Here is a 60,948-nt window from a genome sequence, read left to right as displayed (position 1 = left end):
AGATTTGAAATAGAGTAGGAAATTTGCTGAAAATTGAAAGAAAAGAACAAAAGAAAGGTATGGAAAATATATTATATATTTGTTTAATAATAAAAGATATAGTTTTTATATTAAAACAAACGATAATATGTTTGTCGTTTACTAGTGTCCGATTTTAAGAAAACACACATTGTAATGTTTTAAATTACAGCTGGTGCTTTACAACATTTGGAACGAGCTTTATATATTATATAAAGCTCATTCCAAATATTCCATTATATTATATATTAAGATAAAAGAAACATAACATAAATGCTGAATACACCACATTCCAAAGTACATTTAAATTGTTATTTCGTTTAGAAATCTGGGTGCTATCTTAGAAATAAAGATTTAAGAAAAGTTTAATCAAACAATAATATTTTTACAAGAGGTGGGACCATGTCATGTTAAAAACGGCTGGGAAAATAAAACATAATTCAAACCTTTAGAAAAAACAAATTACCATTGTGTGACCTTTCCCTTGAAGGTCTTCTCTCATTGACTGGGTAATGAGAGTAAATACTTATTACCATCTGGCACAAAGGAGTGATCAAACCCAGGTCACTGAATGCCAAAACCACCACTCTACCGACCAAGAAAATCACACCTCATCAGGTTTACTACTTTGATACAAGAATGAAATCAATAGGACAGTTTGCACCATTTATGACATATAAATGTGAACCATTTATTTTTTCCCCAACATACAGAATATAATTTGTTTATATTGCAATATTTATATGTGTCAAGAATAGAATGACATAAGGCATGATTCTAGACGATAGTACATTTAAATATTAAAAATAAACCTCGAAATCAAAACATCATGTCATGAGGTAATTTCAGATGAATTATACAAACTACACATTATCGAGCAAACAAGGCAATCCCCACATGAAAATCCAGTGGAGCACAGTCAGCACCTCCCATGGAGAAATGTTTCCATGGGGGAAAGTCTCCCTAGAGGACACCTCACCCGAAGGACAACTCCTTTGAGGATAACTAGCCAGTCACAGGGAAAGGACTTGAGCCACAACATCGGGTTATTGTATGTGGTTGGGCAACCACATAACTTGACCATTCAAGAAAAGGGCCCCTTAAATTCCAGAAAGGTCCAATTTGATCCAACCCTTATGTATATTTAGCTTATAATTTTCACAAAACATTGGGTAAACTGGACCCGACCTTGCGAGAATATGGTTGGGCATGGCTGGATTACACTATTGCCCGACCAGATGTGATAAACGGATGTGAAGGCACAAGCCCTGGGAAAGATGCCCTCTTGGGGGAGGGGAGTTGTCCTATAATCACAATACAAATTCCATAAAATGAATATTCACACAGTGGATAATAAAATGAATATGATTGAAGTTAAAAAATACTCTAGTCATGAGGATACATGATATTGCCAATTTGTCAGAAGTACACAGTGTAGCAAGTGAATACCTATGTACTTGACATGATATACTCATACCGATCAGCAGTATGCATATTCAAACCTAACATTTCTGATGCCTAATATGATCTTACTGTACATCACTTATCTTCTCTTTTACACTATCATTTCACAAGTCTAAATTGTCCACAAAGTCTAAAATGCCCAAGTTTAACTTGATTTTTCGAGATGTCCAAGATAAAAGTATATTTGTCAAGGCCTACAGGAATGACTTTGAAAAGAGGAGACCACCAGGACGTCCCCATACCAGATGGAGGGACCAAGTCAGAAGTGATGTGGGACTCACAGGATTCTGAAGACCTAGCCCAGGGTAGAACTGAATGGAAAAGTGTGTGTGTGTATTTGAGTTTTGTCAGACGTGTATCAATCAGATATGATTATTTATGTCTGGGACCGACCTTTAACGTCACCATTCGAAATACGTGACCAGGGCTCGAACCTCGAACCTCTGCATCAATTTGTAACTTCCCCACATAGCTTGGATTACAGGCGCACGCCACAACGCCCAGTTGAATGGAAAAGGATCACCAGTAGGAGACACACCGTCCTATGCACCTAAGTCAGCCAGTCAGTCATTGATATTTATGAATAAACTTTTCTGAAGTCAAATCTTTTGGGATCACGGAAATCTGATAGACTGAGGAGAAATTTGATGAGGTCTATAAAACTCGTTTTGCATAATGTGGTCTAAAAAACTGCTTTGCCATGGGTGAATATTGGACATATTGAAAATCTACTCACACAAGTTTACCTGTACATTAATGTTGTAGAGGCCAAGATATATTACATGAAAAAAAATATACATGTTTTCAATAATCTAAAGTTCTGAACTGCCTCACATCATACAATCTTAATAAACTGTAAGGTACTTATATTATCATCAACTCCATTGGAATAAGTTAAGAGATATATTCTCTTCAAATTGCAGTAAGTAAATGGTGTGGAGATATGTCAAATGAGTTCATTTAAAAACCCACTTTGCTGATTAAAGTGAGATATGGGCATCATTTCTCAGCACTGACAAGTTTTCATTCTTTGGCAGTTACCATAGTAACAGTCAAAGACCACTGCTTTTCAGCCAACCAAACTGAAGGATTTCAATGAACCTGTCAGAACTGACTTTTTTTTTAAACTCCCAGGTGGAGTGCTCCTCGTTCACTTTTAACCTTACATTAAATGCATGCACAATGAATGATTCAAACACTAAATGGTCACATGCCCATCAACAGACACATCTTTCAAACTACAGCACACAATTACATTATAATGTATATCACTGATTTGACAATGGCAGTAAAAAAATATACATTCGTTTTTAATTATTTGTATAGAGGAATATACGATGACCAGTGCCCGGTAACATTGAGCATAACAACTGACCGTAGGGCTGATTTCTACATTTGATTGCAATGACCATTGCGCATGATCAATGGGCAAAATCAACCCTAAGGTCAATTGTTAGCTTTTTTGTTATGGGTTCCAGATAAGTTCTATTACAGTTTTGAAGAGGTATAAGATGGCGATTGTCTTCGGACTAATCTCCTGTTGATTTCTGAGATATTTGTTGCACCTTGAAAATTATGAGAAAAAAAAGGAAATAGGTCAATCATTGTATGTAAAATATAAATCATTTGCACTTAATAATGTAGATTTTTAAAGTTCCAGTGAAATCAGTTGCTTTTGCTGAGATTGATTCCATCTGGAACGTATTGCATAAAAGTGATTATACAACTCCAAAGAATGTTCTGTAATCTGATTGGTCCAAATCGGATCACATGATATTCAGCTAATTGCGGTATATCCATTGGCTCTTCTTGCACATCGTTCATTATTTGGCCCTGCACGCACGCGCTTATGTGCATTATTTGTATACCATTAATATCATGGTAACTTTGGCATCCAACGGTAACTTCCATAGAATTCTATATATTCATTGGCTGTTGGGTTATGTTGCCATGGTAATTGCCAATGGATGGTACAGTAACTGTGATAGTAATTTTTTTAAAGGCTATTGCCCCTGACAACATTCAGTAGTTGTGGGAAAATGAATATTTTTACGATAAAAGTTGAATTTAAATTTAAAAGAAAATTAAAAAAAATTGTGAGATAGCATATAATCGGGGGTTCCTTGTTAGGAAGGGTACCCCTATTCATCAGCTCATCATAATATCTGGAAATTTAATACAAAAAAATCTACTATCACATGAAGGTCTCACCTGAAAGAGCCATGGCAAGACTAAACTCATCCCTTAAAATTTCAATCATTCTCTTCACTCCTGCCTCACCCTGGCGAATAAATGTGGGAAGAAAACAATAGATTAACCATTAGGAGCAGAAGACAGATAGATATTTCAATTGTTAATTGTGTGTACCCTCAGCGACCCAATTGCATATTTTCAGAGCATTAGTTTTTTTTTTTCTTAGATTGGATCTATTTTGAATGATAATAAATAAAGATGGATAGCCATAGAAATCCTACCCACTATGATTGGTATGCTACCATTTACTTTGAGCTTACATGATACTCAGAGAAGATGAATCAATAATTATTTTTTCTCATTGAGAATGTTTTATTTTTTATTTCAATTTCCCTCTTAACATCCAGTATTCATTTATGACTAAGGTAGCAAATGAGCACTAGACTAATTTTGTCAAATGAAATATAAATTCTTAAGCATTTTTTTTTTCTCTGAGCTATGTTAAGCCATTCAAATAATCTTTGCTGCTATGTTCAGTAATCTTAAAGAAAGCTTTCGGAATGTCAAAATGACCTCTGTTTGAAAGGTATGTAAACACTTAAAATCCAATCCTGGACTGGCCTATTCAAAGACTATGCGTAGTATTGTAATCCTCTGTAAAAAAAATAAAAATTCAGGTAGTTTATTCATAAATACTACACAGCTTTTAGAGTATTATTATGAATTATACATGCACAAGATACCTTTGAAACAGTTTGGACAATTTCAGAGGTAACAATTGTGGGTATATATTCTAATGCCCATTTGATAAACCATCCTCACCTCAAAACAATAACTGGTCAATGCAACTAGTCATTAGTATTAGCCATTAGCAATTTTGCCTGACTAGAAAGTCAATATTTTATGACTGCACTTACATTGTATGCCAAAGCCCACAATGCTGGTCGACCAACGAATACCGCCCTCGCTCCGAGGGCTATCGCCTTTAGAACATCTGTTCCAGTCCTGACGCCACCATCCAGATAAACCTCCAACCCGGTGCCTTTTAAAGCATCAACAACCTCAGGCAAGGCATCAATCTATTCAAAAGGTCAATACAAGTATTCCAAATAATATTATCAATACTGTCAACAAAATGGTCTACATTTTTTGGTGATTTTGATTTCAAAATCATGCAGCTAACAGGAAGGGTTTCTTTTATCAAAAGAATGAAATACATGAAATTGCTACTGGCTATCATGGTAAAACATGTAAATAAACTGAATGACACATAATTTTACAGATTAGGACAGTTTCATCTATCAAATGACTTTTTTTCAGTTGCATCTTCACTTGTTTATTTCAATGAAGTTGAGGAGAAAAATATGCTCCAGTGAATGGGAGTGATTCTGGCAAAGGATTTTGATGAGTAATTCAATGTCCTTTGACAGTTCATGTCATTGGGAATTATACAAATATTGTGGTAAACATAAATACATTGAGCTTACTGTAGATGGAACCCCATCAAGCTGTCTAGCTCCATGATTGGATACGACCACGCCTGCTACATTGTGTGCTGCTGCTTCTCGTGCATCCTCAGCTAAGCAAGAATAGAAAAGAAATATTCTGAGATTAATCCATTTCCAAGGAAATATGAAGTCTATTTCTATCTCCATGCCAGTAATTACTACAATCAATTTTAAATTACAAAGGCTAAACCAGGGGATCTCAAGTAGCGGCACAAATTGTACTTGTAATCCATCAGGCTTGGACACATTGGGGGGGGGGAATGGCTACACCTACTCGACCCCCAACTGGTCTCTTGATAAACAAGAGCTTTTCAGACATCTTATCTTCAATAATGTCTTATTTCTATGCACAATTTGCATACATTTCTTAAATTAAATACCATCATCTAGCTAACTATTATTATTTATTCAATCAATATATCATATACTTCGCCGAACAAAATAACACCTTTTATATATATATAAAATATAAATTCAAGATCTAGGCCTACTTATGTGAATTTACACTTTATCTGTTCATATATTTATAATTGCATAATTTATATATTTTTGTAATACCAATATGTTAGTACAATGAACTCATTTTAAAATCAGAACAACTTAAGTTAAACCATGAGATAGCATATCCCCTCCTTCCCCCTTCTCATCACTTTACTATGAATTTTGTTATGAATTGACGCGTTTGATATGTAAATAATTAGTATCTCTTGTTTTAAGTTTGTTTATGTATACCGTACTGTATTCATCTTATGTTGCCCTGTATTACGTTCATCTAGAACTGATAACCTGGGCCCATTAACGTATTTGATTCCCTTTTCTATGAATAAAAGGTGATTTATAAAAAAAATCATTGAATCATATATTTATCTATCTAGTCATCTATCTCCATTAATTCAATGATCCAGGGCAGTTCCACGGTTACGGAGTGACATTCAGAAACAACTTTTTTGCATTCAAACAAAGATATCACCCATATTTGAATAGTTATTGCCAAGAAATGGTACCTGACAGTAGTTGCTGTAACCCACTTTTCAAAATGATAACATTTGTTATTTTGATCCACTGAATTAATGAGATATGAATATTCATAAACATGGTTACGGTGTGACGCAAAATGGACATGCATATTTGAGGAGAAAACATATTGCTTAAACTCTGTGAATTTTGAATTGCTATCATAATTTTGATTTGACATGCATGTTAATTTATATTTTTATCACTTATTGAATATGTATATTATTTATTCAATGTTGAATTTTGTTCATGCTTTTATTTGAATTGAATTGATTTAACATGTAATTATTTGTATTATGTTGAAGAATGAAAAATAAATTGAATTGAATTGAATTGAATTGAATTGAATATGCTGCATTACATTAAAAAATTGGTGTATCATTTCATTAATTACGACTTAAAATGTAAACCCATACCCGGTTACGAAGTGACATCAGAAATATCCACTCACGGGCAGCGTAAAATGAACTTATATTTTAATTTTTTTTTTATATGATGTAAAATGATGACCTTCAGATTATCCAAAAGAAAAGTTTACAAAACAAGCAATAGTTTTCTGTTAAATTGAAATAAGGTAAAAAACAATATATGTAGTCCCATGTATAGAATTTCTTGTATGGTTTGGATTCTCCTATAAGGAGATGCGTAAGAAAAAAAAATGTGGCTAATTATTTTCCCCTTTTGTATTTATGAAATTCCATATGAGTTTTGATAGAAAAATTTGATCCAGATTTGAAATAGAGCCAATATAAATTTTTGGAAAATGTCCACTTTTGCGTGGAATTGCCCTCCAGCAATCATTCATTTTCAACTTTACTGATTTTCCATTTCCTTTCCTTGAATTTTTTGTTTGTTAAAAAACCCTCCTCTCCTTTTTGAGTGCTGGTGTGTGGGTGTGCTGTGTGTGTGTGTAATTCCAGTCCAAATTACCTGTGAGGACACCTTTGAGAATGATCGGTAATGATGTAATAGTCTTCAACCATTCAATGTGCTTCCAGCTTAGCGTAGGATCAATCAGTGATGCTACATACTCTGTTAGACCTGAACTGGATGATCCACGTACACAAGACTCGATAAGCTCGGAGGTGAAGTTTGCCATTCTGTTATAAAGAAAAACAACATTGATAAAGAATAAAACACACAAATGTATGTTCAAATCAATCCATATATTTGGTATAGCAGGATTCTTTTTAGTGCATAGTGCAGAGCACTATCACTCCCGTGTTTTCACTTGACAAGAATTGAACTAACTTTTTAAACTCCTCATGGAAAATAATCATTATTGATTTTTGACAATATTTTCTTTTTTCATATAGCAGTTATCACAACATCCTAAATAATAATTTTTTTTTGTTAATTGTAACATAGTGAGTAGGCATAAAAGCTTGACCCCACTAGTATTCTTTTTTATTGTACCAACCTTTTTAATTTACGAATTGAATTTCATTGATCAAAGATGTACTTTAATTAACTATTTATTGCAGGGAACCCATACTTACAAGCTTTGCTTTCCAGTGGGTTCCCTTTTTTCATTTCTGTATATTATATTTTTTGTGTTTTGCTATACATTGTAACTTTTGTTAAATTTTGGAATGAATAAGAATAAATGCAATCAATCAATCGATCAATAATTAAGGAATCGTAGAACATTTATGGTTGCTTGATTTGTTTCTTTATTAATCAAATTGAGCTTGGACTTTGAAAGAATTCTAAAATTATGCATGAACAATATTTACATAATCTCAGGATATCCTTGACATACGTGTAAAGCTATTCAATTTCATGTTTGAATAAGATGATTTATTACATATTACCTTAGATGGGGTTTGTACTTTGAAACTATAAAACTTTATGTCCTTAAAACAATTGCTGCCATAAAAATTTGCAATGCTAATTCTGTATACTTTGGCACTCGACCCTAGTCATGCCAAACAAAACCAAGCTTATCAATACACATTTTGGTTGTGATATGAGTCATCAATTTCTAATTAGTAATTGCAGTACCAAAATATTTTGTTTCTGCCCAGACTTCCATAATTTTTCTTTCATTTCATCATTTTAGAGGCAATTTGAAATTTTGCAGTATCCAAAGAAATCACTTTTGAGTTTTGATTGTGATATAACAAAATGCTATATCCTAAATCTATAATATGCTTGTACCTTTTGTAAGAGAAACCAGGAAAACTAAATGTATAGCGCTTAAATGAGGATTGTAATCAATGATAGGAGCAACACACAGCACTTGATGTTGTCAACCAATCTCTCAGGACTACAAGGAGGACTCAGGAGATACACGTCACAACAAGGATGCAACTTGTGCAGAAGGACTGTGAAATGCACAAATATATTGACAATTGAATTGAAGAAATATTCATCCTCACAATTCAGCATATATGATTTAAACTGTAATGGGATCATTACAAGTTCAATTTCAAATATTTTATTCTCAAATAGAGATCAATGTTACAAAGGGTTGAAAGATTCAAACTGTACCTCAGTGCTTTAAATTAATCCAAAGCAGTCTAAGAACTGGCTTTTGATATTTTTTAACCTTTTTATTTTTTTTCACATTTCTGCTCTAATATAAAAAATATCCACCCAGTAGGCAAAGTGGCCTTTCCCTAAAAATATAAAATTTTAAAGCATGTTACCTTAGTGGCTCCGGTAAAGAGAACTTGTTCCTGATATCAGCCAGTCTCTTCCCGAGCATGGGCGTATCCACCGTCACGAAAATGGCCTTGTAGCCCGCCCTCTCTGCACGCTTGACCAGGTCCCTGGTGACCTCTCTATCCTTGTACACGTAGAGCTGGAACCATCTTAGTCCCTTCCCAGAAGCCTCTGCAACTTCCTCAATACTACTGGTAGACCAGGAACTGAGGATCATACCGGTGCCCATTGCTGTAGCAGCTGTGAAGTAAAAGGGAGAGAGAAAGGGTGAGGGGGAGCCGGGAGGAAGGTAGGTTATAGTCAAGAAAACAAACAATATCAAAGGTTGTTCAGTAGACGGGACTCTTAGGCCCATATTCTGAAGTCAGATTTAACTTACACCATGGTCTAACTCTGCGCTAAAATTATGGGAAGCTAAAAGAGTAAAAAATTGTATTAAGTTGTTTGTTTCTTATGTTTACTGTGCTCTTTCCTGATTCATCGATAGTGAAGACAATCATCTATTTATACTTCCTAGACAATTATGAATGATTTGAGAGCCAAATGAGCTGAAATATGATGTCTCTACCGTTAGTGATTTATGTAACAATTGGCTATCCATACTTAAACCACAATTTTAAACCTGAGTTTAAGTTAAACCCGACTTCAGAATACGAGCCTTAGTCTTACTTGACATTTACCCAACCTACTATCTTAAAATTTATTATTTATACAGGAAGCATGATTTACTAGAAATAAACCAAAGATTGTATTTTCATATAAGAAAGCAGCCAAAAAATAATTTGAATTAAACGGTTACTGAAAACCTTTTAAGTAAAAATTAATTTAACATTTTTTCTTGCCAGATTAAAGTTAAAGGGTAAATAATTAGAATTGTTCTTTGTACATCGTCTATTATTTTTTTCTCAAAGCAGTGATGATAATGATAAATTCTTAATGTGAATATGTGATACAGATTCAAGTCACTATAAGAATGTGCAATGTTGATAATAATAATAATAATTACTTCTTATTAAGCACTGTACAAATGACAAAACAAATACAATCGGTAATAACTTACCATAAAACTACACAAAAATGAAATATTACTTGCAGTATATCAAAACAAATTAGATTTGAGCATCTTCTTAAACACATCAATAGAAGGACATTGTTTAACTTTATGAGGTAATGTATTCTAATATTTTGGGGCAAACACAGAAATGTATCACCTATTGATTTGAATGTCCGTGGGATGTGAAGAGGGATACGTGATGATGACCTAGTGTTGTACATTGATTGGTGAACCAAAGCCCAAGTTCCTAGAAATATTAATCACACACTATGTTCCACTGAACATTAATAATCATCATCTTGATCCTTGATCATCACCATCATCATCATCACCATTCCTATTTTTTCTATAGAACGTAATCATACCTCGTGCTGTTGCCACTTCCCCATCTGCATGGGCCATTCTCTGCATAGCTGTAGGTGCGATAGCAATGGGATAGGGGAGCCGTTGACCAAGGACAGTCGTTGACATATCACGTACAGACACATCTCGAAGGATACGGGGATAAAGTCTCAGTCTGAAAAAAAACCCACCAAATTAGATTGGTAATGAATTCAGGCGGTGTGTTTCAGAGTATTATGCTTGGTTTCCACAATAAATTTAACATATTAATAAAAGTAGAAAATATTATAAAACATTAATAAAGAAGCATTACAAATACTAGTAAGAATTATATAATCAAATAATTGAAGGATTTGTAATATTGCTTTGTATCAAATCCATAAGACATCTAAGAAAAATGTACACCTTCTGGTTAAGTATAAATCGTAGAGCAGAGACTAGTAAAGTATGGTCCAAAGTCTACAGCGACACTTCCCAAAATTACTTGTCTCCGATGAACTCTTTACTTATGGAAACAGGAGCAACTTATATTATTCTTTGGATAATATCTTATAAAATGAGGTCCTTGAACCCTTTGAAACAAAGAAAATGAAATTCTAAGCAGATTTTTTTAATGACTGCTTTATCATTTAATTCAATTCATTTTATTCAATCATTAAAAAAAATCAATATACAAACCAAAATATATACAAAATCATATACATGAATGTACAGTATAGTTTAAATGATTAGGGTGCCCCTAAAAGCAAAAGCTTGATGAGTGGGACACCCAATACACACATATATATATATATAAGCGTACATAAAAGTGAAAAGGTAACAATAATAAACATTATTGTTGAAATGGTATTTGTTCAGATTCACTGGACCTTCTTATTTTTCCAATTAAAAGGGGCACTTACAGTCTTTTTGCAAATGTATTAAGATATAGGCAGATATAAGATTATAAGCATACCAAAATACTTTGATGATGAAAGCATGAAAACACTTGTCCGTGCATGTATTATTAGTAAGCTAGATTATTGTAAAAGTTTGTTGCATGGGCTCCCCTCGTCTCAAATCGGGCGTCTCCAGCGAGTACAGAAGAAATTTATTATTGATTTTTATATGCTATCATTTTGATTTTTATATGCTATGTAAAACTACAAGAATATTTATAAGGAGGCTGCACTCTACAAGCTACACTTTTTAGCAGCCTCCTCCATTTCCAACCTGTAATGTAATAATCTTGAATATAATTTTTGTACAGGGATACTTGAAATGTGTTTGTCAAATGTACAAAACAAACTGTAATTGTTGAAAATGGAAATAAACGAAATTAAATTAAATTTAAATGACATGTGTAAGGCTGATAAATCAGCAGTACACATTTAGTCAACCTAGATTTTTCCAGGATCACTCCTATGAAGTTCTCCAATGAATATCTTTCAAGATTTTGTTAATTGTATACAAGGCACAAACTGGTCAAGCCCCGAGCTACATTTCTGAGCTTTTACAATGCAAAGTTCACAGACACACTCACAACCAGGGCAGTTCTCTAACTCGTAATACAAAGATAACTTTGGGAGATTGTGCATTTGCCTGCTTGCCATATGTAATTAGATCCTCTCTATCATTCAAATGTAGACTAAAAACCTATCTTTTCCAATAATTTCCATACATTATTTTTCTTTCCCTTTTCTAAATTTGTTTGCAAGCATTTCAAGAGCTCTTAATTATAGCACATAATGCATGCACTATACAAATCAGTATATCATTTAATTTTCATTTATATAGCATATTATATGTGTAATGGTATACAGTGTGATTTGTAGTTTGACTGGGCTTTAGAAAGACCTAGACATAGAAGCATTGAAAACTTTCCATTAAAAATTCACTTATTCACTAAAATTTGAAATGAAATATATACGGTAATAAAAAATGTAACGTTTCATTTTCTATTAAAATACATGTAGAAGCATGATGTAATACTTTATGATTATGAAAATGAAAGTAAATGTTCCTGCAAACCAACCCTTTTTCATTCAATTAAATATTTACTTTTTTAAAGATGGAATACACCATGAATTATATCACTAATTTAGATTGATAATAGGTCTAAATATTAAAAAAAATACGAAAAGAAAATTAATTTCAATGAGACCCCTTTAAGAGGTATCATTGTGAAACTGTGCCCTGCTCATCAAATATTTAAACAGCAATTCCACAGGGTGAGATTTGTAAAAATTAATTAACATGTATTTTCAATATATCACAATAAATTTCGCCTTTTTTAGCAGAGAGAGAAATTGAAAAATTTAGGCCAGATTGAACAAGGAGATAAAGGAGAAAATGAATGGTTCAATAGGAGAGAACAAAAATAAAGAGGAAATAAAGAAAATGGAGAAAAATATGATGAAAACCATTAAATTGAAAGAGAAAGGAGTGAACCAGAAAGATAAAAGAGGAAAAGAGATCAATAATCACTCAATGAACAAAGAGGAAGAAAAGAAAAAAATTATTCTACTTTTCAATTAGAAAAAATATGAAACAGGAAAGGAAGAGAAAAACACTAAAAGGATTTGCAAAAAAACAAAGAAAGATAAAGAAGAAGTAGAGAAAATTAAGAGAAATATAATAGGCTAAGAGAAAATGAAACATTTTGAAAGATGAAAGAGAAAGAAAAGAAATTTTTAAAAAGGTAACAAACATGACAAAGGAAAATGAATAAAGGTAAGTGGGGTCAAGTTTATATTGGAGAAAATAGTTGAATGTAGAGCAATGAACAAACAAAAAATCTTAACATGGCATATGGAATAAAATAGTATACTAACCTCCCATTAGCGCAAGTGCCTTAATAAATGAAAACTCAGTCATTTCAAATGAAGGAACTGTTTCTTTCTTTCACTTTAATTAAAAAAACTTAACAATTCAGACAAGAAATTCATCATGACATAAGCAAATTTACAAACACTGGATCAATTATTGCTGTCTCATCTTCCCCATTGTCATTAACAGATTAAGACATTAGCATGATAAGTCCCAAAAGGATGTTGAACCTTGTCCTTGAGTTTGAGGGGGAATATCCTGAAGAGGAAATTAATCTTTTAAAGTGTTAAAAATTGTTTTGAGATCTCAACACCTGAGAGGGGGCGGGGCATGGACTAGACAGGAATAACCGTCGTTTCTGGGGATTTATTCAACAATTTCTGACATTTTACTGTAATCCCCATTTACCGACGGTAGGGTGTACGTGTGGGCTCGCATGTGTTCTCATTCCCTCCCTTTTGTCAATTCACAGTCCAAAGTTTGATGTAATTTTACACATCGAATTTACAATCTAAGGATGTATAAACAACAAACTTTTAATTGATGATATTCCAACATTTAAATACTTTAAACGATATAGATGAAAAAGGCATGAAAAATATACTTTACCGATGTTTAATTGGGTTGAACACGATAAAAATGGTCAAAATGGCAGCCAAACTATAAAATATTTACAAACGAACGTCAACAATCATGAATGTGATATCGATATTGCTTTCGATATTATACGATCTGCTCCATATGCGAACGAAACCGAAGATAAACGATACTAGTTATACTAGTACGAGTACTAGTTATAATCGCGATATATCGATTCGAGACATTAAGTTAATAACGACAATGACGTCATTCAAGATGGCAACTTGCAAGAAAACCGTCAGGTCAGGTGAAAATGTCTTAGATGACAGATTTCTCAATCATCCAGAGGATTTTTTTCAATAACTCCGGCCCAAGGTATGCAATTACTTAAGTTATATATATTTCCCTGATAATGGAAACCATGAAACTTTCAATTTTGCTTAAAAAACAGTTTTAAATCGCGATCTATAAAACGCTAGTTCACTATACGTTGGCTGTAGGTATGGGGCCCCATCCCCTTCAGTCTATGTATGGTGAGTGGAGCCAACGTAGTTCAGCGGAACAACCAAAATACAGAGACTGAAGCTTTTGGTCTAGGCATGGACTAGACAGGAATAACCGTCGTTTCTGGGGATTTATTCAACAATTTCTGACATTTTACTGTAATCCCCATTTACCGACGGTAGGGTGTACGTGTGGGCTCGCATGTGTTCTCATTCCCTCCCTTTTGTCAATTCACAGTCCAAAGTTTGATGTAATTTTACACATCGAATTTACAATCTAAGGATGTATAAACAACAAACTTTTAAACCTTGATATTTCAAGGTTTAGATACTTTAAACGATATAGATGAAAAAGGCATGAAAAATATACTTTACCGATGTTTAATTGGGTTGAACACGATAAAAATGGTCAAAATGGCAGCCAAACTATAAAATATTTACAAACGAACGTCAACAATCACGAATGTGATATCGATATTGCTTTCGATATTGTGTGTGTGTATTTGAGTTTTGTCAGACGTGTATCAATCAGATATGATTATTTACGTCTGGGACCGACCTTTAACGTCACCGTCCGAAAGACGTGACCAGGGCTCGAACCTCGAACCTCTGCATCAATTTGTAACTTCCCCACAGCTTGGATTACAGGCGCACGCCACAACGCCCAGTTATGATATTATTTCGATATTATACGATCTGCTCCATATATATATGCGAACGAAACCGAAGATAAACGATACTAGTTATACTAGTACTAGTTATAATCGCGATATATCGATTCGAGACATTAAGTTAATAACGATAATGACGTCATTCAAGATGGCAACTTGCAAGAAAAACCGTCAGGTCAGGTGAAAATGTCTTAGATGACAGATTTCTCAATCATCCAGAGGATTTTTTTCAATAACTCCGGCCCAAGGTATGCAATTACTTAAGTTATTCATATTTCCCTGATAATGGAAACCATGAAACTTTCAATTTTGCTTAAAAAACAGTTTTAAATCGCGATCTATAAAACGCTAGTTCACTATACGTTGGCTGTAGGTACGGGGCCCCATCCCCTTCAGTCTATGTATGGTGAGTGGAGCCAACGTAGTTCAGCGGAACAACCAAAATACAGAGACTGAAGCTTTTGGTCTAGGCATGGACGTGACCACACGGGATCGCTGGAATGGATGAACGAATGGATATGATCGGTACGCCATTTCCATCTTCTACTAGAGTGATTTCTAAAGCACGCAAAGAGATATAGCATTGTTACGTTCCCGTGATATTTGTATTTGAATTACACTTGAGATTATTCTCGAAATAAAGCGGTTGGGTTGTGCGAGATTAGTATTTCGGAGGGGTTAATCAGAAACATGTGAAGTGAACATCTATATTACCTTTCAAATGCGCTTCGATTATCTTTCAATGTTTGTTCGGAATTTGCACCACTCCTATAATAATCAAGAGCATTCTTTGGGAGGTATTTGGTAGCAAAATCTTCAAAATCTTGGAGACAAACCGCGGCGTCCATGATTCGAGTTCTCTACAACTACCTGTACCAGGAATGTAGTCTTTTGAAAAGATTTAAGTGTTTTTGTTTTCAACATCTCCTATTTAAATGGTTAAAAATTCGGATAATCATTTTATGTTTGATCTTGGACTTGAGAAAAATAGACGTTATATTATAAATCCTACGGTTTTTGTAGAGTTTCGAATCAAATGGGATTTAAAATATTCAACTCCTGTGGCCTAGCGCTAGCCTGGAGCTAAATCTAACCTAAAAAATTAAGGTTAACTCAAAATTTCTGAATAGTCGTGCTGCGCATTTTCAAAATTCAGCAAGGCCGATTTGTCAACAATTTTTAAGACAAGAGACCATAAACCAGGTAGAAAGATACATTTTTAGGTATGTCATTTTGCAAGTAGTAAAGTTGATTCTGTGTGGTGGTAACCAAAGTTAAAAAAAGGACCAAAAAAATCGTGTTTTAGATTTAGTTACGATACACATGATGATAGGACTAGCCTAGGACGTCCGCGACCGGGCCGTGGGCGTGGCGGCGTGGCGCGGTATTCAAAATGGCTGTGCATGTGTGCTTTGACGTGTATACCGGTACCCAGTTGTTGTGTGTCCGGACAGGTTGTGTGTCCGGACGATCAATTTTAGAAAATCATTTGGAAAAATTTACAAGGGAAGTTTTATCAATTTTTAGTACCAAATTTCAGGAAATAAAGAACCAGGCCATATCGTGAATGCTGACTCCGGAGCCATAAAGTATACAGTACCTGAATTTCACTGAGGCTGAGCACGACTACGCCTCGTTGATTTTCAATAGGCCTAGATTTATTTCGTTCAATGCGAGCTCTCTCATGGACAAGACTCTCGCACGTGGGACAATTTCTCCGTTGACACGACGTTGCATGATAACTATCGCATCATCACATCCCCAAATCATAATGGATCATCCTAGATGATATGATAATCATACACAGTCACACACAATAATTTTCAGCGTAGGGCCTACTATTAGTTAGGCTACTTTATCTTCCTTTTTGACTCCAGCGCGTGTACTGTTATCGCGTTGCCAAAACCCATTGACGGAGCCAAAAAGGAGGATAAAACCTAGAATCTTAATCTTATCGTTCTTTTTGGCTCCGTCTATGGGTTTTGTCGACGTAATAACACGCGCTGGAGTCAAAAAGGAAGATAAATAATAAGCTTGTTGAAATTATATTGGATGGATAGCTAACTGTCTAAATTACTAAAAGTGGTTTTGAAGAGAAGGGAAAAGAGGGGTTGATGGAATATATGCAGGTTAATTATAATTACTGTGCGTATCGTTAAAAAGTGGAGTAAAAAAGGAGGATAAAGATATAGACGGTTTGAATTAATCTATTTAGTGGATAGCCTACTGTCTAAAAGTGGCAGAGTGGTTTTGAAGAGAAGGGAAAAGAGGGGTTGATGGAATATACAGGTTAATTACCGTGCGTATTTTCGTTAAAATAGTGGAGTCAAAAAGGAGGATAAAGATATAGACGGTTTGAATTAATCTATTTAGTGGATAGCCTACTGTCTAAAAGTGGCAGAGTGGTTTTGAAGAGAAGGGAAAAGAGGGGTTGATGGAATATATACAGGTTAATAACCGTGCGTATCGTTAAAAAAGTGGAGTAAAAAAGGAGGATAAAGAAATTGACGGTTTGAATTAATCTATTTAGTGGATAGCCTACTGTCTAAAAGTGGCAGAGTGGTTTTGAAGAGAAGGGAAAAGAGGGGTTGATGGAATATATACAGGTTAATTACCGTGCGTATCGTTAAAAAAGTGGAGTAAAAAAAGAGGATAAAGATATAGATGGTTTGAATTAATCTATTTAGTGGATAGCCTACTGTCTAAAAGTGGCAGAGTGGTTTTGAAGAGAAGGGAAAAGACGGGTTGATGGAATATATACAGGTTAATTACCGTGCGTATCGTTAAAAAAGTGGAGTAAAAAAGGAGGATAAAGATATAGACGGTTTGAATTAATCTATTTAGTGGATAGCCTACTGTCTAAAAGTGGCAGAGTGGTTTTGAAGAGAAGGGAAAAGAGGGGTTGATGGAATATATACAGGTTAATTACCGTGCATATCGTTAAAAAAAGTGGAGTAAAAAAGGAGGATAAAGATAGACAGTTTGAATTAATCTATTTAGTGGATAGCCTACTGTCTAAAAGTGGCAGAGTGGTTTTGAAGAGAAGGGAAAAGAGGGTTGATAGAATATATACAGGTTAATTACCGTGCGTAATTTCGTTGGAAAAGTGGAGTAAAAAAGAATGATAAATATATAGACAGTTTGAAATTATCTACTTAAAAAGGAGGACAACATTCTAACCTTTCTTCCTTGGCCCGGTTCCTCGGTATGTTGTCAGCGGAGGTGAACGGCAGAGCTCGTGGAAGGTTTCGGCGGTTAGGGGATCACGTTGTTCGCTGTCGGCCGAGGTCAGCAAGGGTCCTGCAAACCGGCGGAGGAAAATATCTATAAAAAATAAAATGTAATATCATTTTAGTAGTTCGCCCATAGCTATACGCAAAACAATAACGTTTTCCTTTAACTGACAACATACTGCAGATTGACAAACTAAATAAATTGTAGAAAAAGGGTAGGGTCTTTTAGGTGTTTACAGGCCTAAATCTATAAAAAAAAAAAATCACTTTATTTAAAATGATATAATGTTTGTCAAATTATAACTAAATGAATTTTATTAAACAGATTTCACTACTCGTAGGAATCGAGAATTACATTTTAATTTTGCTGACAAAATAAAACAATCATCAAGGCCTCGATCATATTTGTTTTACTAGTAATCTAATTGAAACTCATTGAAAAGAGAGCGTGAGAGTCACTGACTAAATCAATGTAAGGAGTTTCGTTTTCTAACTTACCTGGAAATGATATTCCGGATGATTAGCTTTTCTGAAGTTGAGGGGAAGAATGTAGAGCATATCATTAACCGGGGCGTTGCCAAAAGAGATCCTGGAAAAGAAAAGTTTTACAAAATTGATTAATTCAGATATAGTGATATGACGATTGTCTCATTGGTTAATTATTTCACTAAATAAATTGAACTGTGATATAGATAAAAAAAGCTGGACTTTAATTTAAAATGACACTTTTCATGAATAAAATGATATAAAAATATTTACAAAATGCACAGGTCCCTTTCACAAGCTAATATAACCAAGTATTAGCATACATCTTTTTTATCATCTTTAAAAAACATATATAATGTACTTTATTAATCTACATCATTGACGGTAACTATAACGATGGTCACTTACCAAAATGCGAATTAGATCCAAATCTTATATCCATATGATCATGAGAGCAGTAAAATCCAACAATTCATTTCTTCAAAGTCAAAAATACAAAGTTTCCAAACTCCAATTGCCACAAAAATAGGCCTGTAACTAGAAAGTTGTAAAAAAAACCAGTCTGAATTAAAACTCTGTTTAACTGTTGAAAAAACACGAACACTGTTTTTTTTCTGGAACTCATTTACTGGAAATCATCGTCGTCCGATCCCCAATCTGCGACGAAGTTTTGCCTTTCATACACATTGACACTCTTGTCCTTCTGAAGTTTTGCTTTCCCTTTCTTGCCGATGGGTACAAAGCCGGGAGGATGATGCAGTGTGCCAGTAACCGTGTCACTCTTACGCTTCTTCTTCCCCTTGCCTTTCTTGCTTTGGCCGTAAGATGGCGATGTTGCACGGAACGGACTGGCGATGCTAGAACTCGGCGAGGAGAGGACGCGCTTGACGGTGGGAATCGAGGGTGACGAAGGCACGGATGATGCAGCTTGTGGACGGATGCCTGACATTCCGGGGACGTCTCTGGGTGACAACGGGGGCGATGCTCCTGGAGGAGAATCTATCCTGACAGGGGCGTCGCCTGTTAATTCCTCTCTCATTAGCTTGTCTTTCTTGTCTGCGTGCCATGTGTCGAAGAAAGGAACTTTCATGCATAGATTGGGCTTTCCTCTGAGATGATAGTGATCCCTGATCAAATCCATGAACGCAGGGATCAGTGGGCGTTTGCTTGCCGCATTCCTATTTCTCCATATTACTTCACAGAGATGAGATTCGAATGTCGATGCTTTGCACCCATTCATTCTCCTGAAGTGATCTTTTCCAATCTTCCAGGCACCTTCTATCGTGTTGGTATGAACGGTGGTTGCCTCTCCCGTTGTCGTGTCTCGATACTTCTGCACAAATGTGTCGGAGTGCTCAACAGTGAAATGGCGATATCCAATCTCGTTCAGCCTGTAATAGGCACGCCATCCATCCGAATAGATAGTCGACCCCTTTTCCACATGTCTTTCGATCAATGGCAGCAGAGTGTTCTCATTTATTCTCTCAACGGGGTAGAGTACAATCCTGTTGGTAGATCTTTCAACCATCCCAAAGATCCATATCTTGAGTCCGCGAGGATCTCCCCTGTGGTACTTGGTCCTCCTCCCAAACAGACTCTCATCAATCTCGACTTCTCCTCGAAGCTTTTCCCCCGACTCGTAATACAAGTCATGGACGAATTTACGACAATGATCACGCAAAAAGTTCGCCCAGTCCACGGCGGAGTTCTTGTAATCCATCCCGGAATCAACAGCACAGCGGTGAAGCGTAGACCCTAAGATCCACTCTCTCAAAAAGATGAGTATCTCCCGGACATCAAAATGAGTTCCCTCAAAAAGTGAAAACGAGTGGCCCGAATAACTCTTCTCGTGAGGCCATCTCACAGTTCCTCGGCACCTCCAGATTCTGCCTCCTTTCCTTCCAACTTTCTTAATTGCCTTGCAAGGCCTCTTGCAAACTTCGCAAAATATCTGCAATGCAATAAAACGATTGTCCTCTAGCCATTTATACAAGACGTCATCACTCTGGGCTAAAAGCAGATGAAAGGAAAACGGGTTGCGTAAATGAGGCAATCCGATGTTGGATGGATCTCGCTCTCGCTTTGACCAAGACATGTTGATGCTTCTTCATCGATGACTTAGTGTGGAGTGACTCAAATTGGCGGGAGCTGTAATCAGTATCACTAATTCAGGCAAAGATCTACATAATTTGACAACGCCTACCTATACCAAAAAAAATAAATGGGGCTTATAAATGAATATTCATATGAATGCATGAAATAGATTTGCAGAATAAAACTTACCTTTATTTAGTAGTATTTAGGTTGACCATTTAGGTATTCATACCGCTTTGTCGAGATATTCCATGCATATATCCGATAGTTCCTTCCTCCTTCGTATAGGCGAAACAGAGCTTCAAAATGCGAAATAGCTGCTCTATCTCGGCATAATCCATACAGGTTAGCCCATTCTATGAATACTATGGGATTCAGGCCGTTAACAAAAACGAAAGCTGAAACTAAACACCTTTCCCAATGTCTTAGATTCTTAGTCCAAAAATATCTTCTAATTCTTCTCGGCCATAAATTTGCCTCTCCGATGATATCCTGAATATCTCTCCAAAGTATATATATTTGTCGATTCCTGGATGACATTTTTTGGCAGTTGAAAGAATCAGAAAGATAATAGCTACGGATGAGCCACGCTCAAGATAGGTTATCGAGATTCTTATGAATAATCATGAGCTTAGTGAATCAGTTTAATGTCGTCACAATATTACAGCTTTTCATTGGTCAAATGGAGTTACTGAATATGCGCTTGCGCGTAATGGACGAATCAATGTGCAGTATTTTCCATCTTCTAATCATGCGCAGAATAGACCAATCACACAGCTTATTCATTTCCCACAAACAGTGTGTAACTGAAAATGAACGAGGCACACACACTTCCCCGACCCAGTGATGTAATATACATAATTTTTCATGAATGAAATATTCCTGCAGAAATGCACCTGTGCGATGTTCTTGCTTCCAGCTAATTTTGGCGGCAACTGACCCCCCCCCCCCGCAAGATGTTCCCATATCCAACACACAACTTGTTCAAATCTGCATTTACTCACTTTTCATCAAAGAATCAGTTTACCTTATATATTCATACTACAACATAGGTATATTCACGATTAGCTATTTATTTAGTTCTCCATCATAATACGATTTTATGTTGAATACAAGTCATGTGAGTTTGAATATATAACATATCCAATTTTAAATCATTATAAGTATTGCAAAGTGAACTCCCAATGCCTGTGATTCAATACTGTATAGAAAAAGCGATAAGATATTTGATTTAATTTTTAGATCTTAAATAGGGGGGGGGGGGGGTCTTTCACGAGGCCAACACATTTTCGCCATGTATCCAAAACATCCTCTCCAAACCACGTGGGCAAACACTACGAGAGTGAGATGCACGTGCCATGAAATAATTAGCAGCATTTTGTCAATCATTATGCTTGAAATTCACAAGCATGGCACGCGACACGCGCATCTCGATCGATAAAAACTGTAATTTATTCCGTCAATCATTGTAACGGGCCTAGAAATTTACATCTCCATTGAATTAGGCATACCTGCACACATGTAACATACGATATCATGTAGATGTCATTTTTAGGGGAATAAAATAGCTTCATGGGAGTAGTGACTGGCTCTATTATGACGTCAGGAGCACAAACTCGAGCCATTTATTGAGTCAGAAGTAGACCTTTACTATATTTCCCGACATGTTCATTTTGCGATATCTGTATTTATTTTGTCATCTACATGAATGACTTGACATTTTTTTTGCGGCATATTCCTATACGCAAATTGTTTAAGTCTATTGTTTATTTAGTCAGAATAGGCCTGACGTTGATTCTGAATATTTTTTTACTCTTCCTTTATTCTACATTCACTGAATATATCAATATATATTTATCGTTCTTTTTTACTCCACTTTTCAACGAATTTACGCACGGTAATTAACCTGTACATTCCATCAATCCTTTTTTCTATTTTCTTCAAAACCACTCTGCCACTTTATAGCTTTAGGCTATATCCACTAAATAAATCAATTCAAACTGTCTATATATTTATCGTTCTTTTTTACTCCACTTTTTTAACGGAAATACACACGGTAATTAACCTGTATATTCCATCAACCCCTCTTTTCCCTTCTCTTCAAAACCACTCTGCCACTTTTAGACAGGAGGCTATCCACTAAATAGATTAATTCAAACTGTCTTTATCTTTATCCTCCTTTTTTACTCAACTTTTTTAACGATACGCACGGTAATTAACCTGTATATATTCCATCAACCCCTCTTTTCCCTTCTCTTCAAAACCACTCTGCCACTTTTAGACAGTAGGCTATCCACTAAATAAATCAATTCAAACTGTCTTTATCTTTATCCTCCTTTTTGACTCCACTTTTTTTACGGAAATACACCTGTATATTCCATCAACCCCTCTTTTCCTTTCTCTTCAAAACCACTGCGCCACTTTTAGACAGTTAGCTATTTATCCAATATAATTTCAACAAGCTTATTATTTATCTTCCTTTTTTACTCCAGCGCGTGTTATTACGTCGACAAAACCCATAGACGGAGCCAAAAAGAACGATAAAACTAAGATTCTATAATTTTATCGTTCTTTTTGGCTCCGTCTATTGGTTTTGTCTACTTAATAACACGCGCTGGAGTAAAAAAGGAAGATAAATAATAAGCTTGTTGAAATTGTTTTACAATTTGTAATTTATTTAGTATGAAACTTGAAAGCGAAGAGAAGAGGGAGAGAGAGAGAGGGGGGCATTGTTTGGTCGGTTCGCGATATGCGATTGCGCAACACAGTCTATATAGTAGCTATTGTTTTTTTTTAACCTATACCCTGTGCGGTATCGAGACTAAGCGGTTGTTATTAGAAATTTTGAACCCCAGATCTTTTTTGTCTCCGGAGTCAGAAAGCACGATAATGCCAAGAACCAAATAGAAGATGATTACAACTATTGATTTCGTATGTTTAGTGTAATCCAAAGACAAAAAAGAAGGCTTCAAGTTCAAAAATATAAAGTGTCCGGACACCCGACCCCCCATCCTACTATAATATAAACATGGATAAAAAAAGAAGCTATTAATATTATTTCAAGTCTCTGTACAACAAGTTGAGCCCTTTTGATCAATTAACTTAACAAATTTGAATAGAAACCTACAATATATACAGAGAGGTTTATCACTCTATGAAGATTTCAAATTTCTCCAAGCTAGGAGGAAGACAACAAGATAGACCTGGCAGTAGAGGCGCACGGCCAATATGGGAGACTGTCTCCCATGTCTGAGAGAGATTATTTCCAATATCAGAGACTTTTGTAAAGAATTTTGGTGTCCAATTTCAGAGACAGTCTCCAGTTTGGGAGACCAATTTCCTTTGTTTACATTTGCTGCAAAAGGATTAGCTTGGCGGCAAATAAAAATATGATGAGCAGATTCCTCATGAAAAATTACCCCTTTTCACAGTCTACTTTGTCAATTCACCGTCTACTTTTGTTTTGATAAGAATTTTTGTTGTCATCCACACACAAAAGAAATGGGCTTCTGACCTCAGTGAGGCAAAATTTTGGGTGGAAAAAAATCTGCTTTTGTTGGTGTTTCTTTTTATCTTTTGCAAAGCAAGTCTCCAATATGAGAGATTGTCTCCCATATTGGAGAGAGTCTCCCATATTGGCCGTGCGCCTCTAGGCTCTACTGCCTGGGGTGGTATTCTGAAAACTTTCTTATCTTTGTTCTTATCTTTATCTCATTGAGATAAGAAGACGCTAAAATAATTGCAAATCGGTATTCTGAAAATCTTCTTAACGCGTTCTTATCTCTGTAAGGACTGCCTCCTTGTCTTCAACACGCCCATTTTTAGGATATTACCAATCAAAATGCGCTTTATATTGGCAGTTTAACCAATAGAAGCGTTCCTTGTGTCAAGAGAATATCATGGGCGCAGGGCGTACACTGTTTCTGGCGCATTGCACGAAATATGCATTTCATACGCAATTACTGATTATTATTTCGAGACACGTGCACAAATGAAGAAAGAAAGTATAGAAAAAAGTAAATAAAGCAGGTACGAATAAAGAATAAAACAGGAAGAAAGAAAGTAAGAAGGTAAGAAAGGAGACAGAAAATGGTCAGAATGAAGAAGAAATTTAAAGAAAAGATGAAAGGAACAAAGCAGAAAATAATAAAAGAAAGAATAAACGAAAGAAAGCAATCAAAAAGAACTTAAGAGAAAATCAAAAATTAAAGGAAAGAAAAAAGAATGAATAAAAAAATAAAAAGGAGGATAAAGAGAGCGATTATCAATGATAAAGTGAGCAATAAAAAATGAAGGTAAAAATAAAGAAAGAAAAGGAAAGAAAGAAACATAAAAATATTTAAAAGGATAAAATGAAGGAATAAAGAACCCAAAAAAGAAAACAGTTAGAAAAAATGAGTGAAAGAATGTAAAAAAGACAGAAAGAGAAAAGGAAGGAATAAAAAAAATGTAAAAGTGAAAGAAGAGAGAAAAAAGGAAAATGAAACAGAAATAAAGAGAGAGAGAGAGAAATAAAGGAAAAGATAAGAGAGAAAAGATGAAAGAGAAAATAAAACAAAAATAAAGATGAATTGAAAGAAAGGTAAATCAAAGAAAGAAAGAAAAAGAACAAAAAGGGGAAAAAAGGCAGGAAAAATGAAGAATGAATGAAAAAACAAAACAAAAAAAGAAAGCGAAAAACATTAATGGAAAGAATAAAGAAAAAGATTTTTATAAATTAATAGAAGAAAGACAGAGAGAAAAAAGAAAGTAAAGGAAGAGAGTAAATAAAGAATGAACGGAAAAATGAGCGAAAGAAAGAAAAAGAAGAAATAAAGTAAATAAGACATAAAAGTGTCAGAAAGCAGAAATATAAAAAAATGAGAGCAAACTAACGAACGAAAAAAAAAATAAAAAAAATAAATAAAAAAAAGAAACAAAGAAAAATAAGGGGGAAACATTTGAAATTTAAGGGAAGGAAGAAAGAAAGAAAAATGAAAAAAAAAATATATAAAGACGAAAGAATGACTGAAAGAAAGAAAAGGAAAGAAAGAGAAAAAAGGGAAATAAAAAAGCAGAAACAAATACTTAGTAAAGAAAAAAAAGGGAAAAAAAGAAAAGGGAAAATAAAAAAAAGAAGAAACATGAAGAATAAATGAAACAAAGGAAAAGAAAAATAAAGAAGAAATTAAAAGATTCAAAAGAAAACAAAAGATATAACTGGAGAATGAAAGGAAAGAAGAATGACAGACAGATAGAAAAGAAAAATAGAAAATAAATATATAAATAAAGAAAGAAAAAAAAAGGATAGAAAAAGAGACGGGCAAAATAAAGGGTGAATGATATCCCTGTTACTACCAGTGTCCATCGATTTTTTAGCAAGAATGAACGCGGACATCATGAGATGTGATAACCCTCTAGCTATCTTAAATATCATAAATATCGTAAGAAGATAAGAAAGATAAAAGATAAGAACGTTTTCAGAATACCACTCATCTTGATTTTATTCTTATCTTTTTAGCGCACTTTTGTATTATATGCGCGAGTTATAAATTTACGCGCTCAGCCTAAGATGGAAAGCAAGATAAGAACAAAAGATAAGAAAAAGATAAGAACATTTTCAGAATACCAATTTGAGGACGTAACATAGATAAGAACAAAATTAAGATAAGAACGTTTTCAGAATACCGCCCCTGGAAACTTGACTGCAGGAACAACTGTATTTTTCCAGTAGATGCGGTATAACTATAAGGTATAAAGATAATGGTCTGAAATTTTCAGCCCAACTTCCAAACTTGAGATTTTTGAGAATGAGAAGTTGAGACATGTGATTGTGAGAAGGGATTTCACTTTATTGTCGTACAGGGGCTGCGGAACTGTAAATTGAAAGTGGGTGGGGGGATTGGCTGATGACCATGCAAAAAATCACAATCAGAACAAGACGGTATGATGGGGGACCATAATCATGAAGTTGATTTTCAATCAAAAATTTCTCACAGTTCACACAAAATGAATAAAAATCATAGGACTAAGTACCAAATGGAAGGCAAGATCCCAAAGTCAAATTCGCTTGACGGAATTATGTACAGGAATTTATGTACAGGAAACCTTCCTTGACGATTTAATGTTGATTAAAACTTTTGGGGTTGCTGTTCAAGGGAAACAATTACATGGAGGCTCAGGGTGATTTTGCCCTGTAATGCTCAAAAGAGCCCTGGAAATTAAAGGAGAATGAAACTCTTGGAGCAAGTTAGCTTTTGTGAAAGCAGAAAAATCAAAGAATAAGATCAACAAAAGTTTGAGTAAAATAGGACTAGCAATAGAAGAGTTATGAGCATTTGAATGTCGAGATCACTAATGCTATGGAGATCCTCCCATTGGCAATGCGACCAAGATCTATGATGTCACAGATGAACAACTCTCCCCTTTTGGACACTGAAAATATACCCCAAAACATCTCTTTTTGCTCATTCTAATAATATGAAAAATGATTCATCAATGATATAATGTTGTGAAACCTCTGTACTTGTCCTCTCATAAAGAGAACACCTCACCTTATGATAGACTCTATAAAAGTGAGAATATAAGTGAAATAAGTACTAAAGTAATGAGGGAGTTGTACGTGTGTGACCTCACAGATCTTGGTCGCATTGCCAATGGGAGGATCTACATGGCATTAGTGATCTCAATATTCAAATGCTCATAACTTTCTTATTATTCATTCAATCTTCCTCAAACTTTCAACAATATGTTTCTTTGATTTTTCTCTTTGATATGGATTCAGCTGGTTTCAAGGGTTTCATTCTCCTTTAAAGAAAAAGGAGCCCCAGAAAACCCCCATTCTCTGCAATATTGAGTATTTTCCAATGTAGCAGATTTAGGCAGTCGGTTGTGAAAAGTAGCCCCCGAAAATTAAAAAATAAATAAATTCCTGTGTGCAGCTGGTCACTCATGAAAGTCTTTCCACTTTTTCTTCAAATAGGTTTTTGAGCATTGCTGAGCTTCACTAGGTTGAGAACTTGAAATCATGGCCAGGAGGAGATCTCTAAGATTAAATCCATCTGATGATGATGATGAAGTTTTATCCAATGAGGAAAATCTGAATGATTTGTCTTTCTATGATGGCCCTCCCTGGCATCCTCCCAATGTCATCTGTGATAATCTCAATGAGTCAGGCATCAGGCAAGTTTATTTTTTTTGTACTAGTATTTCCTAGGATAACCCTCACTCACTGACTGAAATACAAGCTATAATAATGATGATAACAAAAACAGCATTTGTAATGTCGATTTGTATAATTATCTTGAGGCACAGAGGGATTCAGAAGTTTAGGATTTACGAATTAGAAATAAAGGAGATCAGATAATTTTTGATGGTGCATACCTGTATATCACAATTGTTAACACCTGGTTTTCACTGGGCTCAGAAATGTTTTGCGAAGGTATTGCAAACATTTAAGCTTCAAAAAATTGTATGCATATTAGGCATACTTTGCTGCATAACATGTTAGTGTTGAACCATTTTTTTTACATCTGTGTCCTTGTAGAACCTTCACAAAATGTTTATGAACCCATGGAAAATTCGACACTAGAGTGTACACTACAAAATATGTTTTTCAAATTGTATTAAATAGATTTATATTGATTTTCTTGCAAATTCATTTGCCATGAATTATTAATAAATCATATGTTATGAATATTTTTTTTGAGTTTGGGATTGAATATGCAACCAGTGTTATTATGACTGAGCGATAACCATATAAACCTGATAGTATTCTGTTAAGTTGCTTGAAAATTTAAGGATTCAGTTTGATATTTTCGTTCTTTTGTTTTTATGTTGAATACTTATTGTTTGAAAGTTAATCTATTGCCAGTGAAGGACAATTTTTGTGTAGTAATTAAACAAACCATTAATAATATCCTGAATCTTGATTCTTCACAGGAGTAATGGGCACTTTGTTCAACAGCGAGATGTTGAGAATGTGGTGAAACTTTTGGAGGAGGACTGCACCGTCCCCTTTATAGCACGTTACAGGAAGGAACAGACCAGTAATATGGAGGCGGCAGTAATAAGAGAAATAAAATCTTCACTCGAGGAGCTGAAGTATGTGTACAACTGAATCTTTACCTCACCCCTCCCCCCCACCCTACTGTTTTTGATAATGAAATCAGCTGAATTGTTGATATCATTCTTTACAGTGTTATTAAAAAAAAAGTTAGTTGAGCCCCACCATAAAATCTACGAATTCAAAAGTGTTCAAATTTATGCCATCTACATTCAATATAGTTTGTTTCTCTGGGCTCGCTGGATATTGTACTATTGTAGGGTTGTTGTTTACGTTCAACACTCAGCACAAAGGAGTGTAATTTCTGGTGGGATTCACTAACTTTAAAGCACCATTGTATTTTGTTACATTCAGGGCTTTAATTAAACCAAGGCTATCAAAGTCCATGTCCTTGAATGCCTTACTGACTGGCCTGAATTCTCCTCTCATTGGCCTGGCTTATATATTTAATTTTTTATTTTCCCATTTATGCCAATATGTAGAAATGTGCCCTGTAGAATTATGGCCTTGTCCTAAGAAATTTAAGACCTGTAAAGCTTGAAACTGAAAATAGTATTGCATTTTGCAATTTCATGATAAGTCCCACTCATGATATTGTATTATTGAAAAAAAGGTCTTAAAGGAAAAGTCCACCCCAACAATAAGTTGATTTGAATAAAGAGAGAAAAGTCCAACAAGCATAACACTGCAAATTTCATCAAAATCGTGTCTAAAATAAGAAAGTTATGACATTTTAAAGCTTTGCTTTATAATTTCAAGTAACAATTTCACCAAAATCATGCTTTATGACATATTGAGAGTTTAAGTGACGTATTTTCATTAGTCATCATGTTATTGAATATCTTCAAATTGATTATTGACCAAGAATTCTACCGTTTTAAAGCAGATTCGCCACAGATTTTCATTTGTCAAAATTTAATTGAATGCATTCATATTGATTGAATAGATTATTTACCAAAAATACTACCTGTTAAATTACGATATTTAAGCATACTGGTAACATACTTTCATTAGTGAAAATATTATTGAATACATGTATTTTCAAATTGAATGAAATTTTTATTTGCCAACAATCCTACCTTTCGACTTATTATGATTTTAAGGAGAGTGGTCATATAATTTTATTAGTCAAAATGTAATCAAATACATTAAAAAAGTGATCATTTACTAAAATCATACCTCTTTGACAATGATTTTTTAAAGCAGATGGGTCACATACATGTGCATTCATTAGTCGAAATATTTATACTTTCAAATTGAAGGAATTGATTATGTACTAAGTATCATACCCTTCGACTTATCATGATTTCATTTTACAGAGTGGTCACATTATTTCAGTAGTGAAATGTTATTGAATGCATTCAAATTGATATCATTTTTTTTTTTTTGCAATTTATCTTCTTTGAATGCCAGGGCAGTCCAGGATAAAACAAAATTTCATCTGCTGAAACTTGGAAAAGAAAAAAAACTGTCAACGGACATACGGGAAAAACTCTGTAACTCCTACAGCATGGAGCAACTGGAGCAATTGGTTTGTTTTATTTCCATCATTTGATCTGTAAGGGCATATGAACCCAAATCTTAGATATGTAGTGCTCTCTCTTGGCGATGTGTCTACTTTCCTTGAAAAGGCTCTTTGATCAGTTATCTTTCAAATTTGGAGATAAGATATCTGAACCCTCCAGACAGAGTACAATGTATTCCTCGCAGAATTTATCATGTAAAACATATATCTGCAACATTCTAACTTTTTAAGAGCATCCGCATTTTAAATTCACAGACGGGAGCTGAAAGTTAAATTGACAAATGGATTATTATACACTAAATAACCTAGTATGTACTGTAAAATGTGGGAATATGATAAGAAATTGACTTGAGTCTAGCAAGTGTCACATGCACTAGCTGCAAATAGAAATTCATGAATGGGGCTACACACATATTTTTGGGGTCATAGCAGGAATAAGGACATAATCACAGTTACCAAAGTAACCATATTTCTTTGCTAATTAAAATCTAAGATTTCACTATAGTTGTCAGTAATTAAAAGTCTCTTTTTCACAAACAAAAATGAATAATTTCAATACCCAGATTTTTACTGTTTTTTTTATTAACTAAAAATATTTTTGTTTTGTGAATAAAAAGAAATAAAAAATTGTTAGCTTAGGATACAACATTCAATGAAAAACAATATTAACCCCCGGTAATTGATTTTATTCTGTAATTATTATAATCCTACACCAGTAAATGATAGCAAATTGCTTTGAAAGTTAACGACTAGCTTTATATGACTGGATATGTTTTCATGTCATATCAGGATGCTTCAGATTTAAGTTTATACTTCTGTACTTGTCCTGTTCAAATGGTCAGTCAAGATTTTGACTTTCAAGAATGCATTGCTTTTGAGTGTGAAAAGCTGAATGACTGTTGATACCTATGCATGTGCTTTGTTTTTATTTGCAGGTTGCTCCTTTTAAAAGTGGTTCAAAAACAACATTGGCTGAGAGAGCCAGAAAGGCTGGATTAGAGCCTGCAGCGGAAGACATTTTAGGAGATAAAGGTCTCTTTAACGTACAGGACTACATCCAGTCAGAAGGTGAACCTTACTGCCCTGTTCAAACCTCATTTCTTAACATTAAAAAAAAAATTTGAGAGCAGGGTCCCATTGCATAAGAGTTACCATTATGGCAACTTGCCATCAAATGGTAACTTGCATGGAATACTTGATTTTGATTTGCTGTTGATCAGCGTTACCATGGTAGTTACCATTGGATGGCAAAGATACCATAATAGAAACTTTTATGCAACGGGATCCAGGTCAGAAAAAGCTGTATTTTAGAAATATGGCAATGGTGGCAACCTCATATTGTCTGAAAATAGTCTCCTAATTCATGAAGAGAGCTCTTCCTAGGCAAAAGAATGTTGCTACATGTCATCATTCTATACTATCTAGCTTTTTCTGAGCTGTCTTATTTTTTTTTCTTCTTAATGTTTGGGATAATTTAACACTCCAGTAATAAAGTGATAAAAGGGAATTTTCTGTATGGCACCTTCGAAGTCTGAGCTGCCTCTTTCAGCTAGAATCCTGCTCAGTACCTTCATGTCATTTCTCTGCTATCTAGCTTTTTCTGAGCTGTTTTATTTTATTTTATTTTTTTTTTTTGGGGGGGGGATAATTTTAATACTCCAATAACAAAGTGATATAAAGGACATTTTCTGTAAGGCACCTTCAAAGTCTTAGCTGCCATTTTCAGCTGGAATCCTGATCAGTACCTTTTGCTTCAACCGTCCAGTCAAAGTGAAACCCTCAGTACCTTTTTCACTTCCGAACGTCCAGCGAAACTGGAATCCTCAGCTCATCATTTCCAATCATCCAACTGAACTGGAATCCTCAGCACCTTTTCACTTTCAATTACCCAACAGAACTGGAATCCTGCTCAGCGCCTTTTGCTTCTGATCATCCAGGTGAGCTGGAATCCTGCTCAGTGCCTTTCACTTCCAATCATCCAGCTGAACTGGAATCCTCAGCACCTTTTCACTTTCAATTACCCAACAGAACTAGAATCCTGCTCAGCGCCTTTTACTTCTGATCATCCAGGTGAGCTGGAATCCTGCTCAGTACCTTTCACTTCCAATCATCCAGCTGAACTGGAATCCTCAGCACCTTTTCACTTTCAATTACCCAACAGAACTGGAATCCTGCTCAGCGCCTTTTGCTTCTGATCATCCAGGTGAGCTGGAATTCTGCTCAGTGCCTTTCACTTCCAGTCATCCAGCTGAACTGGAATCCTCAGCACCTTTTCACTTTCAATTACCCAACAGAACTGGAATCCTGCTCGGCGCCTTTTACTTCTGATCATCCAGGTGAGCTGGAATCCTGCTCAGTACCTTTCACTTCCAATCATCCAGCTGAACTGTAATCCTCAGCACCTTTTCACTTTCAATAACCCAACAGAACTGGAATCCTGCTCAACACCTTTTGCTTCTGATCATCCAGGTGAGCTGGAATCCTGCTCAGTACCTTTCACTTCCAATCATCCAGCTGAACTGGAATCCTCAGCACCTTTTCACTTTCAATTACCCAACAGAACTGGAATCCTGCTCAGCGCCTTTTGCTTCTGATCATCCAGGTGAGCTGGAATTCTGCTCAGTGCCTTTCACTTCCAGTCATCCAGCTGAACTGGAATCCTCAGCACCTTTTCACTTTCAATTACCCAACAGAACTGGAATCCTGCTCGGCGCCTTTTACTTCTGATCATCCAGGTGAGCTGGAATCCTGCTCAGTACCTTTCACTTCCAATCATCCAGCTGAACTGTAATCCTCAGCACCTTTTCACTTTCAATAACCCAACAGAACTGGAATCCTGCTCAACACCTTTTGCTTCTGATCATCCAGGTGAGCTGGAATCCTGCTCAGTACCTTTCACTTCCAATCATCCAGCTGAACTGGAATCCTCAGCACCTTTTCACTTTCAATTACCCAACAGAACTGGAATCCTGCTCAGCGCCTTTTGCTTCTGATCATCCAGGTGAGCTGGAATTCTGCTCAGTGCCTTTCACTTCCAGTCATCCAGCTGAACTGTAATCCTCAGCACCTTTTCACTTTCAATTACCCAACAGAACTGGAATCCTGCTCGGCGCCTTTTACTTCTGATCATCCAGGTGAGCTGGAATCCTGCTCAGTGCCTTTCACTTCCAATCATCCAGCTGAACTGTAATCCTCAGCACCTTTTCACTTTCAATAACCCAACAGAACTGGAGTCCTACTCAGGGCCGTTTGCTTGCTATCGTCCAGGTGAGCAGAAATCCTGCTCAGTGCCTTTTTGCTTCTGATCGTCCATTTGAACTGGAATCCTGCTCACACACGCAGCTCAGACTTGTTAGGTGCCTGAAAGACCAACATGCCACAATATTTGACCAATCATATCTCTTAGCATGACAGGTGTTTTTCATGCATGGAATATGACCGTGAAGAACAGCTCACCAGGTGTAATATAAAGATATTGATGAATTTAATTCAGTAAATGTATCCTTTAGCTTTCCCTTTGCCCAAACTCGGGTTCTGTTTCGCCATGTCTGAACAAATCTGTTAAGGAAATTCGAGACTGGAAAGTCAATATCAAATTTTCAACTCAAGTAATCTGAAATGACTGTTTATTACCATTTTGCACTATTTCAATCTTAGAATAACTTTGAATAATTTGATCATTAGGATGTACAAGGACTGCTAAAGAGGTGGAGGAAGGTGTGCAGCACATTGTTGCTGAAGTGATATCCAAGGACAAGGCCACAGTGGACTATCTGAGATCTTGGTAAGAAAGAAGATACTTTTTTTAATAAAGAGTTTTTGTTCCTTCCACAAAACATTTAAAAAAATTAACAGAATCTAAGTAGGTGTGGATTAAAATATATGTGCCAAATAATTCTGGTAATGTGTACTTTGCTGAGAAATTGACAAAATGAATTTCCCGGTGAAGTAGTTTACATTTTCTATTCTATCCATTTGCTTTGTAATTTAACCCATAGATCACATATATATTTAACATTAAGAAAACAAATCCTACTATTTAACATAACTTGACATATTAATATTCAGACACTTATAACTCATTGTGTTGGTAGTGTCATTAAACCTCACTTGGCCTTATTCCTTGATCCACGTTGATACTGCAAGTAACCCAGTGACATCTGATCATCATGCTGTTAACATCCGTATCCGTTCTCCGAGACCTTCGTCCCAACGAGCCACTTTGAGGTCCTTTCTACAGGTTCGTCGTGGGGATTTTGCGAGACTTCGATACCTCATTCATCTGATCCCATGGCGAGCTATTTTACCTGGAACTGATGTGGATGAGTGCAACGAAATCTTCACAGACTTTCTTGATGCTGCCATTAAGGAAACTATCCCACAGGTGCACAAACGGAAGAATCGGCTCTCTCCTTGGATCACACCCGAAATCAGGTCTCTGATTAATGAAAAACATTCTCTGTTTAGACTTGCTAGGAGAACTCATAATCATGTAGACTGGTCAAATTATAAAGCTGTCAGAAATAATGTGAAGAAGGACTGTAGAAAATCGTATTGGACATATGTTAATACATTGTTTGCCTGTGATGACAATAGACGTAGGTTTTGGGCTTTTATAAGAACTCCCAAAAACTCGCCTCCTCCTCCTAAGTTTAGGTTTAATGATGTAGATATTTCAAATCCTGGAGATATTGCAGATGCTTTCAGTTCTTATTTTAGTTCTGTATTCAGTCAGCAATGTACTCTACCTGATGATCCCCCTACTTGTAATTTGCACATTCCTGTTCTTTCACATTTCTCTGTATCTTCTTCACAGGTTCACTTGGCTCTTCTTCGTCTGCAGAGAAATAAGTCTCCTGGACCTGACGGCATTCTTCCCAGTATACTTCTTGAAGTTGCAGAAGAAATTTCATTTCCTATTTCTATTCTTTTCAATACATCCTTAGGTTGTGGCAAAGTTCCATTGTCCTGGAAACGGGCACATATTACACCCGTTTTCAAGGGTGGGGACAAATCACTTGTCACGAACTATCGTCCTGTTGCTTTAACCTCAGTTCTTTGTAAGCTCCTTGAGGGTTTTATCGTTAAGAACATCCAGGAACATATTTATGCAAATGGACTTCTCAACCCTGGGCAGCATGGTTTTGTCTCTGGTAAAAGCTGTGTAACACAATTGACAAATGTTTATCACCAGTGGAGTTGTACCTTGGACAAAACCCGTGCACCCAGGATTGATGCAGTCTTCTTAGATATGTCGAAGGCATTCGACAGAATGCCACACACACAGCTTTTTTTTAAACTTGCCAAATCATTTAACATTCAGGGTAGTTTATGGAACTGGATTCACTCCTTTCTCTCCAACAGATCTCAGCAAGTTTTGTTTTTAGGCTCTTCATCGGACTGGATTGATGTCCCAAGCGGCGTCCCCCAAGGGAGTGTCCTGGGCCCCACACTTTTTAACTTGTTTGTCAATCATATCTCCCATTATGCTCTATCTCCTTGTGTTCTGTTTGCAGATGATGTTCTTATTTTTAGGAACATCTATTCATCTGCAGATGAACATCAACTTCAATCAGATCTTGTTGCTTTGAATTCTTGGTGTGCAAGAAATGGAATGACTTTTAATACCTCAAAGACAAAGGTGATGCATATCACAAGAAGTAGACGAGTTAACCCACCTACCTATTACTTAAACAATACTGCTCTAAGTTTTGATTCTTCCATTAGATACCTGGGACTGATCCTCTCTTCCGATCTCTCCTGGAAAACCCACATTGACTCTGTTGTATTACGTGCTAATCGTCTATTGGGATTCATAAGACTGGTGGCACGTGGTGCTTCTGCATCCTCTATATTCTGCTTATACAAGTCAATAGTATTACCGATCTTAGAGTATGGTGTGCCTGCATGGCATCCCACAACCTCAAAACAGGTGGATAAGCTTGAGCGTGTTCAGAGGACAGCCACTAGACTTGCCCTAAAACAGCGTCGTGGTGAGATGTCCTACGAAGATAGGCTCAAACTTCTCGACTGGTCTTCACTTGCCTCCCGACGAGATTATCTCCTATGTTCCTTTGCAATTAAGTGTCTTCGTGGAATTTGTAACTGTGAACAGCTCAGTGCAAATATCTATATCAACCCCCGCCATCCTGAAACACTTTCTTTCCGTCATCTGCCCTCTAGAACTCAGTCTTTTTTCTTTTCACCCTCTAGGCGCCTTCCAAGACTTTGGGACACTCTTCCTCTAAGTGTAAGAGATAATGCTGTTTCAACTTCCCTCTCTTCATTTCTTTCTTCTTTAAAGGGAGCACTCTTGTCCAACTCATAAATAACTCCATTTTCTTTCCATTTTTTTTTTTTTGCTTTCTTTTCACCACCTCATTATTCGTGCTATGATTCCAACAATGACATTTCTTTAATAATTATTTTTGTCTGCTGTATTATACAGTGCATATATCTCTTCCCCTCTCTTCTCTCTTCTCCTCTATTTAGTTGGAACTTTATTACCTCTAGAACAGTTATACTAAATTAATTTTTGCCATTACACTTTTCCTGTAATTTGATATGCTTGCCATATTACCTAAATAATTACATGTACTTTGCATATTTCATTCTATGATGTGCATCCAACAATTGTGTTTCCTTTATTGTAATTTGATTCAATTATCTGTCAGTAAGGATTTAGTATATAATTAATTTTTTTTTTTTCAATTAATATTTTAGAATAATGCTCAAGTAGTACAGGCTGTATGATCTGTTATATCCATTTGGTACAGTTGATTTTTTTTTTTTTTTTTTTTTTAATTCCTTTTTAGCAAAACTGTTGGGGGCACATAAAATTCTAAAAATCTCAATATCATTTCTATATTTTTTAAATTATTATTATTACTATGCAGTTCTTAATTTCTCTTCTTTTTCTTCATCAAAGGAGGCGAGTTTCCTGTAAATTTACCATTTGTTGTCTCAATGATTGTTATGTATTAGGTGCTGGAGCCTGGCGAGTACACATGTCATTAATAGGAATGTGGAGGCATGCTCTTGCTGTTGTCTAGGGCATTCCTCCTTATTTCATTTCATTGTTGCTTTTCAGGCTCTAGTACCTCACACAAATCTAAGTTATCTTTGTGCTATGTTATGTTAAGCATTACACACATATCAGTCCGGCATGGGTATTCAAATTCTTCCCAATACCCGTCTTTATTCCTTTTACTGTATCTTGCCTGGCGTTACGTACATACTTTTTAAAATAATGTTTGTCAATGTGTTGTATTTGAATTTTAATAATGTGCAATCTTATATATTGAATGTGCAATATTCTCTCAACGGTTTTTCCATGAGGGCTCGCATGCCTCTGGGCAATAGTACTGAATTTTACTTTTGCGAGCCCTGGCCCATGGAAAAACCGTTTTCTTACTGTTTTCTTCTTCTCTTTCATTTCTACCTTATCTATATTTAATTATTCAATTTCAAATTGTATTTATGTAATTACATTGTACAATTTTTGTATGTTTTTATGGCCAAATAAATAATAATAATAATAATAATAGTCAATCAATCCAAACACTGCCTGATCCACCATTAGTGTAATCTAGTGGCAGATGGATAGTTGAATATGATATTATCTTAAATGTACTGTAAAATCCCCATAATCTCAATTTGTTTCCATTTGTAGTGTGAAAGAGATGAGTTCACAGATATTCTTGTGTGTGAGCAAAGCCTCGCAGGCGAGGAAGAAGACCAAGAAAGACCAGCAAGTGGACTTTGAGAAATTCCAGTCCTACATGGACAAGAAGCACTGTATAAATACGGTCAGACCTCATCAGGTATAGTATTAAAGTCCTGGTGGGTGTTTCATAAAGCTGTTCATAAGTTAAGAGCAACTTTAAGAACGACTGGTGAACCTTTCTTACATTCTAAACAATCACCAATGAACATTTAATGGTTAATATAATTTGTCACAAGAAAGGATCACCAGTCGTTCTTAAAGTTGCTCTTAACTTCCGATCAGCTTTATGAAACGGCCCCCAGTTGGGTCTTCATAACTTTACAGGCAAAGCTGTTCGTAAGTTAAGAGCCACTTATTTAGAATGACTGGTGATCCTATATGCTTTGCCTTCTTTGGCCTTTCTTGTGGAATGGTATATTAAAGCGACCGTTCATTGACAAATCAAGGCTCATCTCAGAACAGAGAAAGGATTCAAGTCTTTCACTCGGCTGCATGCCTGGGGGTGTTATGTAACAGACGCCAGCATGTCTTGGAGGTCTAATATAGGAGAGCAATAGTTAGTAGACTGACCAACCAGAAGTAAACTGCGTGTTTTCACTTTGAAACATGTAACTTCACAGAGGTTATTTATTTTGGTTTAGCAATCAAGAGACCTGCTAAGAGTCTAGGAATTGGGATTGTTGGAAACAAGAACTGCGACGACCCGAAGTAATATAATAACCATCACGAGTTCGGTCAAATTCGTGCTGTCCGAACTTTTATCGCATTAGTCCGACGGGCGCTCATGACGGACGGATTATATTATGCAAGTTAATTGGCCTTTTGCAAATTCCGTATTGATTCAATTTCCCCATGATTTGTCAATGGCAGGCTGCTTTCATTGGCGATGGTTAAGCGCGTAAGAAAGGTTCACCAGTCGTTCTTAAAGTCGCTCTTAACTTACGAACAGCTTTATGAAACACCCACCTGGGGTGGGGGTATTTCATAAAGCTGTTTGTAAGTTACGAATGACCTTACGCATGACTGGTGACCCTTTCTTATGCCATGAGGCAAAACTATCGTTGGAGAAGGCAAACCCCATTTCGAACCATGAAAAATCACCCAGGGCCAGTTACTTAAGTATCTAAACATGTGTTTCTTGACCTCAATTGGTCCGAAAGAGCTTAACAGCATGGACATACGCGACGTGACAAACTCGCTCGCCAGCGCATGCGGTCATTTTTATTTCTCTTTAATAGTTTCCTTATTTCCGATTTTTTTCGTTCGAAATTGAAAACAAAATGACGTTGGATTTCAAAACACAATATGCCTTTGAAAACTTGATAAAATATCAAATACAATAATTTAATTGCAAAAGGCCTACTTCAGGCAGAGCTGCTCTTACATAATATCACAGCTGTTGTTTATGGTCTAACCCTCAGGCTAGCGTGGGGAGGTGAAAGAAATGTGGAATATCGGGCGATTCAAGGTTGATAGCACTTGGGAATGAAATATCTTGGATCCTCTAGCAAGGTTTTTGTTAAGGGGATATAAAACAGCAGTTCAGGGTCTGAACTGCTGTCGTCTCCCCAACGAGGGTTTGACATAATGTCTTCATGATATTTTCCTTGGTAGCTGACTTTACCACCTAAGAACATGTTCCAGTTGGCCGTAAAGTCATGCGTAACTTTATGTTTATTGTTTAGAGTTGATTGCATGAAAGGGTCTTTGCAAAGACCATCTTTGGGGTCACCGATTTATCATGATGCCCCTTTGAGATATCCTTTTGATAAATTTGACCTGTATACCTATTTTATTTGTCCATTCATTTCAAATGAACAAAAACATTGTTAATAAATGAAAATTGATTAAAAATTGAGGTAAATGATTTTAATAGTTCGTAATAAATTTTGAAAATGTGCCTCATATGGTGAACAAAAAATACATTTCCTGCAATGAACCTTTCGTGCAATCGACCCCATATCTTTAGAAACTTGTCTTAAATGAAGAGTCTTAATTTGAAGCTTTTAATATAAAGCTATATTAACTCTTAGCATAGGCCCAGTTCAGAATGCAGGGGCCCACATTTTGGGGACCATTTTATATGACAGTTACTATAGTAACAGTGCTCGGCCAATCAAATTCAAGAAGACTTGTTAGATTTGACAACTCATCAAACAACAAATCTTGAGGAAATGCTCCTGTGAAATCCAGTTATACTTAAGACTATGGCTGTGCTTACACTATGGAAAGCGAAAGTGTCAAGATTTGGTATACATTGTATGTTTCTCATGTATAATGTGCTTTTTCCTTATGCTTTAAAGGTGAAGAAAACTAATTCTGATATTATTCCCAAATGAGAATGGATGTAAAATGATATGATTAATGAAACCCTTACCATAGAGATATATTGCGTCACAATTGACTATCCATAGTTAAACCACACCTATGTAATTCAGAATACAGACCTGTGCTCAAGCATTCAAGCAATTTCTTCCTACCAGGTACCCATTTATTACACCTGAGTGACAAGTGCAGATAAATGCCTTGTAATAGGACATGAGTGCTGCCCTGAGATTTGAATTCTGCAGACTCCTCCCAGCCACAACACCCAATAAAGTATGCTATTTTAATAATTTCTAGGTCTTGGCCATAAACCGAGGAGAAGAGCTCAAAGCTCTCTCTGTCAAGGTTAGTCTACCGGACAGACTCAACGAGAGATTCATGCACTGGTGCAAGACTAAGTGGTGCTCCAAGACACAGCCAAACTCCTATGCTGCTAGGATCATCTGTATTTCAGTAGAGGATTCCTATAACCGTCTTATGGCTCCGATGATCATGAGGGAGATCAGGTAAAGAATATTGATGATAGTGATGATGATGGTAATGATGATGATGATGATGATTTATGTAAGCATTTGTGTTTACAAATGCTTACACATGTATGTGTTTATTGTATCTAATTCTCGTCATTTATTTACCTGATTTGTATTTGTAATAGATCCAAGTTGAACAAAACTGCAGAGAAAGCGTCCATTGAGGTATTCACCCAAAATCTCCATCGGTTACTACTTACACCACCGGTCAAAGGCAGGGTTATATTGGGAATAGACCCAGGGTTCAAGAATGGCTGCAAGCTAGCCGTCATATCTGCCACAGGTATGTTTGATTTTTTTCTTATATTCTTATATTTTTGAAGTATTACTAGTGTGTCATCTATTTTTATGTACATTCATCGTATCTGGTTTTCATATAATGTATTCTTCAGACTCTTTGCTGGGTATTTTAATAAAACCTAACTTAATTAGAATTTGAATTCATGCAAATATAATGCTTGTGCTTTGAAATCCACAAGTTTTGTATTCTTTGTTCTTCAGGTAAAAATTTTGAGCATTCCAATGACAAAGTGTATTCCAATTCACTTTCAGGATACGCTATATTAATTGCAATCAGACTTGTTTTTCTTTTTAAGCACTTAATTATTTTGTTTTTCATTTCTTCAAAAAGGGAATCATAGCGCTGTAATGATTCTCCATTGATTGCAAGAGAAATTAAAACTCTTCAATTACATTTTATAACAAGGAATTTTTACTAAATAGGTTCATTATTGCGGATTGAAATAATCGCTAGAGGGTATTCATTTGTCTCGCAATCTACTATGGTCAACAAGGAAATTTGTGATCACTCTCGCAAAAAGTGTTCACTGGCTTTCTAGGAAATTCGTGATCACTCTCGCAAAAAGTGTTCACTAGCTTACAAGTTCACGAGCTTTCGAGTGCCGCTGCAACTCTTTATCAAGTGACGAAAATTATCTGAAAACGTACTCTATTTATACTAATCTCCAGGACCGTACGCACGAACGCGAGAACAATAGGTGGGCATTGATCCGTTGCGTCGGTATGCGGTGCGGCCGGTAATCCGTATATGCAAATAAGCCGGGGGTATATGCAAATTCGCCCAATTTTGCCCAATTTTCCTTGTCGCGGGTGGGGCGAGGGGGTCAAAAATTCAAACTCCCTGGATCCTCTTGATTCTCGCTGTAATAATTGGTTAGGATGCTAAAACATTCCAGGGAGTGAAGACGGCTGATTTGGGGGGGTTTCGGGGGAAATATTGAACAAATATTATTTTGCTCAATTTTGGCAAATTTTGCCCAATTTTCCATGTCGCGGGTGGGGCGAGGGGGTCAAAAATTCATACTCCCTGGATCCTCATGATTCTCGCTGTAGTAATCGGTTAGGATGCTAAAACATCCCAGGGAGCGAAGACGGCTGATTTGGGGGGGTTTCGGGGGAAATATTGAGCAAATTATTTTGCTCAATTTTGGCCAATTTTGCCCAATTTTCCATGTCGCGGGTGGGGCGAGGGGGTCGAAAATTCAAACTCCCTGGATCCTCTTGATTCTCTTGATTCTCGCTGTAATAATCGGTTAGGATGCTAAAACATCCCAGGGAGCGAAGACGGCTGATTTGGGGGGGTTTCGGGGGAAATATTGAACAATTATTATTTTGCTCAATTTTGGCCAATTTTGCCCAATTTTCCATGTCGCGGGTGGGGCAATGGGGACGAAAATTCAAACTCCCTGGATCCTCTTGATTCTCGCTGTAATAATCGGTTAGGATGCTAAAACATTCCAGGGAGCGAAGACGGCTGATTTGGGGGGGTTTCGGGGGAAATATTGAACAAATATTATTTTGCTCAATTTTGGCCAATTTTGCCCAATTTTCCATGTCGCGGGTGGGGCGAGGGGGTCGAAAATTCAAACTCCCTGGATCCTCTTGATTCTCTTGATTCTCGCTGTAATAATCGGTTAGGATGCTAAAACATCCCAGGAAGCGAAGACGGCTGATTTGGGGGGGTTTCGGGGGAAATATTGAACAATTATTATTTTGCTCAATTTTAGCCAATTTTGCCCAATTTTCCATGTCGCGGGTGGGGCAATGTGGTCGAAAATTCAAACTCCCTGGATCCTCTTGATTCTCTTGATTCTCGCTGTAATAATCTGTTAGGATGCTTAAGCATCCCAGGGAGCGAAGACGGCTGATTTGGGGGGGTTTCGGGGGAAATATTGAACAATTATTATTTTGCTCAATTTTAGCCAATTTTGCCCAATTTTCCATGTCGCGGGTGGGGCAATGTGGTCGAAAATTCAAACTCCCTGGATCCTCTTGATTCTCGCTGTAATAATCGGTTAGGATGCTAAAACATCCCAGGGAGCGAAGACGGCTGATTTGGGGGGGTTTCGGGGGAAATATTGAACAATTATTATTTTGCTCAATTTTAGCCAATTTTACCCAATTTTCCATGTCGCGGGTGGGGCGAGGGGGTCGAAAATTCAAACTCCCTGGATCCTCTTGATTCTCTTGATTCTCGCTGTAATAATCGGTTAAGATGCTAAAACATCCCAGGGAGCGAAGACGGCTGATTTGGGGGGGTTTCGGGGGAAATATTGAGCAAATTATTTTGCTCAATTTTGGCCAATTTTGCCCAATTTTCCATGTCGCGGGTGGGGCGAGGGGGTCGAAAATTCAAACTCCCTGGATCCTCTTGATTCTCTTGATTCTCGCTGTAATAATCGGTTAGGATGCTAAAACATCCCAGGGAGCGAAGACGGCTGATTTGGGGGGGTTTCGGGGGAAATATTGAACAATTATTATTTTGCTCAATTTTGGCCAATTTTGCCCAATTTTCCATGTCGCGGGTGGGGCAATGGGGACGAAAATTCAAACTCCCTGGATCCTCTTGATTCTTGCTGTAATAATCGGTTAGGATGCTAAAACATTCCAGGGAGCGAAGACGGCTGATTTGGGGGGGTTTCGGGGGAAATATTGAACAAATATTATTTTGCTCAATTTTGGCCAATTTTGCCCAATTTTCCATGTCGCGGGTGGGGCGAGGGGGTCGAAAATTCAAACTCCCTGGATCCTCTTGATTCTCTTGATTCTCGCTGTAATAATCGGTTAGGATGCTAAAACATCCCAGGAAGCGAAGACGGCTGATTTGGGGGGGTTTCGGGGGAAATATTGAACAATTATTATTTTGCTCAATTTTAGCCAATTTTGCCCAATTTTCCATGTCGCGGGTGGGGCAATGTGGTCGAAAATTCAAACTCCCTGGATCCTCTTGATTCTCTTGATTCTCGCTGTAATAATCTGTTAGGATGCTTAAGCATCCCAGGGAGCGAAGACGGCTGATTTGGGGGGGTTTCGGGGGAAATATTGAACAATTATTATTTTGCTCAATTTTAGCCAATTTTGCCCAATTTTCCATGTCGCGGGTGGGGCAATGTGGTCGAAAATTCAAACTCCCTGGATCCTCTTGATTCTCGCTGTAATAATCGGTTAGGATGCTAAAACATCCCAGGGAGCGAAGACGGCTGATTTGGGGGGGTTTCGGGGGAAATATTGAACAATTATTATTTTGCTCAATTTTAGCCAATTTTACCCAATTTTCCATGTCGCGGGTGGGGCGAGGGGGTCGAAAATTCAAACTCCCTGGATCCTCTTGATTCTCTTGATTCTCGCTGTAATAATCGGTTAAGATGCTAAAACATCCCAGGGAGCGAAGACGGCTGATTTGGGGGGGTTTCGGGGGAAATATTGAACAATTATTATTTTGCTCAATTTTAGCCAATTTTGCCCAATTTTCCATGTCGCGGGTGGGGCAATGTGGTCGAAAATTCAAACTCCCTGGATCCTCTTGATTCTCGCTGTAATAATCGGTTAGGGTGCTAAAACATCCCAGGGAGCGAAGACGGCTGATTTGGGGGGGTTTCGGGGGAAATATTGAACAATTATTAATTTGCTCAATTTTAGCTAATTTTGCCCAATTTTCCATGTCGCGGGTGGGGCAATGTGGTCGAAAATTCAAACTCCCTGGATCCTCTTGATTCTCGCTGTAATAATCGGTTAGGATGCTAAAACATTCCAGGGAGCGAAGACGGCTGATTTGGGGGGGTTTCGGGGGAAATATTGAACAAATATTATTTTGCTCAATTTTGGCCAATTTTGCCCAATTTTCCATGTCGCTGGTGGGGCGAGGGGGTCGAAAATTCAAACTCCCTGGATCCTCTTGATTCTCTTGATTCTCGCTGTAATAATCGGTTAGGATGCTTAAGCATCCCAGGGAGCGAAGACTGCTGATTTGGGGGGGTTTCGGGGGAAATATTGAACAATTATTATTTTGCTCAATTTTAGCCAATTTTGCCCAATTTTCCATGTCGCGGGTGGGGCAATGTGGTCGAAAATTCAAACTCCCTGGATCCTCTTGATTCTCGCTGTAATAATCGGTTAGGATGCTAAAACATCCCAGGGAGCGAAGACGGCTGATTTGGGGGGGTTTCGGGGGAAATATTGAACAATTATTATTTTGCTCAATTTTAGCCAATTTTACCCAATTTTCCATGTCGCGGGTGGGGCAATGTGGTCGAAAATTCAAACTCCCTGGATCCTCTTGATTCTCGCTGTAATAATCGGTTAGGATGCTAAAACATTCCAGGGAGCAAAGACGGCTGATTTGGGGGGGTTTCGGGGGAAATATTGAACAAATATTATTTTGCTCAATTTTGGCCAATTTTGCCCAATTTTTCCATGTCGCGGGTGGGGCGAGGGGGTCGAAAATTCAAACTCCCTGGATCCTCTTGATTCTCTTGATTCTCGCTGTAATAATCACTTAGGATGCTTAAGCATCCCAGGGAGCGAAGACGGCTGATTTGGGGGGGTTTCGGGGGAAATATTGAACAATTATTATTTTGCTCAATTTTAGCCAATTTTGCCCAATTTTCCATGTCGCGGGTGGGGCAATGTGGTCGAAAATTCAAACTCCCTGGATCCTCTTGATTCTCGCTGTAATAATCGGTTAGGATGCTAAAACATCCCAGGGAGCGAAGACGGCTGATTTGGGGGGGTTTCGGGGGAAATATTGAACAAATATTATTTTGCTCAATTTTGGCCAATTTTGCCCAATTTTCCATGTCGCGGGTGGGGCAATGTGGTCGAAAATTCAAACTCCCTGGATCCTCTTGATTCTCTTGATTCTCGCTGTAATAATCTGTTAGGATGCTTAAGCATCCCAGGGAGCGAAGACGGCTGATTTGGGGGGGTTTCGGGGGAAATATTGAACAATTATTATTTTGCTCAATTTTAGCCAATTTTGCCCAATTTTCCATGTCGCGGGTGGGGCAATGTGGTCGAAAATTCAAACTCCCTGGATCCTCTTGATTCTCGCTGTAATAATCGGTTAGGATGCTAAAACATCCCAGGGAGCGAAGACGGCTGATTTGGGGGGGTTTCGGGGGAAATATTGAACAATTATTATTTTGCTCAATTTTAGCCAATTTTACCCAATTTTCCATGTCGCGGGTTGGGCAATGTGGTCGAAAATTCAAACTCCCTGGATCCTCTTGATTCTCGCTGTAATAATCGGTTAGGATGCTAAAACATTCCAGGGAGCGAAGACGGCTGATTTGGGGGGGTTTCGGGGGAAATATTGAACAATTATTATTTTGCTCAATTTTAGCCAATTTTACCCAATTTTCCATGTCGCGGGTTGGGCAATGTGGTCGAAAATTCAAACTCCCTGGATCCTCTTGATTCTTTTTGATTCTCGCTGTAATAATCTGTTAGGATGCTTAAGCATCCCAGGGAGCGAAGACGGCTGATTTGGGGGGGTTTCGGGGGAAATATTGAACAAATATTATTTTGCTCAATTTTGGCCAATTTTGCCCAATTTTTCCATGTCGCGGGTGGGGCGAGGGGGTCGAAAATTCAAACTCCCTGGATCCTCTTGATTCTCTTGATTCTCGCTGTAATAATCACTTAGGATGCTTAAGCATCCCAGGGAGCGAAGACGGCTGATTTGGGGGGGTTTCGGGGGAAATATTGAACAATTATTATTTTGCTCAATTTTAGCCAATTTTGCCCAATTTTCCATGTCGCGGGTGGGGCAATGTGGTCGAAAATTCAAACTCCCTGGATCCTCTTGATTCTCGCTGTAATAATCGGTTAGGATGCTAAAACATCCCAGGGAGCGAAGACGGCTGATTTGGGGGGGTTTCGGGGGAAATATTGAACAATTATTATTTTGCTCAATTTTAGCCAATTTTACCCAATTTTCCATGTCGCGGGTGGGGCAATGTGGTCGAAAATTCAAACTCCCTGGATCCTCTTGATTCTCGCTGTAATAATCGGTTAGGATGCTAAAACATTCCAGGGAGCGAAGACGGCTGATTTGGGGGGGTTTCGGGGGAAATATTGAACAAATATTATTTTGCTCAATTTTGGCCAATTTTGCCCAATTTTTCCATGTCGCGGGTGGGGCGAGGGGGTCGAAAATTCAAACTCCCTGGATCCTCTTGATTCTCTTGATTCTCGCTGTAATAATCACTTAGGATGCTTAAGCATCCCAGGGAGCGAAGACGGCTGATTTGGGGGGGTTTCGGGGGAAATATTGAACAATTATTAATTTGCTCAATTTTAGCTAATTTTGCCCAATTTTCCATGTCGCGGGTGGGGCAATGTGGTCGAAAATTCAAACTCCCTGGATCCTCTTGATTCTCGCTGTAATAATCGGTTAGGATGCTAAAACATTCCAGGGAGCGAAGACGGCTGATTTGGGGGGGTTTCGGGGGAAATATTGAACAAATATTATTTTGCTCAATTTTGGCCAATTTTGCCCAATTTTCCATGTCGCTGGTGGGGCGAGGGGGTCGAAAATTCAAACTCCCTGGATCCTCTTGATTCTCTTGATTCTCGCTGTAATAATCGGTTAGGATGCTTAAGCATCCCAGGGAGCGAAGACTGCTGATTTGGGGGGGTTTCGGGGGAAATATTGAACAATTATTATTTTGCTCAATTTTAGCCAATTTTGCCCAATTTTCCATGTCGCGGGTGGGGCAATGTGGTCGAAAATTCAAACTCCCTGGATCCTCTTGATTCTCGCTGTAATAATCGGTTAGGATGCTAAAACATCCCAGGGAGCGAAGACGGCTGATTTGGGGGGGTTTCGGGGGAAATATTGAACAATTATTATTTTGCTCAATTTTAGCCAATTTTACCCAATTTTCCATGTCGCGGGTGGGGCAATGTGGTCGAAAATTCAAACTCCCTGGATCCTCTTGATTCTCGCTGTAATAATCGGTTAGGATGCTAAAACATTCCAGGGAGCAAAGACGGCTGATTTGGGGGGGTTTCGGGGGAAATATTGAACAAATATTATTTTGCTCAATTTTGGCCAATTTTGCCCAATTTTTCCATGTCGCGGGTGGGGCGAGGGGGTCGAAAATTCAAACTCCCTGGATCCTCTTGATTCTCTTGATTCTCGCTGTAATAATCACTTAGGATGCTTAAGCATCCCAGGGAGCGAAGACGGCTGATTTGGGGGGGTTTCGGGGGAAATATTGAACAATTATTATTTTGCTCAATTTTAGCCAATTTTGCCCAATTTTCCATGTCGCGGGTGGGGCAATGTGGTCGAAAATTCAAACTCCCTGGATCCTCTTGATTCTCGCTGTAATAATCGGTTAGGATGCTAAAACATCCCAGGGAGCGAAGACGGCTGATTTGGGGGGGTTTCGGGGGAAATATTGAACAAATATTATTTTGCTCAATTTTGGCCAATTTTGCCCAATTTTCCATGTCGCGGGTGGGGCAATGTGGTCGAAAATTCAAACTCCCTGGATCCTCTTGATTCACTTGATTCTCGCTGTAATAATCTGTTAGGATGCTTAAGCATCCCAGGGAGCGAAGACGGCTGATTTGGGGGGGTTTCGGGGGAAATATTGAACAATTATTATTTTGCTCAATTTTAGCCAATTTTGCCCAATTTTCCATGTCGCGGGTGGGGCAATGTGGTCGAAAATTCAAACTCCCTGGATCCTCTTGATTCTCGCTGTAATAATCGGTTAGGATGCTAAAACATCCCAGGGAGCGAAGACGGCTGATTTGGGGGGGTTTCGGGGGAAATATTGAACAATTATTATTTTGCTCAATTTTAGCCAATTTTACCCAATTTTCCATGTCGCGGGTTGGGCAATGTGGTCGAAAATTCAAACTCCCTGGATCCTCTTGATTCTCGCTGTAATAATCGGTTAGGATGCTAAAACATTCCAGGGAGCGAAGACGGCTGATTTGGGGGGGTTTCGGGGGAAATATTGAACAATTATTATTTTGCTCAATTTTAGCCAATTTTACCCAATTTTCCATGTCGCGGGTTGGGCAATGTGGTCGAAAATTCAAACTCCCTGGATCCTCTTGATTCTTTTTGATTCTCGCTGTAATAATCTGTTAGGATGCTTAAGCATCCCAGGGAGCGAAGACGGCTGATTTGGGGGGGTTTCGGGGGAAATATTGAACAATTATTATTTTGCTCAATTTTAGCCAATTTTGCCCAATTTTCCATGTCGCGGGTGGGGCAATGTGGTCGAAAATTCAAACTCCCTGGATCCTCTTGATTCTCGCTGTAATAATCGGTTAGGATGCTAAAACATCCCAGGGAGCGAAGACGGCTGATTTGGGGGGGTTTCGGGGGAAATATTGAACAATTATTATTTTGCTCAATTTTAGCCAATTTTACCCAATTTTCCATGTCGCGGGTGGGGCAATGTGGTCGAAAATTCAAACTCCCTGGATCCTCTTGATTCTCGCTGTAATAATCGGTTAGGATGCTAAAACATTCCAGGGAGCGAAGACGGCTGATTTGGGGGGGTTTCGGGGGAAATATTGAACAAATATTATTTTGCTCAATTTTGGCCAATTTTGCCCAATTTTTCCATGTCGCGGGTGGGGCGAGGGGGTCGAAAATTCAAACTCCCTGGATCCTCTTGATTCTCTTGATTCTCGCTGTAATAATCACTTAGGATGCTTAAGCATCCCAGGGAGCGAAGACGGCTGATTTGGGGGGGTTTCGGGGGAAATATTGAACAATTATTATTTTGCTCAATTTTAGCCAATTTTGCCCAATTTTCCATGTCGCGGGTGGGGCAATGTGGTCGAAAATTCAAACTCCCTGGATCCTCTTGATTCTCGCTGTAATAATCGGTTAGGATGCTAAAACATCCCAGGGAGCGAAGACGGCTGATTTGGGGGGGTTTCGGGGGAAATATTGAACAATTATTATTTTGCTCAATTTTAGCCAATTTTACCCAATTTTCCATGTCGCGGGTGGGGCAATGTGGTCGAAAATTCAAACTCCCTGGATCCTCTTGATTCTCGCTGTAATAATCGGTTAGGATGCTAAAACATTCCAGGGAGCGAAGACGGCTGATTTGGGGGGGTTTCGGGGGAAATATTGAACAAATATTATTTTGCTCAATTTTGGCCAATTTTGCCCAATTTTTCCATGTCGCGGGTGGGGCGAGGGGGTCGAAAATTCAAACTCCCTGGATCCTCTTGATTCTCTTGATTCTCGCTGTAATAATCACTTAGGATGCTTAAGCATCCCAGGGAGCGAAGACGGCTGATTTGGGGGGGTTTCGGGGGAAATATTGAACAATTATTATTTTGCTCAATTTTAGCCAATTTTGCCCAATTTTCCATGTCGCGGGTGGGGCAATGTGGTCGAAAATTCAAACTCCCTGGATCCTCTTGATTCTCGCTGTAATAATCGGTTAGGATGCTTAAACATCCCAGGGAGCGAAGACGGCTGATTTGGGGGGGTTTCGGGGGAAATATTGAACAAATATTATTTTGCTCAATTTTGGCCAATTTTGCCCAATTTTCCATGTCGCGGATGGGGCGAGGGGGTCAAAAATTCAAACTCCCTGGATTCTCTTGATTTTCGCTGTAATAATCGGTTAGGATGCTAAAACATCCCAGGGAGCGAAGACGGCTGATTTGGGGGGGTTTCGGGGGAAATATTGAACAAATATTATTTTGCTCAATTTTGGCCAATTTTGCCCAATTTTCCATGTCGCGGGTGGGGCGAGGGGGTCGAAAATTCAAACTCCCTGGATCCTCTTGATTCTCTTGATTCTCGCTGTAATAATCGGTAAGGATGCTTAAGCATCCCAGGGAGCGAAGACGGCTGATTTGGGGGGGTTTCGGGGGAAATATTGAACAATTATTATTTTGCTCAATTTTAGCCAATTTTGCCCAATTTTCCATGTCGCGGGTGGGGCAATGTGGTCGAAAATTCAAACTCCCTGGATCCTCTTGATTCTCGCTGTAATAATCGGTTAGGATGCTAAAACATCCCAGGGAGCGAAGACGGCTGATTTGGGGGGGTTTCGGGGGAAATATTGAACAAATATTATTTTGCTCAATTTTGGCCAATTTTGCCCAATCTTCCATGTCGCGGGTGGGGCGAGGGGGTCGAAAATTCAAACTCCCTGGATCCTCTTGATTCTCTTGATTCTCGCTGTAATAATCGGTTAGGATGCTAAAACATCCCAGGGAGCGAAGACGGCTGATTTGGGGATGTTTCGGGGGAAATATTGAACAATTATTATTTTGCTCAATTTTAGCCAATTTTGCCCAATTTTCCATGTCGCGGGTGGGGCAATGTGGTCGAAAATTCAAACTCCCTGGATCCTCTTGATTCTCGCTGTAATAATCGGTTAGGATGCTAAAACATCCCAGGGAGCGAAGACGGCTGATTTAGGGGGGTTTCGGGGGAAATATTGAACAATTATTATTTTGCTCAATTTTAGCCAATTTTGCCAAATTTTCCATGTCGCGGGTGGGGCAATGTGGTCGAAAATTCAAACTCCCTGGATCCTCTTGATTCTCGCTGTAATAATCGGTTAGGATGCTAAAACATTCCAGGGAGCGAAGACGGCTGATTTGGGGGGGTTTCGGAGGAAATATTGAACAAATATTATTTTGCTCAATTTTGGCCAATTTTGCCCAATTTTCCATGTCGCGGTTGGGGCGAGGGGGTCGAAAATTCAAACTCCCTGGATCCTCTTGATTCTCGCTGTAATAATCGGTTAGGATGCTAAAACATCCCAGGGAGCGAAGACGGCTGATTTGGGGGGGTTTCGGGGGAAATATTGAACAATTATTATTTTGCTCAATTTTAGCCAATTTTACCCAATTTTCCATGTCGCGGGTGGGGCAATGTGGTCGAAAATTCAAACTCCCTGGATCCTCTTGATTCTCGCTGTAATAATCGGTTAGGATGCTAAAACATTCCAGGGAGCGAAGACGGCTGATTTGGGGGGGTTTCGGGGGAAATATTGAACAAATATTATTTTGCTCAATTTTGGCCAATTTTGCCCAATTTTTCCATGTCGCGGGTGGGGCGAGGGGGTCGAAAATTCAAACTCCCTGGATCCTCTTGATTCTCTTGATTCTCACTGTAATAATCACTTAGGATGCTTAAGCATCCCAGGGAGCGAAGACGGCTGATTTGGGGGGGTTTCGGGGGAAATATTGAACAATTATTATTTTGCTCAATTTTAGCCAATTTTGCCCAATTTTCCATGTCGCGGGTGGGGCAATGTGGTCGAAAATTCAAACTCCCTGGATCCTCTTGATTCTCGCTGTAATAATCTGTTAGGATGCTTAAACATCCCAGGGAGCGAAGACGGCTGATTTGGGGGGGTTTCGGGGGAAATATTGAACAAATATTATTTTGCTCAATTTTGGCCAATTTTGCCCAATTTTCCATGTCGCGGATGGGGCGAGGGGGTCAAAAATTCAAACTCCCTGGATTCTCTTGATTTTCGCTGTAATAATCGGTTAGGATGCTAAAACATCCCAGGGAGCGAAGACGGCTGATTTGGGGGGGTTTCGGGGGAAATATTGAACAAATATTATTTTGCTCAATTTTGGCCAATTTTGCCCAATTTTCCATGTCGCGGGTGGGGCGAGGGGGTCGAAAATTCAAACTCCCTGGATCCTCTTGATTCTCTTGATTCTCGCTGTAATAATCGGTAAGGATGCTTAAGCATCCCAGGGAGCGAAGACGGCTGATTTGGGGGGGTTTCGGGGGAAATATTGAACAATTATTATTTTGCTCAATTTTAGCCAATTTTGCCCAATTTTCCATGTCGCGGGTGGGGCAATGTGGTCGAAAATTCAAACTCCCTGGATCCTCTTGATTCTCGCTGTAATAATCGGTTAGGATGCTAAAACATCCCAGGGAGCGAAGACGGCTGATTTGGGGGGGTTTCGGGGGAAATATTGAACAAATATTATTTTGCTCAATTTTGGCCAATTTTGCCCAATCTTCCATGTCGCGGGTGGGGCGAGGGGGTCGAAAATTCAAACTCCCTGGATCCTCTTGATTCTCTTGATTCTCTTGATTCTCGCTGTAATAATCGGTTAGGATGCTAAAACATCCCAGGGAGCGAAGACGGCTGATTTGGGGATGTTTCGGGGGAAATATTGAACAATTATTATTTTGCTCAATTTTAGCCAATTTTGCCCAATTTTCCATGTCGCGGGTGGGGCAATGTGGTCGAAAATTCAAACTCCCTGGATCCTCTTGATTCTCGCTGTAATAATCGGTTAGGATGCTAAAACATCCCAGGGAGCGAAGACGGCTGATTTAGGGGGGTTTCGGGGGAAATATTGAACAATTATTATTTTGCTCAATTTTAGCCAATTTTGCCAAATTTTCCATGTCGCGGGTGGGGCAATGTGGTCGAAAATTCAAACTCCCTGGATCCTCTTGATTCTCGCTGTAATAATCGGTTAGGATGCTAAAACATCCCAGGGAACGAAGACGGCTGATTTGGGGGGGTTTCGGGGGAAATATTGAACAATTATTATTTTGCTCAATTTTAGCCAATTTTGCCCAATTTTCCATGTCGCGGGTGGGGCAATGTGGTCGAAAATTCAAACTCCCTGGATCCTCTTGATTCTCGCTGTAATAATCGGTTAGGATGCTAAAACATCCCAGGGAGCGAAGACGGCTGATTTTGGGGGGGTTTCGGGGGAAATATTGAACAATTATTATTTTGCTCAATTTTAGCAAATTTTGCCAAATTTTCCATGTCGCGGGTGGGGCAATGTGGTCGAAAATTCAAACTCCCTGGATCCTCTTGATTCTCGCTGTAATAATCGGTTAGGATGCTAAAACATTCCAGGGAGCGGAGACGGCTGATTTGGGGGGGTTTCGGGGGAAATATTGAACAAATATCATTTTGCTCAATTTTGGCCAATTTTGCCCAATTTTCCATGTCGCGGGTGGGGCGAGGGGGTCGAAAATTCAAACTCCCTGGATCCTCTTGATTCTCTTGATTCTCGCTGTAATAATCGGTTAAGATGCTAAAACATTCCAGGGAGCGAAGACGGCTGATTTGGGGGGGTTTCGGGGGAAATATTGAACAAATATTATTTTGCTCAATTTTGGCCAATTTTGCCCAATTTTCCATGTCGCGGGTGGGGCGAGGGGGTCAAAAATTCAAACTCCCTGGATTCTCTTGATTTTCGCTGTAATAATCGGTTAGGAAGCTAAAACATCCCAGGGAGCGAAGACGGCTGATTTGGGGGGGTTTCGGGGGAAATATTGAACAATTATTATTTTGCTCAATTTTGGCAAATTTTGCCCAATTTTCCATGTCGCATTGGGGCAATGGGGACGAAAATTCAAACTCCCTGGATCGTCTTGATTCTCGCTGTAATAATCGGTTAGGATGCTAAAACATTCCAGGGAGCGAAGACGGCTGATTTGGGGGGGTTTCGGGGGAAATATTGAACAAATATTATTTTGCTCAATTTTGGCCAATTTTGCCCAATTTTCCATGTCACGGGTGGGGCAATGTGGTCGAAAATTCAAACTCCCTGGATCCTCTTGATTCTCGCTGTAATAATCGGTTAGGATGCTAAAACATCCCAGGGAGCGAAGACGGCTGATTTGGGGGGGTTTCGGGGGAAATATTGAACAATTATTATTTTGCTCAATTTTAGCAAATTTTGCCAAATTTTCCATGTCGCGGGTGGGGCAATGTGGTCGAAAATTCAAACTCCCTGGATCCTCTTGATTCTCGCTGTAATAATCGGTTAGGATGCTAAAACATCCCAGGGAGCGAAGACGGCTGATTTGGGGGGGTTTCGGGGGAAATATTGAACAAATATTATTTTGCTCAATTTTGGCCAATTTTGCCCAATTTTCCATGTCGCGGTTGGGGCGAGGGGGTCGAAAATTCAAACTCCCTGGATCCTCTTGATTCTCGCTGTAATAATCGGGTAGGATGCTTAAGCATCCCAGGGAGCGAAGAGGGCTGATTTGGGGGGGTTTCGGGGGAAATATTGAACAATTATTATTTTGCTCAATTTTAGCCAATTTTGCCCAATTTTCCATGTCGCGGGTGGGGCAATGTGGTCGAAAATTCAAACTCCCTGGATCCTCTTGATTCTCGCTGTAATAATCGGTTAGGATGCTAAAACATCCCAGGGAGCGAAGACGGCTGATTTGGGGGGGTTTCGGGGGAAATATTGAACAATTATTATTTTGCTCAATTTTAGCCAATTTTGCCCAATTTTCCATGTCGCGGGTGGGGCAATGTGGTCGAAAATTCAAACTCCCTGGATCCTCTTGATTCTCGCTGTAATAATCGGTTAGGATGCTAAAACATCCCAGGGAGCGAAGACGGCTGATTTGGGGGGGTTTCGGGGGAAATATTGAACAATTATTATTTTGCTCAATTTTAGCAAATTTTGCCAAATTTTCCATGTCGCGGGTGGGGCAATGTGGTCGAAAATTCAAACTCCCTGGATCCTCTTGATTCTCGCTGTAATAATCGGTTAGGATGCTAAAACATTCCAGGGAGCGGAGACGGCTGATTTGGGGGGGTTTCGGGGGAAATATTGAACAAATATCATTTTGCTCAATTTTGGCCAATTTTGCCCAATTTTCCATGTCGCGGGTGGGGCGAGGGGGTCGAAAATTCAAACTCCCTGGATCCTCTTGATTCTCTTGATTCTCGCTGTAATAATCGGTTAAGATGCTAAAACATTCCAGGGAGCAAAGACGGCTGATTTGGGGGGGTTTCGGGGGAAATATTGAACAAATATTATTTTGCTCAATTTTGGCCAATTTTGCCCAATTTTTCATGTCGCGGGTGGGGCGAGGGGGTCAAAAATTCAAACTCCCTGGATTCTCTTGATTTTCGCTGTAATAATCGGTTAGGAAGCTAAAACATCCCAGGGAGCGAAGACGGCTGATTTGGGGGGGTTTCGGGGGAAATATTGAACAATTATTATTTTGCTCAATTTTGGCAAATTTTGCCCAATTTTCCATGTCGCGGGTGGGGCAATGGGGACGAAAATTCAAACTCCCTGGATCGTCTTGATTCTCGCTGTAATAATCGGTTAGGATGCTAAAACATTCCAGGGAGCGAAGACGGCTGATTTGGGGGGGTTTCGGGGGAAATATTGAACAAATATTATTTTGCTCAATTTTGGCCAATTTTGCCCAATTTTCCATGTCACGGGTGGGGCAATGTGGTCGAAAATTCAAACTCCCTGGATCCTCTTGATTCTCGCTGTAATAATCGGTTAGGATGCTAAAACATCCCAGGGAGCGAAGACGGCTGATTTGGGGGGGTTTCGGGGGAAATATTGAACAATTATTATTTTGCTCAATTTTAGCAAATTTTGCCAAATTTTCCATGTCGCGGGTGGGGCAATGTGGTCGAAAATTCAAACTCCCTGGATCCTCTTGATTCTCGCTGTAATAATCGGTTAGGATGCTAAAACATTCCAGGGAGCGGAGACGGCTGATTTGGGGGGGTTTCGGGGGAAATATTGAACAAATATCATTTTGCTCAATTTTGGCCAATTTTGCCCAATTTTCCATGTCGCGGGTGGGGCGAGGGGGTCGAAAATTCAAACTCCCTGGATCCTCTTGATTCTCTTGATTCTCGCTGTAATAATCGGTTAAGATGCTAAAACATTCCAGGGAGCGAAGACGGCTGATTTGGGGGGGTTTCGGGGGAAATATTGAACAAATATTATTTTGCTCAATTTTGGCCAATTTTGCCCAATTTTCCATGTCGCTGGTGGGGCGAGGGGGTCGAAAATTCAAACTCCCTGGATCCTCTTGATTCTCTTGATTCTCGCTGTAATAATCGGTTAGGATGCTTAAGCATCCCAGGGAGCGAAGACTGCTGATTTGGGGGGGTTTCGGGGGAAATATTGAACAATTATTATTTTGCTCAATTTTAGCCAATTTTGCCCAATTTTCCATGTCGCGGGTGGGGCAATGTGGTCGAAAATTCAAACTCCCTGGATCCTCTTGATTCTCGCTGTAATAATCGGTTAGGATACTAAAACATCCCAGGGAGCGAAGACGGCTGATTTGGGGGGGTTTCGGGGGAAATATTGAACAATTATTATTTTGCTCAATTTTAGCCAATTTTACCCAATTTTCCATGTCGCGGGTGGGGCAATGTGGTCGAAAATTCAAACTCCCTGGATCCTCTTGATTCTCGCTGTAATAATCGGTTAGGATGCTAAAACATTCCAGGGAGCGAAGACGGCTGATTTGGGGGGGTTTCGGGGGAAATATTGAACAAATATTATTTTGCTCAATTTTGGCCAATTTTGCCCAATTTTTCCATGTCGCGGGTGGGGCGAGGGGGTCGAAAATTCAAACTCCCTGGATCCTCTTGATTCTCTTGATTCTCGCTGTAATAATCACTTAGGATGCTTAAGCATTCCAGGGAGCGAAGACGGCTGATTTGGGGGGGTTTCGGGGGAAATATTGAACAATTATTATTTTGCTCAATTTTAGCCAATTTTGCCCAATTTTCCATGTCGCGGGTGGGGCAATGTGGTCGAAAATTCAAACTCCCTGGATCCTCTTGATTCTCGCTGTAATAATCGGTTAGGATGCTAAAACATCCCAGGGAGCGAAGACGGCTGATTTGGGGGGGTTTCGGGGGAAATATTGAACAATTATTATTTTGCTCAATTTTAGCCAATTTTACCCAATTTTCCATGTCGCGGGTGGGGCAATGTGGTCGAAAATTCAAACTCCCTGGATCCTCTTGATTCTCGCTGTAATAATCGGTTAGGATGCTAAAACATTCCAGGGAGCGAAGACGGCTGATTTGGGGGGGTTTCGGGGGAAATATTGAACAAATATTATTTTGCTCAATTTTGGCCAATTTTGCCCAATTTTTCCATGTCGCGGGTGGGGCGAGGGGGTCGAAAATTCAAACTCCCTGGATCCTCTTGATTCTCTTGATTCTCGCTGTAATAATCACTTAGGATGCTTAAGCATCCCAGGGAGCGAAGACAGCTGATTTGGGGGGGTTTCGGGGGAAATATTGAACAATTATTATTTTGCTCAATTTTGGCAAATTTTGCCCAATTTTCCATGTCGCGGGTGGGGCAATGGGGACGAAAATTCAAACTCCCTGGATCGTCTTGATTCTCGCTGTAATAATCGGTTAGGATGCTAAAACATTCCAGGGAGCGAAGACGGCTGATTTGGGGGGGTTTCGGGGGAAATATTGAACAAATATTATTTTGCTCAATTTTGGCCAATTTTGCCCAATTTTCCATGTCGCGGGTGGGGCGAGGGGGTCAAAAATTCAAACTCCCTGGATTCTCTTGATTTTCGCTGTAATAATCGGTTAGGAAGCTAAAACATCCCAGGGAGCGAAGACGGCTGATTTGGGGGGGTTTCGGGGGAAATATTGAACAATTATTATTTTGCTCAATTTTGGCAAATTTTGCCCAATTTTCCATGTCGCGGGTGGGGCAATGGGGACGAAAATTCAAACTCCCTGGATCGTCTTGATTCTCGCTGTAATAATCGGTTAGGATGCTAAAACATTCCAGGGAGCGAAGACGGCTGATTTGGGGGGGGTTTCGGGGGAAATATTGAACAATTATTATTTTGCTCAATTTTAGCCAATTTTGCCCAATTTTCCATGTCGCGGGTGGGGCAATGTGGTCGAAAATTCAAACTCCCTGGATCCTCTTGATTCTCGCTGTAATAATCTGTTAGGATGCTTAAACATCCCAGGGAGCGAAGACGGCTGATTTGGGGGGGTTTCGGGGGAAATATTGAACAAATATTATTTTGCTCAATTTTGGCCAATTTTGCCCAATTTTCCATGTCGCGGATGGGGCGAGGGGGTCAAAAATTCAAACTCCCTGGATTCTCTTGATTTTCGCTGTAATAATCGGTTAGGATGCTAAAACATCCCAGGGAGCGAAGACGGCTGATTTGGGGGGGTTTCGGGGGAAATATTGAACAAATATTATTTTGCTCAATTTTGGCCAATTTTGCCCAATTTTCCATGTCGCGGGTGGGGCGAGGGGGTCGAAAATTCAAACTCCCTGGATCCTCTTGATTCTCTTGATTCTCGCTGTAATAATCGGTAAGGATGCTTAAGCATCCCAGGGAGCGAAGACGGCTGATTTGGGGGGGTTTCGGGGGAAATATTGAACAATTATTATTTTGCTCAATTTTAGCCAATTTTGCCCAATTTTCCATGTCGCGGGTGGGGCAATGTGGTCGAAAATTCAAACTCCCTGGATCCTCTTGATTCTCGCTGTAATAATCAGTTAGGATGCTAAAACATCCCAGGGAGCGAAGACGGCTGATTTGGGGGGGTTTCGGGGGAAATATTGAACAAATATTATTTTGCTCAATTTTGGCCAATTTTGCCCAATCTTCCATGTCGCGGGTGGGGCGAGGGGGTCGAAAATTCAAACTCCCTGGATCCTCTTGATTCTCTTGATTCTCTTGATTCTCGCTGTAATAATCGGTTAGGATGCTAAAACATCCCAGGGAGCGAAGACGGCTGATTTGGGGATGTTTCGGGGGAAATATTGAACAATTATTATTTTGCTCAATTTTAGCCAATTTTGCCCAATTTTCCATGTCGCGGGTGGGGCAATGTGGTCGAAAATTCAAACTCCCTGGATCCTCTTGATTCTCGCTGTAATAATCGGTTAGGATGCTAAAACATCCCAGGGAGCGAAGACGGCTGATTTAGGGGGGTTTCGGGGGAAATATTGAACAATTATTATTTTGCTCAATTTTAGCCAATTTTGCCAAATTTTCCATGTCGCGGGTGGGGCAATGTGGTCGAAAATTCAAACTCCCTGGATCCTCTTGATTCTCGCTGTAATAATCGGTTAGGATGCTAAAACATTCCAGGGAGCGAAGACGGCTGATTTGGGGGGGTTTCGGGGGAAATATTGAACAAATATTATTTTGCTCAATTTTGGCCAATTTTGCCCAATTTTCCATGTCGCGGTTGGGGCGAGGGGGTCGAAAATTCAAACTCCCTGGATCCTCTTGATTCTCGCTGTAATAATCGGGTAGGATGCTTAAGCATCCCAGGGAGCGAAGAGGGCTGATTTGGGGGGGTTTCGGGGGAAATATTGAACAATTATTATTTTGCTCAATTTTAGCCAATTTTGCCCAATTTTCCATGTCGCGGGTGGGGCAATGTGGTCGAAAATTCAAACTCCCTGGATCCTCTTGATTCTCGCTGTAATAATCGGTTAGGATGCTAAAACATCCCAGGGAACGAAGACGGCTGATTTGGGGGGGTTTCGGGGGAAATATTGAACAATTATTATTTTGCTCAATTTTAGCCAATTTTGCCCAATTTTCCATGTCGCGGGTGGGGCAATGTGGTCGAAAATTCAAACTCCCTGGATCCTCTTGATTCTCGCTGTAATAATCGGTTAGGATGCTAAAACATCCCAGGGAGCGAAGACGGCTGATTTTGGGGGGGTTTCGGGGGAAATATTGAACAATTATTATTTTGCTCAATTTTAGCAAATTTTGCCAAATTTTCCATGTCGCGGGTGGGGCAATGTGGTCGAAAATTCAAACTCCCTGGATCCTCTTGATTCTCGCTGTAATAATCGGTTAGGATGCTAAAACATTCCAGGGAGCGGAGACGGCTGATTTGGGGGGGTTTCGGGGGAAATATTGAACAAATATCATTTTGCTCAATTTTGGCCAATTTTGCCCAATTTTCCATGTCGCGGGTGGGGCGAGGGGGTCGAAAATTCAAACTCCCTGGATCCTCTTGATTCTCTTGATTCTCGCTGTAATAATCGGTTAAGATGCTAAAACATTCCAGGGAGCGAAGACGGCTGATTTGGGGGGGTTTCGGGG

At 38.5% G+C, this 60,948-nt stretch overlaps 2 protein-coding genes across 2 annotated transcripts; one reads left to right on the top strand and one right to left on the bottom strand.

Annotated features, from left to right (window-relative positions):
* Positions 1-684: 684 nt before the first annotated feature.
* Positions 685-15,936, bottom strand: LOC129264437 (2-Hydroxyacid oxidase 1-like). Its single transcript, XM_064102593.1, has 8 exons — positions 15,536-15,936; positions 10,284-10,435; positions 8,849-9,104; positions 7,128-7,297; positions 5,163-5,254; positions 4,593-4,754; positions 3,694-3,763; positions 685-3,047 (listed from the first exon to the last, which is right to left on the bottom strand). The coding sequence occupies exons 1-8, from the start codon at positions 15,667-15,669 to the stop codon at positions 2,971-2,973; spliced, it is 1,113 nt and encodes a 370-aa protein (XP_063958663.1). The 5' UTR covers positions 15,670-15,936; the 3' UTR covers positions 685-2,970.
* An 11,651-nt stretch (positions 15,937-27,587) lies between these two features.
* Positions 27,588-41,447, top strand: LOC129264242 (S1 RNA-binding domain-containing protein 1-like). The gene is made up of 9 exons (XM_064101498.1): positions 27,588-27,795; positions 28,555-28,716; positions 30,092-30,209; positions 31,139-31,271; positions 33,888-33,987; positions 37,876-38,026; positions 40,552-40,760; positions 40,910-41,067; positions 41,416-41,447. Exons 1-9 carry the CDS (start codon positions 27,641-27,643, stop codon positions 41,445-41,447), a joined length of 1,218 nt encoding a protein of 405 aa, XP_063957568.1. The 5' UTR covers positions 27,588-27,640.
* Positions 41,448-60,948: the final 19,501 nt, after the last annotated feature.

This window comes from Lytechinus pictus, chromosome 7, assembly GCF_037042905.1.
Source record: "Lytechinus pictus isolate F3 Inbred chromosome 7, Lp3.0, whole genome shotgun sequence".
In the NCBI taxonomy this organism is placed as follows: domain Eukaryota; kingdom Metazoa; phylum Echinodermata; class Echinoidea; order Temnopleuroida; family Toxopneustidae; genus Lytechinus; species Lytechinus pictus.
This window is presented reverse-complemented; position numbering and strand designations above follow the sequence as displayed.

Excerpts from the sequence above, each read along its gene's own strand:
- LOC129264437 (XM_064102593.1), bottom strand. The coding sequence starts at position 15,669 with ATGGACGCCGCGGTTTGTCTCCAAGATTTTGAAGATTTTGCTACCAAA. Across the intron at positions 9,105-10,283 it reads GGAAGTGGCAACAGCACGAG|CTGCTACAGCAATGGGCACC; the intron begins GTATGATTACGT and ends TTTACTTCACAG. Across the intron at positions 3,764-4,592 it reads TGTGGGCTTTGGCATACAAT|GGTGAGGCAGGAGTGAAGAG; the intron begins GTAAGTGCAGTC and ends TTTATTCGCCAG.
- LOC129264242 (XM_064101498.1), top strand. The coding sequence starts at position 27,641 with ATGGCCAGGAGGAGATCTCTAAGATTAAATCCATCTGATGATGATGAT. Across the intron at positions 30,210-31,138 it reads TGGAGCAACTGGAGCAATTG|GTTGCTCCTTTTAAAAGTGG; the intron begins GTTTGTTTTATT and ends TTTTATTTGCAG. Across the intron at positions 38,027-40,551 it reads ATACGGTCAGACCTCATCAG|GTCTTGGCCATAAACCGAGG; the intron begins GTATAGTATTAA and ends AATAATTTCTAG.